The 67,346-nt window shown below is 35.9% G+C and overlaps 1 protein-coding gene across 1 annotated transcript; it reads right to left on the bottom strand.

Moving 5' to 3' along the window:
- Positions 1 to 13,153: 13,153 nt before the first annotated feature.
- Positions 13,154 to 63,067, bottom strand: GFRAL (GDNF family receptor alpha like; the record flags this gene model as incomplete). The annotated part of the gene is given in 9 exon segments (XM_084890474.1): positions 13,154 to 13,226; positions 15,562 to 15,634; positions 15,721 to 15,816; positions 44,086 to 44,336; positions 51,947 to 52,277; positions 53,107 to 53,131; positions 53,135 to 53,163; positions 60,224 to 60,376; positions 62,935 to 63,067. Coding segments are annotated over 9 exon segments (1,164 nt in total).
- Positions 63,068 to 67,346: the final 4,279 nt, after the last annotated feature.

The raw sequence follows: 67,346 nt of genomic DNA, 5'->3' as shown, positions 1-67,346 counted from the left end.
AATATGTGCCTTAGAGGAATGCTGTGCTCAGAGTGATTACTTAAACAAATGCAGTCTATTTTGATAGACTGTATTGCTATCCCCAAATATGCTCCGGACCTCTCTGGAGAAAAGCATACCTCCCTGCCTCACTGACTAGGCAGCTCTATGACTTGCTTGGGCCAATGAAATATAATTAGAAATGACTTGTGCTACTCCTAAACGGAAGTTTTAAGACCCAACATGTACTTTGTCTAAATGTTTAATTCCCCTCTGCTAATATTCCAGAGAAAAGCTGCTTTGTCTGCCTGGGCATTCTGGGGAAGGCAATAGAGCAGGGTCAGAGCTGACCTGCAGTGAACTTGTGGTCTGAGCAACAGAAGACTTTAGTCACTATAACGCACTGACATTTTGTAATTGCTCCTCACTACAGAATAACTCAGCCTATCCTGTTTGATTCAAACTGGTAGTATTATAAATAAGGTAGATAATGAAGGTGAAATACAAATAGAAATTGGAAATATAAATATTATAGACATGTAAAAATCAAGGATACTTTCTAAAGGTTAGATGCAAATAAAACTCTGAGCTTTCTTGTATCCATGTCATAAAGGTGAACATGGTTAGGCACTAAATTCAGTGTCTATTATATAAAAAGAAATCCATGACTAAAGGGGAATAAAACTACTTCTAGTTCAGAAATCTTGGCTGTGTCTCATGGACCTAACAAAAGGGATTGTATTTGATCAGCTCCTGGAATCCACTATGGGGAAACTGACTTGGGGTTTTTATCTTTTGATTGACTTATTGAAAAACTATGAGACAAAAACAGCAATGAGACCAATCCAGAGGCCAAATTCAATAGGCCTACAAAAGCACTGTCTTATATAGGTGGTTTTATATTTAGAGCACTTCCTGATATATTAGGCCAGTGGTCGGCAAACTCATTAGTCAACAGAGCCAAATATCAACAGTACAAAGATTGAAATTTCTTTTGAGAGCCAAATTTTTTAAACTTTAACTTCTTCTAATGCCACTTCTTCAAAATAAGACTCCCCCAGGCAATGTTATTTTGTGGAAGAGCCACATTTAAGGGGAAAGCTGCATGTGGCTTGCGAGCCGCAGTTTACCAACCACTGTATTAGGTACTCTCTTGCCTCTGAATTGCAGTAGAAGGCAGATAATATAGGAAGGGGAAAGACGGGAAAGGAGGGTTTGTGATACTGTCTATAGCAACATGTTCTTTTTGCCCTTTCTCACTTTTTCTCATCTCCTATTTCTTTTCTTATTTCCCTTGTCCTTATTTCCTTTCCTCTTTATTAATTCCAGCTCTTAGTTGAAGCATTGTGTGTATGCAATAGAAACACAGTGGAAAACTTTAAGCCAACAAAATTTTTGTTTTGTTTTCCTTGAATCATGATTCTCCACAGCTCCCAAACCAGTGAAGCAATGGTATTCATTACTCCTGAGCAAGACTGGGTCCAGTCTTAGAACAAAAAAGTCATTGTTGGACTTATGCTTTAAGTGTAGTATTTTCAAGCCCATAAAGAAACAACAGCAATGAAAGCCAGGCTCTGTGTAGAGACAGCAATGTTTCTAAATTCTAAAAAGACTTCCTTGTACTTATCATGATCCAGCTCTGGTGGACTCAAGTTGTAAAGCTATACTAAAAGGTACAGTGTAAAAAATACAGAGGATTTGCAGGAAAAAAAAAATCGACATTAGATAGGAGCTTCCAACCGTGGAGAGATGGAGGGAAGACAAAGGCAGAGGCAGGAAGTTTAACTCTGGCATCCTGTCCCAAGGCCTTCCCAATCACCATCATACAACCCCTGGTCACTGGGGTTTTGGGACCAGGGTATAAATGAGGCTGACACACCCTTAGAAGTTTGCAAAAAATCCCAGTATGCAGGACTTTACTTCTTTACTCTCAACATAACTGGGCATTGCTCAGATTGCCAAATCAGCATGCCAGTAGAACTCTGGCAGGAAGGAAGCTGTGACTAAAAGAAGCATTTGAAATTAGCTTCAACAAAATACTCCATAATAGAGCAATGCAGAATGCCAGGCCTGACCAGCAGATCCCAAGTGATGGATGAATGCTTACTCTGTCACAATGTTTGCTGTGAAAGAAAGGATAAGGGACTGCCTGGCTAAAGGAACCAGACAGCCTTGATACTGCCTAGTTAGGCTTTTACTGTAAATAAAAGTTTGAGATAAAGTTTATCTTCTAGATGCAATCAGTAGGGTAAGTAATCTTGGGAGGACATATTTGTTTGCAGTATCCTTTAAGCAAGGACACCCAAAGATTAAACATAAGGATTTCAGGAAACACCCAGGGGTCTGCACTGTGCACAGACTTATTTGGAAAGGAATAATTAGGGGCAGGCCTTTGACACTCCTTCAAGTTGGAATTTTAATAAACCTGGTGTGCTGCCTTCAGCACTTCCCTTTTTGGCACTTCCTCCTTACAAACTTTCCGGCCAAGTCTCCCAGGCTTCCCAACAGTAGTGGAAAAAGCTGACTATCTCCTGCAGGTAGGCTGAGACCCTTTCTAGGGAACAAGAAAAGGCCCGGCCTTAGAATAAAAAAAGCCACAACACAATGAAGCCTCATTGTGTTGGAAACTATGACAAAGAGCCATGGTACCCAAAGTAGCGGGGTGGACCAAGCCCTGTTTTGCACTCTGCTACAATATGACCAGAGACCAGTCACTCTAGAGCAGAGATGAGCAAAGATGCAGAGGGCAGCAAGTACACTTATACATATTCACATATATGCCTTCTTGGGGGAAGGAGAAGAGAAAAAGAGTTAAATAGCCTCCAAATGGAAATTAAAAGTTAAAACAACTGATGGGTTTTCCTAAAAGACTGAGTTCATCTAAATAAGCATTTGTATTACATTTCTTGGCAATTTTATATGTTTCTCAACATCACTGTGGAAATAGAAGTTTCAGAGATCATACCATGAATAAATAAACATGCATAATTATTATCTTTGCATATGTACTATAAGAAGTGTTTAATGTTTTAATCATTTACTATTTAAGTTGCTTTGATCTTTACCAATTTTCTGAATATTTATACACAAATATACAACTTATTAGAGGCTTGATGCACAAATTCATGCACCATTGGGGAGGTCCCTTGGTTTTGCCTATGAAATTGGGCCAAAACCAGCTCTCTGACATCCCCCTAGAGGTCTCAGTTGCGAGAGGGTGCAGGCCAGGCATTGGGACCCCACCCACCAGTGCACAATTGGGGCCGGTGAGGGACACCGGAGGTTGGCCAATTGGGAAGGGACTGTGGGAGGACTCCAGGGCATGTCTGGTCCATCTCACTCAGTCCCTATGATCAGCCAGACAACAGCAGCGAGCTAACCTACCAGTTGGAGTGTCAGTCCCTGGTGATTAGTGCATGTCATAGCAAGCAGTTGAATGGCCTTAGCGTATCATTAACTTTGATTGGTTGAATGGACAACTAGGCACTTAGCATATTAGGCTTTTATTATATAAGATTTTCTAGTAGTTGTCTTCCCCCCCCCCCCATGAATGATTCAAAAACTCAAACACATATCTATTTTAGGATATGACTAGAGAGCAAGATTAATTCTTCACCTTCCCCCATTATTGAGATATAACTGACATATGATATTGGTCAAGTTTGATGATCAATATAATGATTTGACACACTCAGAAATGTTAAATCAGTTAACACCTCTAACACATCCATCTATTGGCAACATCTCATACCACTGAATATACTCTCTTCCATTCTAAAAGCCTCCATCCTCGTCTTGTCTTTGTATCCTTCATTATTTACTATTACCCCTTCACAGTAGCCTTGCTTTCTGTTTGTCCTCTTCCAGACCACTAAGTATTGGAATGGCCAATGGCATTTTTCTCAGTTTGTTTGTTTTTTGCCACATTTCTTTGCTAAATGATTTCTTCCATTTTAATGATTTTAAAAAAAACATTCATATACTAATTATTCAAACTAGACTTCATTTTGGTACTCTCTTCATACAACAATTGCTGATTGAAATCTTTATTTCAGAATTGAACCAAAAGGAAAAAAAAAAACACCCACAAACATACACTTTTCCTTTGTTCCCAATTATTGAGTATATTCTTAATTTATATTAAGAAAAAAAAAAAATCTGCAATGATTCCCGAATTTTCTTTATCTCCCATATCTTTTGTAGCAATAAGGCTTCTTGGCTTTACCTTTAGCTTTATATTCCAAATAAGATTTTGTTTCACATCCCCCTTAAAACAATCCTTACCTCATTTATAGTCTTCTCCCCCCTATATAGAGTCAATAGAGTCAGTCTCTTAAATGGTTTTCCTGACTCAATTTTCCCCCACTTTCAATCTTTTTATCCAAACAGCAGCCAGATTCTTCTAGAACTTAAATTATATCATTCTCTCTTTGAAAGCATCTGAAGGATGCCCATTGCAGTCAGAATAAAAGGCAACTCCTTACACTGTGTCCTCCTGCTTCCTTCTCTGACCTCACCTCCTGCCATTCTTAATCTTTCTCTTCACTCTATTCCAAATTCTTAAGATCCTGTTATGTGAACATATAAAGCTCAGTCTCATCTCAAAGACTTTACACTTGTTCTTTTTCTTCTTTCTGCAAATAACAGCTTTCCACCACATGGAAAAATCCCCACCCCATCTCAACTTTTAGTTCTCAACTCAAACACAGGAAGTTCTCACTTAACATCTTCTATAGACTCTTGGAAACTGGGACTTGAAAAAAAATGACATACAACAAAATTGGTTTTCCCATAAGGCTAATTGATAATAAACAAGTGTTAAGTTCCTACAGTTATTTCTGGTCACAAAAGCATCACCAAACTTCTAAATAAAGACCCAAAAACCTTCTAATATTGAACATTGAAAACCAGGGGAACTATACATACATTTAAGAACAGATAAGATAATTCTTTTCCAACCTGCTTATTTCCATTCAGGGTCACAGGGCACTGGTGCCTGTTCCAGCAGCTCAAGGCCCAAGGCTAAACCAACTCTTGATAGGACAGCCTTCCATAGACCATGGACGGGCTGCTAACACTCCCGCCCACCACTCACTCAGATTGTGACAATGTAATTAGTTTAATTCACCTCAAATGCACATTTTTGAGATAAGGGAGGAAACTGGAATCCCAGGAAAAAAACACGCCTAGGCAGTCATGGGGAGAACATGCAAATTCCACAGACAGGGGCCCCAGCCAGGAATCTATTTTTTTCTTCTTATTATTAAAATTATAAAATTATAAAAAAGCAGCATTGAACTAAAACCTAGATTATTCAAGGACCTGCTGTAGTATTACCCCTTTAGCAATTGGAGAATTTTCATGACTTTCTTATCAAAAAACACTTGTTGAAACTAAGAGAAAGCATTAGTATAAATAGAACTAAATTTTACTCTGATGTTTCATTGTCATCATGCTGACACCTTATGAAAGGAGGAATATACATTTTTTTTTTTAATTTTATGAGGTATTTCCCTTAAAATGCATTTGCGAAAGAGAATGAGAAATTGAGAGACTCCAGTGGTTGATCTAAATGTCTCCATGGGGTGGTGCCCCTTTATACCTTGGAAGTACTTTTTTTTGCCTGTTGCTTACTGATTTCATATTTTTTGAGTTTGTTTCTATCCTGTCCTTCATGAAACCAGAAAACAATTTAATGGATTAAAGAGGTGGAAAGAAGGAAAAATATATTTTTTTAAAAAAGGATTAATACCTATAATAGTTATAGTTTTTTGTAAGACAATCAGATGAATGTGTAAAGTGATATATTTTTTATTGCCTTGTTGTGTGTTAGAAATAAGTAATGCAATGGGTAGAATAAAGACATATGATTTGTACAGTAAACAATCCCTGTATGTTTCAAGGTTGCCACCAGTAATGCTCAGGATTTCAGGTTCTACCCACTCCCCGTCATCATTTGCTGCCCACATCCCTTCCATGGAGATTCCATACAAACATGCAAGTGCAAACTATATCTTTATGTTCCAATGAACCATTTCATGCTGTGAAATCCCTTAAAACTTATCTGTAAGCTCTTTCTCTCTTATTGAAATATTAGTGACATTAACAGATTTTGCTTTCTTGTTATATAGCGCTAAAGTGTAATATTTTAGCCCAATTTCTCATTATTTACAAACTAAATAATTGAAAGAGAATATAGTATCTTTGAATCTTGCTCTTAACAAACATCTACTACTACTTCTGAATTCCCTCTTTATGGGAATTGTTTCCTATTGTTTCCTTGTATGCACTGCATCTCGCCTTTAGCTCTAAGTGTTACCCTCTTGTCCTAGATAGTACACTGATTTGGCACCAGAGACCTCTGATATGTTTTTTCATTGCTATCCAAGAAACATTTATTGCTTTAATCTTTCTAGAGCTACTAAGGCAGAGACACCTAAGCAATAGATGCCTACAGAGCATTCTATGTGGACTGCAGTTCCTAGACATGAGGAGAAATGCAGGCAGTGATTCCTCTACCACTCACTGCATCCTACAACTTGACTGTTAACAGGAAACCTTGTCTTTTCCTCTGCCTATGAAAGGATAATCTCCATGTTCCTGGGAAAAGTTTCACTGGGAGATAAATGTTCTTGCTGACACAAAGCAACCAATATGTTCTCTCCTAGACAGACTGTGTTCATTAATAAATAGATAATAGTGGCCCTTGAATTGTTAGAGCTCAAGCACCTAGATAGGTCTAGAAACATTGTTTCAGGTTTGGTCTATTTAGCTCCAAATAGCCAAAGGAAAGATGGAACTTAAACCCCATTTTATCTGGATTTGTTCTGGGCCTATCCATCATTTCATTGATAATGAAGATAATCTAGACTTTCGTAGCAGAAACTGTGGGCTGCTACAAAAGAGACCCAAGAGCCCTCTCCGGTTTTTCCATGTAATAGAAAACTTGATTTTATTTGGGAATCCACTCTTCTCCCAGGTGATGCAGGACCAAATCCTTTTTAACCCCATTTAAAAACATCTATCCATTGAAAACAAAATAGAATATGCATGTTAAAGAGTATTAAACCATGCATCCAAAGCAAACTTTGGGCTTACAAATGGAAGATTTTTACTTGAAAGATTGCCATTTCATGTTTACAGTTGTGTTTTTACCTAGGCTTAAAATATTCAGAAAACCATTTTACCTAATTATGTCCCAATTGCCTCAGGTATATATTTCTATTATAACATCAAATGATCCATCATACTCAAAATGTGGTTTTACATTTTTTTCATAGATAAACATAATTATATGCACCAGATGGAAAATTCCACTTTTTATGAGGCTTTATGAGTTGATTATATTAAATGATAATTTGCCTAACAAAAACTTTAAACTGCTGCATTTTAAAGGCATGTTTTCCTTCTCTTCGTAGAACCAAGATAACACACACCTGTGCTATAAAGCCCTGATTAAGAATACACTTATTTCCATTGGTTTGTCTGTAGAGAAGGTTTTAAAAACACTCTTGGTACCATTCTCAGCTTGGGGGGGTGGGGGGTGCAACCGGGGTGGCCTGGACAGACACGAAAATCTCAAAGAGCCACTTAGGGGACAAGCCGACAAACTCAAGTGGAATAAAATGCCGCAGCCCTGATGGTTTCATCTCAGAATTCGAAAAGAAGCCGAGGGCAAAACAAGCCACCGTGGCAGACAAGGACACTTAGAGGTTGTAGGGCACTGAGCACGCATGCTCACTCACCCTGCCTCTGAAACAGCAATGCTATCATTTTGACCATCAATCTCTGAGATCTTATTCCTTGGTTGTAGAGCTCACAATCTGGATTGTTCTCACAAAATAAAAAGAAGAAATCTTTTACTTACTCTTTTAGTTGTTTGCATTCATTTCACACCAGGTGGCAATGAAAAGGGATGCGTACTTCAGGACTCTCCAGGGGAACCTAAAAGTAGGGGCAGACTCACACGCAGCTCTGGAGAACCACAAAGACAATCTTCCTTCTGCCTCAAAGCCTTTCCAGGAGACCTTTTTATTCACCTCACTGAGTTCCAGCTGGTACCCCTCTGCTGACTCCTGGTGGCTAGCAACACCTGCTGGAGGTCACGGACAGAATTCTGGGGAAAGGCGGTGGGTAAATAGGCAGAAGCAGCTAGCAGCACAGACGTTTATTACAGGACCAGTCAGGCTGCCGCGCTGGAAGGAATTTCATTGATGGTTGGATTTTTCTGAGGAAAGTCTATGATCTGGCCACCCTTCATCCAGTGGTTTTCCCCCAGAGGACCCTCAGGTGGTAAACTCACTTTCCCATCCAGGGAGAAAGAGATGGAACACACCGGAAAACTCTCAATGCAGTGCTGTGGCACAGATCTCATTTAGCAGTGCCACACCATATTTTCTAGTGGACTAAGAGCAACTCCACATGGATATCCCACTGGTGTCAGTCCAAACATGAAACAATGATCCGTTTATGCAAATTAGGATAAACTACGAATTATGGAGGCTGACTTGTGTGGCTCAGCTGTTGAACATCGGCCTATGAACCAGGAGGTTTGGTTTAGATTCTTGATCAGGGCTCATGCCCGGGTTGCAAGAGTGATCCCCATTGGGGAGCATGCAGTAGGCAGCAGATCAGTGATTCTCTCTCATCATTGCTGTTTCTGTCTTTCTCTCTCTCTCTCCCCTCCCTTCCTCTCTGAAATAATATATATATATATATTAAAAAATAAAAATAAAAAACCTCTGAGTTATCCAAAGTGAGTGATGTTGGATTGAGGGAGTCTTTATACAGGTGTGGGTAGTTGTAGGAAAACGAGGTAATCCACAAATGGAGGCTGGTAACAGCTGAGCAGTTAGGACGGCCAGCCCTGGAGGAAAGGATGTTTATTGCCATCCAGAAGGAGAGTTTCACTGGAGAAAGCCACTCACAGAAACAGTGCCATTCTGTGCAGGGAAACACAAGCCCACGGTGGGCCCTCCTGGAGGGACTGAGGGGAATATACCCCCCATCTCCTGCCATTTCTCACCATTGGCTGAGCCCACTGGACACCAGAGGAAGAGGGAGCCCATATTTCAGATAGGTGAGCCTCCTGGGATGTGTGAGAAGTACATACAGGTGGGAACGGATCTGAAGATAAGTGGCATGCTGCCCTTTTGCATTCCAAGTTCATCCCCCTCCTGTCGGAGCCAGTTTTCTAAGTAGCATCATAGTTCACCTCCCGCCATAAATCAGAAGCTTACTCTTCATCTCTGCTGCTGCATGGCCCTTACAACACAATTTCTCTGCAACCATGTAATCCCAAATCCCCATCCTTTCTGTTTATGACACATTTATGTTCACTCCCTACTCATATCACCACCAGTTCTCTTCACAAGACTCTAATGCCACTCCTCCTACCTTTTCTTAGTAGCCTCTATCATGTTCAAAGATTATTTTTTTTTTTTTACTTCTTTGTTTTTTGAAACTCTAAGAGGTCTCTGTTCAGTACTCTATCTCCAGCACCTAGTTCAGCAACTGGCACATACAGTGGCTAAAGAAATGTGTCGAACCAATTATTCAATGCTGGCTTTTCACTACTCCTTAGCTAAACATTAGAGTACATTTGTAGGCAGTCTCCTCACCATCACTTTTGTCATCTTAGGTCCATAGTTTATATGTCTGCCAGCATGTCTTTTCTCATTCATAAATCTGATGATGTCACTTCCTTGTTTAAAATGTTTTTTGGCATACAAGTGAAGCAATCCATTCACTGAGCAATTTTTATTTGAACTTACCCTATGTGTACAGGAATGGAAATCAGAGATGAGCCAACAGATTCAAAGTGCTTACAAATTGCAGGGAGGTATAGTAATATACAGTACAGACAGTGCTGAGCAAGGATACCTGACCTCTGGGTGGGGGAAGGCTGTTAGAAAAGGGCTCCCAGAGGACAGAGGAGTAAAAGGTGTAAGCCAAGTCCTGAAGAGGTTCACAAACCAGATTTAGAATGTCCCAACTTCTTAGCATCATGTTTAAGATCCTTTACTGTCTCAGTCCTGATGTATGTCTTATATTTTATGTTTTATGTCCCATATTATTTTAATTATTTTCCACTGATTTTTAGAGAGAGTGGAAGGGTGGGAGGATAAGGAGAGAGAGAGAGAGAGAGAGAGAGAGAGAGAGAGAGAGAGAGAGAGAGAAAGAGAGAGAGAGAGAGACATCAATGTGAGAAAGACACAACAATTGGTTGCCTCTTGCACTCACCCCAATCTGGGCCTGGGATCAAACTTGCATCCCAGGTATGTGCCCTTGACCAAGAATCAACCTGGTCATGACACTTTAACCACTGGACAACACCGGCCAGGGCTTTCCCATATTATTTTAATTTGCACTCCTTGCTCCAGAGACAGCTGCCTATTTGGAATTCTCTAAATACTTCATGCTGATTCGTGTTTCTGCAGTTCTGCCCAGAATGGCTTGCTCACTCTTGCTAGCCTAGGAGACAAGATTGTCTTTAAGGGAGATCTTCTACTTCATGCTCTGTCCTTCCCTTCTCTGCTCAACACAAATATATTTCTAGAAGCAACTTGATTTATTTCCTCAGCTTTCCAGAGAAGAGTTCACGTTTTCCCAGGTGTTAGTAAGCCAAATTAAATGTCAGTTTTGGAGATGGAAATGCCCACATTCTCTTCAAGTTAATTTAGAGTGTTAACAGCCACTGGAAGGTGGAGAACTCCTTAAGGGAGATTTATAACTCACCAAGTTATTCCTTCCTGTTTTAAAAGATAAAGGATGGCTTTTTTAATTACTCTGAGTAAACATAGCCAAATGTTAACTTCAAATGTAATTTAATGTAGATAATTTGATCTGAAGTGCAGTGAGCAGCAATAGAGGACATCAAACAGAGAGAAAATGCTTGACCTTTAATTGTAAATACAGAATGTTACTAATTATTGGGTCGGCAACTAAGTAATTGCGGGTTTCACACATATATGGCTTCAGTTGAATTTTTAGGTTTGCAGACGTAGTACAAATGTAAAACACATTTTGTATTTGATAGTTGGCTATTCAGCTGTTAATCAGTAAAAAAAGTTTTTTGATCTGTTTTGTAGTTTTTGTTTGGCGTTCGTTGAAAAATGGAAAATCAAAAGGAACATTTTCGTCATATTTTGCTTTTTTATTTCCGCAAGGGAAAAACGCATCACAAGCTCATAAAAAGTTATGTGCTGTTTATGGTGACGAAGCCTTAAAAGAACGGCAGTGTCAAAATTGGTTTGCCAAATTTCGTTCTGGTGATTTTTCACTCAAAGATGAAAGACGCTCTGGTCGTCCAGTTGAAGTTGATGACGCCCTAATCAAAGCAATAATCAATTCGGACTGTCACAGTACAACACGTGAGATTGCAGAGAAGCTTCATGTATCACATACATGCATTGAAAATCACTTAAAACAACTTGGCTATGTTCAAAAACTCGATACATGGGTTCCTCACGAACTGAAAGAATCACAGTTAACGCAACGCATTAGCAGCTGCGATTTGCTAAAGAAACGTAATGAAAATGATCCATTTTTAAAACGACTGATAACTGGCGATGAAAAATGGGTTGTTTACAACAATATCAAGCGGAAAAGATCGTGGAGCAGGCCAGGTGAACCAACTCAAACAACATCAAAAGCTGATATTCATCAAAAGAAGGTTTTGTTATCAGTTTGGTGGGATTACAAAGGAATTGTCTACTTTGAACTCTTACCACCCAACCGAACGATCAATTCTGATGTCTACATTGAACAACTAACGAAATTAAACAATGCAGTTGAAGAAAAGTGGCCCGAATTGACAAATCGAAAAGGTGTTGTATTCCATCATGACAATGCAAGGCCACACACATCTTTGGTCACTCGGCAAAAATTAATGGAGCTTGGTTGGGATGTTTTGCCACATCCACCATATAGTCCTGACCTTGCACCATCTGATTACTTTTTGTTTCGATCTTTACAAAACTCCTTGAATGGTAAAAATTTCAATAATGATGATGATGTCAAATCGTACCTGATTCAGTTTTTTGCTAATAAAAACCAGAAGTTTTTTGAACGTGGGATTATGATGCTGCCTGAAAGATGGCAAAAGGTCATTGATCAAAATGGGCAATGCATTAAAGAATAAAGTTATTTAGTTCCATGAAAAAATTGTCTTTGATTTTCTTTAAAAAATCCGCAATTACTTAGCTGCCGACCCAATATTTGTATGGATGGGTTATTAAATATCTTGCCTCTGTTGATAAAAAACACACACAGACAATACATAATTTATTCTTATAAATGGATCCAATATGATTGCAGTCAGAAAGTGTATATGCATCAAGGACGTAATAAACATATTTTCCATTTTTTATCACAATTATACTCTCATGTCAAACCAAGCCAAAAGTCACAATTTGGAAACAATAAAGTAACAAGTATCATGTTACCTTGTTATTGCAGAAGTTCATAATTAGCATAGAAAAAATTAAATTCAAAAATAAAATATATTATTAAGATGCACAGGTGTTTAAAACAATTAGTTGCTTTACAGCTTTATGAATAAAAAATATAAACATTAAATTAGAAAGTTCAATAGTATTATATTTTAAACACCCAAGATACCACTTTCAATTTTTAAGACTAGTCATCTAAATAAATATCCTTAGGAATTTAAAGTCAATGCTAATAATTTATCTAATTTGTATTAAGATATACAAATAAAAACATATTAGATATTTTATTAGCATTTTTTAGGCAAGTTAATGGGAATTTTTTAAATTGATCAGGAAAAAAAGCCTGCTAGCCATGTCATATTTTGACAGCTAATTACCATGTCATATATGACATAACTAATTACCATTTTGTAGATTCAAATTTATCACACAATAAATCACGTAGACTGTAATTTAAGCTAACACTTTTTGCCTTCAAGGGCAATTCTATAATTCTGTATTGACCTCATAAAAGATACCACTGTTTATTTATAGTTAATAATTTCTAAAGAAAAAATAAATTGAACACCTGTCATATTATTATACCTTACATTATTATCCTTAATAATAAAATGTTTTTAGATCCTTCTCAACATTTTCTTTATTGATGATGAACAGGATATTCTGTTGGCTGGCTAGAAAGATTTGCTTGAAAGGAAGTGATTGTTAATGGTCCCAGATTCTTAATGAACCATGAGTCCTCCAGGGATTTGGCTTGGTGATGGATCTCTGGTTTGAGTTGATATTCTGAAGGTTCTACATAAAAGTAAAAGCAAAAGTTAATAATATGCCAATTTAAGGATTTTACAAATGTATGTGTGCTTACTTTTTTGGGTGGATTCTGTGCCTGGAGGGAAAAACGAATCAACTTCCTGACTGTAAGACCCAATAGTAGAAGGTTCTATGATCTTTCTAAGAGGTCTCATGCATTGAACTATGATTTACAAGTAATCACTTGCAAAAAGAAAGAGAGAAGTTTCTTTTCTCACATATTTGTGGTTTAAATTATTGGGTTCTCTGCAAATTTCTTTGAAGAATTAGGCCTATTTTAATTTAGCAAAACATGAAGCAAATGCAACAATGTTAATCTCTGCTGTGGAAAGGTATTCACGTGGATGAGATGTGACTACCAGGTGAATGGCACTCAGCCTTCTTTCACTGAGAAAGCCTTATTTATCTGCAGATGTGCGGTAACACAGGTTTGGTTGTTAATGATGCTTTGTTTTACTTCATTCTTCCTTGCTATGATGGCTTTTACTTTTATCATTTTCTTGACCCAGAATGTGGAGCTTTCAGATTATAGGCAGGAATCAATTTTAACTCGTAAGGAAAATAATTTGTAACTAAATGTAATATACTTAACAATATGAATGAGTTGCTTTAAAGTACATATTGGAGTACATTAAGATTTTTGTCTATCACACTTTACTGCCATTGCCATGCAGTACAGGGATATGCCTATTTATGTAGGCAAGAAAAGAGATAAAGTTACAGCTGATACACAGGGAATTTTAAGTGGCCATCACCTTATTTATCTGTGGCACAACAGTAATCTGTGAAAACCCATGGGCCTGTGTGGCAGATGTGAACTTGATACATTATATGTGAGGCTAAAAAATAAAGATTGAGGACCATTATAGTAAGAGTTTTGCTAGAGAACCGTTTGTGCTAGAGAATCAACAATATGTCTGTGATGGACTATCTAGGAAGGCCCAGTGTCTGAACAGTGCTCTCAATTATTTTAAACCACATAAAGGAAAGTTGAATAAATTCCCAATTCTATTTTCCCTTTGAAACTGACTCTAATTATTTGGCCTTTAAACTTACCTTAGAATCCAAGGAATATCTGCTCATACTAACACGACTTTTAAGGCATTGGAGGAAAGCAGTTTGTTTTGGTACTGGAATTGTTAAGCATCAAATTAAATGTTTAGAGAAGGTGGATTAATTAGGTGGACATGTTTAGCTGGCATTGCTGTTAAAAATAAATATCATCAAATGTCCATAGGCAAAACATATACTCTTCATGGGCCTGCCCCTTGGTATAGCCACATTCCTTCCCACTTTCATTTTATCTGCTATTATGTGAAGCACTAGAAGTCCGAGGTTTCTGGAGGAGCAACGTATGTACATGCAAGGCACAGTTCACTGTCTCCCCCTCTGGGTGTCATGAAATGAGAGATGCCCATTGTCTCGCTGATTGCTAGCCCTAATTTTACTGATCCATGTATTTATTCTATGTTTGTTTACACACATACACATATATATATATAATTTCTTCATTAACATTTATGATACTCAAATTATAAAAAATGATATACATAGGTATATGAATTAGGAAATCAACATCAATAATATTTAAATATGAGGTTATTTTTTAATTAAAGTAATCAACTGCACACCAATTTATATCTATTTGCGAGTGGTTCAATAAACTGAAGATTTTTAAACCCTAGATATTTAGAAATCCAGAGACAGCTGTGACCCTTTATCTTTAATCTCACATGCCTCCGGAATCATTACTGCATTTGAGCAACAAAGGCAGCCAAGAAAAAGGATTTGAATTCAAATGTCAGTCAGAAGTAATGTCTTCCTAACGGTACCCTGTGAGGCCTCCAATTATACAGGCCTGGATGTATGCATATTAAAACATGCATAACATTCATTAGCATGTAAGAAATGTGACTGAAGAGGACATCCTTAGATAAATATAAACTGTTTTGAAGTACACAATAGGTCCATTTATGTAAGCTGATTAATCCTGCAAGTGATGTGAAGCAGGAAAGCAGCAAAGTTCAATTTCTATTTCATAAGAAAACCAGGGAAAGACTGATACCACTTTAAATGGGGGAACAATACATATGCGTTTGTAAAATGCAAGGTAAAACATTCCCTTATGATCACATTTCCCTTACGTATGATGACTGAGAGTAGTGTTTCCATGGGCCCAGCCCACATTAAATGTTGATTTAGTAGGTCTTAATGGAGAAACTTTCATTCTCGGGCCCTGGGTGAGCTCTGCCATGGTGAAGTGTGTTTTAACAGGGCTGGTTCGCTTCCAGCCCTTCCTTTCTGAGTTGTATTCAGTTACCTCAGCTTGCACAAAACCACGAGAAGGATTCCACAGGTGACTGTCATGCACATGACGGCATAAATCACTTCTCCTAGAAACAAGATTAAAGGAAAATTACTGGATTTCTACAGAGAATAAATAATAAAAAATAGTACAGAGGTTTGATGTTTAACTGACCCTTGGAGGGGGAATGAAATCCATTTAGCGTTATTTCCTTTGTTTGTTTTCTCTTTTGTAATGCAATGCCTTTGACATTAGACAGAGCTGAATAATCTGAAAGAAAGTAATGAAAATGAGATTAAAGCATAAAGGAAAAGCGTTATTTTTATCCCATGGGTTGTAATTTGCTTTATATTATAAGGCAGCAACTTATTTCTATGTTACTATTTAGTAAAATATAATAGATTAGGTTAAGTGTTTCTTAAATTTTAACAGCTTTTTTCATCTTTGAATCAGATAATTTCCTTACAAAAAACTTTTCAAGGCATAATTAGAAAAAAAAATCACATTTTATAAGATAGTTATATATGTAAACGGGGGCGGCGGGGGGGAGACAGTAACTTTAGGCTACCATTGGGATGTTGAAAAATATTCCCTCTTTACATGAGTTATGATTTTAATGTACTTTTAATGATATCTTATTTCTCTAAGACCCAGTGTATTTATGAATTCTTTCAAGAGCCCTTAAACTAATCACCCTGTTCAATTCTCTACTCCGATATTTTAATATCTAGCTTGACTTATTTCCATTATTCTGTTTCTATTTTTTAACCCCTTTCATTTCTATTATTACCTATTTCCTACTCACTGAAGGGCACCTCTTGGCCACTCCGTGACCCCCGTCTTCATGGCCATGCTTTGCAAAACACATTTTTACCTCACTTCACAAAACCAAAGATGAAAAGATGCAATCCTTAAAATTGATTGCTAAAGCTATTTTAGATGACTTTTATTAATAACTTCGAAGTGAAATCATCTCTAATCTTGAGTCAGTTCAACACAAAAACTGCCACATATACCAATAACCCAATAATCCAATTTCTTTGATGATGATAATGACGATCCAGATGAGTTTTGATGAATAAAAAATTAACATAAAGCCTTCCCTTGCAAGAGGTTTTGCTATCATCTGTCGTACATGCTTTGTGCATTTTGAGACCTGGAAGTCCAAGTATGAGTAGATAGTTTTTTTTGCAGAAATGAGTGTATCAAGTAGCAGGATAGTACTCTGTTTCCCCAAAAATAAGACAGTGTCTTATATTAATTTTTTCTCCCAAAGTTGCGCTAAGTCTTATTTTCAGGGGATGTCTTATTTTCGGGGAAACACGGTATGTTCCATGACAACTAGTGAAGGTAGGCTCTGAGCAGAAAGGGAGATGAGATGATACATTACCATCAGTTCCATTTAATTCATTCTCTACCCAGGGATGCTGCTGTTCAGAGGCCAGCTCTTTTGAAACCAAGGTTTGAGGTCTATGTTATGGATAATTGGTAGAAAGCACAGGACACAGCCTGTTTCATGTTCCATATCAATTATCAAACTCTAAGGGTGAGTCCAGAAGAAGCAGCTTAATGTAAGAGCTAGAGAAGTAGCCAAGGATTTTGTCATTAGAAAACCCATCCCCAATGAGTCTAAACTCTAATACAGTTAAGACATTTTTTGCTTAAGATTTTTAAATCCCCAACTCACATATTGGGTTATCATGTAATGTTCATAGAAGTCAGACCTTCTTAGAAACTAAAATATCAACTTCTGATTGTGAAAGTGATAGAATTAGATAAGGCTTGTGAAAAATGTCCACTTTTATGGTTATAAAATAAATTTTGTCATTCACCATCAAGTTGAAATGGAAAATTTGAGCTATTTCAAATAATACCATTTTGATAATAGCAGTCCTTTTTGGAAGAATTCATTTTATTCAAATTAGCATACAGATTTTAAGTTAAATGAATTATTATAATAAATTATATTTAAATAAATTATGAGTATGAAGGATAACTTATTTTGCTTTTTTAAAATTCAGTGTCATTTTGTGACCTTTTAGACAGATCCATGTCCTAAATGTAAATGTATACAACTTATATTGATTATTCAAATGGTGCTATAGCTTTCCTTTATGAAATTTTATCTCTAAGTACATTTGGTCTAATTAGGTATCATGATTTACCTTTGCATAAGATAAAAGGTATTATTTTGACAAATTAGACTATCTTTTATAAATATATGACTGCCTAAAATAACTGTTAAACATTCACCTAACAAAGTTTAGAAAGAATCATCTCATTCACTAAATTTCACTCACATGGAACTCATTAACAAGGTTATAATAGATCAACGACAGAAATGCTAGCTAATGATCCCAGTGAAAATTTTAAAGTGTCTAGTAATCACTCCACAATCTTTAATATTGCACCCTAGGAGGATACCAAATATCAGTTAGAGAGATTAATGTTACAGAGGGTTTCTTGGCTACTGAAGCCCAATGGAGATTCTTCCCCAGCCTTTTATAAACAGTGAGGTTTACAGTGTTTTATAACCATGAAATTAAAGTCGTCAGACTTAATAACCAACCTCAGTCCCACACCATCTGCTATATTTATAGATAAACACTGTCAGTGACTTGTTTATCTTACCTTGCTCCCTAGAGGAATTAAACACTGTTATGAACTATATTGTAAAATCCCTGTACATTTGATGGGAAATCAAGATTAATTTCAGCTGTACATTAAGAACAAATTTAAATAGTATTCTTCCCAAATGAGCCACAGAGATGTCATTATTTCTATTCTTTTCTTCCAAAATCCTCGTGCAGAAGTGGCTGATGGAGACCAAAACTCTACTTATATGAAATGGCAAATGTAATATAAACAATGTAGTGGATCATATATGAAATAATGACTTAAAAATAAATGTCAGAATACTTGAAATGGAAATTAAATATATCATAAACTGCAAATGTGTAAATCTTCAATTAAAATTATAATTAAAATATAACCTAGAAGGGTCTGCTTGGAAGAACTATTTGATAAAATAAAATTTTCATAGAATATTAAAAATGTATTTTGTAATTTAAGGATTGCCTTTTTGCATATCCAAGGGTTGGTGCCCTTTATTAGTGTTAATATATTACATTTCTAATGTGGTCAAGATTGTCTTTTATGAAGGTATATAAATTCCCAAATAGAAAATGAGTTTTGAGTTATTTCATCTAATGATCAGGAATGAAATTTCAAATATGATGGACTATTTTGATCATTGTTTTCTGAAAGCCCCCTTCTAAAATGTACCCTAGAAGCATTGATATTGGGACAAAAGGAAAATATATAAGCATCTTTTTAAATTTGAAAAATATAATACATTAGTAATATGATAAACCAAAGTATAAACACAGATAATGAGGATTCAATACCACTACTGCTAAAACTTATGTTGTAAAACTAAACCAACTAGATAATATGCTTGCCTAATCATCATGATCTGCATCAATAAGGCATGCTCATTTATTTAATTCACAAACTTCAGAGGAGATAAAACCATCTGTTAGATTTATTTTTAATACTATGGCTAAACACATGGTGGTTGCCAACCAGGGGCTGCAGGAAGGGGAAACCTGGAGGTATTAGTCAAAAGGTACAATGTTTTAGTTATGCCAGATGAATAAATCCTAAAGATGTACTGTATATTGTGGTGCCTGTTGTTAGCAATACTGAATTGTACACTTAAAATTTGGCAGGGTGGATAGACCTCATTTTAAGTATTCTTATTATACACATACAAAAACAATAAATACAGAGAATGGAAGGAAAGTTTGTAGCTGATAAATATGTTTATGGTATAGATTTTAGTGATGGTTTCATTGTGTGTACTTATCTTCAATTTTATAAAGCTTCATACATCAAATATGGACAGCTTTTCATATATCAACAAAAACAAAACAAAACCTTCATAAATGAGTCAGTATGCACTCCAGAATATTCGTCTTGAGTTTTGACTTGAGCCAAAAAGCTCAGAGTTAGTAAATGACTATACTGATGGTCCCTGACTTCTCATGGTTTGACTTAAGCTTTTTTGACTTTATGAATGTGCAATAGTAATACACATTTAATAGAAACTGTGCTTGCAATATCCTGGGCTAGTGATATGTGGTATGATACTCTCCTGAACTGGGCAGTGGCCACAAGATGGGTTTGCCCAATTGTAGGTTAATAAATATTCTGATCACACCTGAGGTAGACTAGGCTGTGAGGTAGGTTGGATATATTAAATGCATGTTCAACTTATGGTATTTTCAATTTATGATGGATTTATCAGGATGTAAGCCCATCCTAAGTCTAGGCGCATCTATTGACAAGCCTGACTCTTTAATCCTTGGTTGAATGACAGTTTTGTTCACATGTCTTGTAGATTTGTTTGCTGATTATATATATAAAATATATAGAATATAACAGGTAACATGTAACAATATAACATATAACATATAGTAGTATATAGTATGCATATATATATATATATATATATATATATATATATATATAAAACTGTACTAATAAAATCTCCCAAATGTTCTGCATTCTTCTTAATAGTTTCTGCAAATAATGAAGTAGTCACTGAGATAGCAATGGGAATGCAAATTATGGTATTTCTAATAACTAACACTAGATTAGATCAATAAAGTATTATGGTTTTAGAAAGAACTAATTTTACACAGGTGTGTATTTTTTAAAAGAATTAAAAAATATACACCTGTCCCCTGTAGCTTTGGGTTCATACAAAACAGATGTAAAGATACTGATAGAGCCTAACCAGTGTGGCTCTGTGGTTGAGTATTGACCTATGAATAAGGAAGTCACAGTTTGATTCCAGGCAATGCCCCAGTTGTGGGTTTGATCCGCAGTAGGGGGCTTGTAGAAGGCAGCTGATTATTTTCTCTCATCATTAAACATTGATGTTTATTTTTCTCTCTCCCTCTCTCTTCCTCCCTCTGAAATAAATAAAAACATATACATTTTAAAAATATATTTATAGAAAGTAGGAATAGAAGACTATAAATGTGTACCATATTCTTCCTCATGGAAAAATAAGACATCCCCTGAAAATAAGACCTAGTACATCTTTGGGAGCAAAAATTAATATAAGACACTGTCTTATTTTTGGGGAAACAGGGTACAAAGAATAATTCACAAAAGATCAGTGTAACTGCTTAAAAACAGACTTGGCTATGTCTTTGGTTACTAAAATCTATCTCTACAGTGATACAACTTGAGTATTAGATAAAAATAACTACCCTGTTTAAAACTATCTATGACCAGAATGAGTTTATTGGGAAAAAATGTATTCCCAAAACTGAAGTCATTTTTACTTTAAATTATATTATTTAAGCACTAGGAGAGCTTGGAATAAAACAAATGTAATATAAGCATAACCAATAGATACAAGACATTGGGGGGGGGCAGGTGAGGGCATGTACTGGAGGGTAGGAGAGGACTGGGAATGCTAATGGGGGAAAAAAGGAGACACATGTACCACTATTTGTAATACTTCAAACAACAACAAAATAAATAAATAAACAAATGTAAGATAAAAATTGGACTAATTTACACTATATTTTAATGATTTCACAAGTTTATGTTTTCATATGTGGAAGTTTTATAACATAAAAATATTTATGAAAAAAGAATCTATGATAATAACTTTAATTGTCTAGATAGTTTCCTAATGTCTCCATTTGTAATTGAATGATTTACTAATGTGTACCCTTTTGGAAATATATAAGACTTTACCTGGTTGGCTTATATAATTTTTAAAATATATATATTTTATTGATTTTTTTACAGAGAAGAAGGGAGAGAGATAGAGATCTAGAAATGTCGATCGACCAGTTGCCTCCTGCACACCCTCTACTGGGGATGTGCCACAACCAATGTACATGCCCTTGACCGGAATCGAACCTGGGACCTTTCAGTCCACAGACCGACACTCTACCACTGAGCCAAACCGGTTTCGGCGGCTTATGTAATTTTTTAAAGGCTGATTAAAAATAACAGAGAATAGGTGAGAAGTAAAATAAATAAAAGGGAAACATTTTGGAAAGCCTTCATGGTCATTTGGAATGATAAGATAATTCAGAAACTCTCTTTCCTGTACATAACTTAGCAAATATTCAGAAAAAAGCTGAAAGTTGATATATGTTGTTAATTCTCCTTAGACAACAACCTTCTTGAGAACTGACACCACATCTATCTAATTTACAATATAATGTGACAACCACAATGCCATTCCCATGTGATTATCTAATGGCCAAAAAAGTATATATTTTCAACTTTCACATTTGGAATAGCACATCTGTCACTGTATGGTGACATACACTGTGTAGCATATAATTATATACCATTTGTTCTCATCTTAAATGCCATCAGCCAAGAGTCATCACGTTATGTGCCAACACTTCTCATATATTATTATTATTTCTTAAAATATAAATCTCATGTCCCAATTGCAATGCATATGGTTTCCTAATCCATTAAAATGTGCCTAACTATTTTTTCCTGGACATTAATTCTAAGAATCTAGTTTGTTTACTCTTTGCCCATTAGTAAACAAACTTTACTAATGATCTCAGAGTAAGAGTCTTCTTCATTAGATTAGAAGTTGTCTAAGTATATTCACAATTTGTTAGAAGAGGTAAAATTTATACTGTATCCTGTAAAATACTAGTTGGTTCTGTAGAATACTTTTATACTTTTATACATTAGAAAAATAAAAGAGCCCATGGGTAAACATAAGTAAATGATTCTGACAATTCTAGATTCAATAAGTTGCATACATTTATTTGCAGCAAGTGTTTCTAGTTTTCTGTGTGTTTTTTTACTATGGTAGATGGGCATACTTTACCTAAATGTATTTTCCCCATGAGATATATCTTGGAATCTATTTCAAAATCTTAAAAACATGGGTTGATGGACAGATATTTATATATTTTGAGTGGGCATAAGGTATTTTTTGAGGATTCTTATCTTAATCAACAGAAAGTCAGAAAACACAATACATTTAGGTATTCATTTATAATACTTTACTAGGCACGCACATTCACAAGGACCTGACACCACAATTTTTCTTATTCTCTATTCCTAGGAGTCAAACAAATTTTTTACCCTGTGGTTTGGGAGATTCCTGACTTCCCAAATGCTACTCCTATTGCCCCTTGGAGAGGCTGGTATGATGCAACATTAATTCCATGCTTGCTGCCAGTTAATCTTTCATTCTTCAATGTCTTCACTTGTCCTCAGGGGATATGGCAAATTTAGTATTTTCCCTATGCTTTGGTGACCTACTCCAGCAGAACTAGAAGGAGTTCATGGATCGTTTATACCCAGTCACCCATAAAATGTCTACAGGACCATGTGGCAGAAACCACCCTATTTGTACCCAAGTACAGATGTTCCAGTTAAGTAATTACTTCCCCCTTCAAAGGTAGCACTATGATCATCTGTCCGGGCCACATTTGTGGGGTAATACAAAACCCTGCCCTCATGAAGTTCTCGATTTAGTTTCAGGTAAAGGGACTAATATGAATAAAGTGAGGTTGGAATAAATGAGGGGCAACCAAGCACACATACCCAGAACACATAGCAGCCTTATTTTCTACCATTCCTCAAATGTGTGCCTTTCATGGATCATTTATACCTAGTCACATTTGGTACACATTTGAGACACGGTGGGAAATAAGACTGGTGTGTAGTATGGGTGTCCTTGGAAATCAGAGGAGGGAGTTTAGATGTGAAAACAGGATCCCAGGAGAACAAGAGCTATTTTTTTGGCACACAGAAATATCGTGGTCAAGGCACAATTTGAAGATGAGTCTACTCATGGTAGACAGAATGGTTTGGTGGTAAGATCTAACTAGGAAGCTACAATAGAAGTTTAGGTATCAGAAAATGAAAACTAAAAATAGGTGGTGGAAGCCAGAGCAGAGAACGAAACAAATGTAAGTATACCTTTAAAACTTTTTGTTTGAAAGCTTAATGGTACACAACATCATAGCACAAGCATGTGAATACAGATGGATCAAAACCAGCTCTGCCTTACTCCGGCTCTGTCATTTTAAGCCATGTACTGAGATTCTGTCCTCTTATCTTTAAAATGGGATGATGCCTACCACAAAATGTATTGCTAAAAATCAAATATGAAAATATATAAAGAGACTTTGGACCCGTGTTTGGTACAAAATATGTGCTCAATAAATGATATCATTAATAAATAATTACATTAACTTGATATCAAATATGCAGAGGTAAATCAAAGATGACGCAGGTTCTTGGAGGGACATGATGATTGAATAGCTTTGGCATGAAGATGAAAGAAAAATAGAGGAGAGAGCTACAATGTCCTTCTCCCCATTTTTCAAACTGACTGCTCAGAAAGAACACTGACTTTTAGAGTCAGAAAGACTCCATCATTCTCTTAGCTGTGTCATTCACTAGCCTTGGACAAGCTCGTTCGACATCTGAGTCTCATGCTTTACAGATGTAGAAGGGGAATTGAGATTGATTGTATTATTTTGCACAAGGATTCACACCTCTTTCACTGTAATGAATTGCATACCCACTGCCTGATGCCACATGACTTAAAGCATCAATTTTTGTGGGAGGAGTACATTTACTAACCCACTGACATTGGGCTTGAACTTGACTTGAGTTATTAAAAAAAATATATGATCAGCAATGATGTATGTTATGTTCAAGGAGAAGCTTAAGAACAATTCGATTGCTTGCCTTTTTTAAAACTCTACCATAAAAATGGCATATTCCAAATCCCAAATCGTGGTGACACCTTTAACCTGAATCTAGAAATAGGTCACAGAACCTCAGCTGTCAACCCTCAGCTGTCTGCAGGTACCATGACCTAGGAATCAAGATGCTGAAGTTTGGAAAGTATATGGAACTTCATAACCCAGCAACAGCAGCCTAATCTATTAGGGCCACATTAATTTTACTCACACACACCTTTAGCTTGCAATACAAGATATTAGGCCATTGTAAATATGAATTTTCCAGGTGTTTTGTCACTTTAAGTAAATTCCCAATGGCATAATGAGGATTAGAAACAAAATATTTTTATAGTAAATAGCATGAATGAGTGAATATAGTAAGTATAGTCAAGAGAGGCCAACCTTTGGCTTCAAGCCACAGATTCAAGTCCTCACTCTAAAATTTGCTAACTATATTACCTGAAGTATTTAAAAACAAACAAACAAAAACAACAACAACCAAAAACCCTCAACAAAAGACTCTCTGGTCCTAGATGGTTTGGCTCAGTGGATAGAGCATCAGCCTGAGGACTTAAGGGTCCTGCATTCTGGTCAAGGGCACATTCCAGGGTTGTGGGCTCAATCCCAAGTAGGGGCATGTAATGAGGCAGCTGATCAATGATTCTCTCTCATCATCGACATTTTTATCTCTCTCTCCCTTTTCCTTCCTCTTTGAAATCAATAAAAACATATTTTTAAAATAACTCTCTGAGTTTTATTATATTAAAGAAAATAATATTTATTAGCTCAATGTAAGGACTAAATGAGACAAAACATAAAATATCTTATAGATGATAGACATACAATAAAAGTTATTACTTAAGCTAGAAAGGCATATTTCATTATGATTGCATATCAGTATTAACCATGCAGCATTAAAAATGAAAGATTCCTAGGACTTATCACTATAATTTTTAATTGAATAGGTCAAAGGACAAGTGGGGAAAAAGTGCTGGGTGCTTGACATTCATAATTTCAAAAAGTTATCTATACCCTTTGGATGCATGGTAGGGATAGAGAACCATTGGTAGAGAATGGAAAACTCATGACGTCAGAGGTGAAAGAGAGAGAAACCATATTTCAAACCACATCGTGGAAGGATAATGGCATACAAGTTCTTAATGAGAGAGAGAAGAAGAGGTCAGGGATTTCTGTTAAATAGATAAAGGCTTTGAAAAAATCAGCAACTGGTGGAGAATAACTAGATGTAGGGATAGTGACTCTTAGGCCAGTTTGACCAATTAGAGAAAAGTTTATTTGGTTCAGTAAGAGATCTTTCCACCTCAAAACTTCCCTTTCAGCTGCTACCTGGCAGCATTAAAACAACCAAAACAATTAAAAACAACAATATTTCCATTGTAGAGGAGTGGTGCTGGAATGGAAGTTAGGGCCAAAGAACAGTGAGAGGAGTGGACTGGGTCAGAGCAGCCTTGTATAATAGAAGTGTTGGAAGGCACAATTAGGCTTGTAGACATATGCTCAGTGTACATTTTCAATGTAATAACTACCATATGTACTTAAAACAAAATGCCATTGTATGTTGCAGCCTGTCTGTTACCCGAGGAAGAGTGAGTGAATAGAGATGCAGGTAGTGACTCATGGCTGGCACGGAAACGTAAAACATCAGCGGCAGCATCTTCCTACACACACCCCGGTGGCACATGGCAGTATATCATTACATTGCCCTTTGGAAAAAAAAAATCTGATTTATATGGTCTCCCACTTTTCAGATTGCCTTGACCCCCAACTGAAATGGACATACAACCAGGATCCAGTGAGCCTCTTCTTGCCTTTGGATTGCTTTGATATCCCCCATCTTATACTGACAATGAGTGTCTGGCCACCCAAGGCAGGGGCTAACATCATAATGACACCTTAGTCCCATAGTTCTGGTAAACTCAAAGCATATTAGGAATTGGGAATTCTCAGACTCCGGCTTCAGTGGCAAACAAAGAAGCCATTCCACCCTAAAATGGAAGCTGGCAAAAGAGAGACCATGAGGAATAGTTTCTGTCTCAGAGACATACTCTCAAAACATCATCAGGCACCCCCTGTGCCTCACACAGCATTCACTCTGCATTCTTTGATCTAGTTTGAAAACCAACTTGTTTACTGTAACTGGTACCATAGGAGCCAAGTAAATGCTTTCAAAAGAATAATAGATAAGAAGAATAAAAATTATGTTGTTCCCACTCTTACAGTTTACTAGATATCAACATGATGTTAGAGCATTCTTATAACTTGGAGACTGAGAGACTATTTATTGGTGTTTGCAATGCTGTGAAGGGTTTGCTTGAACCCGTGCAAAGAACTCTAGAAGATGCTTTGAGACAACCTGATACTAATGGAAGATGAACTGTCATTATCAATGGGTTCTTAATAAATCTGTACTCCTTGCTCACCTATCTCATTTTTTTTTTGTCTAAGTACCAAATGTTCTTTTTTTTGAAGGAGTCCCCCTTTAAGATGATAGCCCAGCATGTAGGTGCCAGAGCAATAACTATTAAGTGCCCACATATGGTGTTTTATGGGAATACATCTGATGCCATTATATTGTTGTCACAAGAATACTTGGCTCTTTAAGCCAGGAATACACATGCTCATAATAAATGACTTTATGACTTCACATACACAATCATGATGCACACAAAGTATAAAGGAAAGGCTGCTTATTTTATGCAGCTTTGGCACCAACTCCAGCCCCAATTATAGGCAACAAGGGGATTGTATGAAGCCAGTGAAAGCATAAGGGTGGGAAAATGGAAAAGATAGCACTATGCTTTCACAGACTGAAGCCCTTTATTGTTTGGATTGTAACAGTATTGTTTTGTTGTTTTATTTCCTTCCATGATCTTAAAATGCTCCTTCCTTCTCTAGTGATTCCAAAATGTGAGTTGTCTCACTCATCAATGGCAACTCTTTAATCTTTTCTCTTGGCTCAGGACAAACAACAAAGGTAGTCATGGATGATTCATACCATCTCTCATGCTTGGCGGCAGGCTCTTTCCCCTCCCTTAACAACACCTAAGCCTGTAAAGATGGAGTCGGGAGAAAGTGAGGTAGAAGACAGCTGTTCTCCTGTTGTTTCTATTGAGGGTATGTACACTGCAGCATTTCCAGATCACAGTCGTGTGAAGCATTTTCTGCAAAGTAGGAAGCCAAGCCAACTTTGCTGGGTTTCAGGTCTGCAGACAAAATTTAAACCAGCTGGGTTTTATTGGGAACTTTTGTGCACGAGTAAACCTAGTGGTGAAACCGAAGCCAACGTTTGTCTTCATTGGAATGGGCTGTGTCTTCAGGGGATACCCCACCCCCATGCCTCTTCCCTTGAGGGAGTGTTGAATTTTGGAATGTCCTGGAGAAACCTGCCAGGTGATTTCTTAGAGGGTCTGATTGGAATATTAGCCAGTGAAGGTGGATGGTGCAACCAGATCAGGTGCCGCTCTTCAGAGAGGTTAAGTGGAAGCAGGGTCTCCCCCTGAAATCTGATTTTAAATTACCCCAGTGAAAACAGCTAATGTTTCCTTATACACATGTACTTGTAAAAACAGTTTCTGTCTCAGAGACATCCTCTCTTCCTCCTCCCCGCCTCCCCACATACACATTCACTGAATCTCTTTCACACATACACAGGATAGTGCCTAGTCAAAGTGCCAAATAATGGCCAAAGTATTGGTTTGGTATACATAAGTTCCATACCATATTTTCAGTGTGTCTTATGTGAAAATGTTCATGCTCCTTCCTAAGAAACATGCCATTTTATAGATTTAAGCATATAAGTAGTAGAAGCAAAGAAACATGCCCTACTGTGATTATTTAGTGAGCCTCAGACACATTATTTATAAAGCTATTTGAAGTTTGGAAAACAACCAGAGAAAAACCTTTTACTCCAAAATCTCAATTTAGAATTCTGAAAGAATGCATATTTTTTCAAGGGCAAAGAAAGAACTGAAAAGCCTCTCTGAAATCTTTGATATAATCATAGGAAGGAAAAGTTCTTGGCAGACTACTGGTCTTTTGGCATTTAAAAACAAAACAAAACAAAAATACAACTACTCCAGAGCTGGCCCTGTACACAGACAGTGTGGATGTTTATTGAAAATGTACTGGTCTCAAATACATCTTCAGCCACCGAATATTAGGGCTTGACTAACATCAGAGATAACCTATTTTTGTTAAACTATTATCAAAATTTAAAATTTAACATGGAAGAAACCTGTGTTTTAAGGTAAGGGTACCTGATTTTCTCTGTACCACCTAATATATTTAGAGATCAAACTTATTTCCCAGACTTCTTTTTAATATTCACCTGAGGATATGCTTTTTATTAATTTTTTTTTTTAGAGAGAGAGAGGAAAAGAGATAGAGAGAAAAACAAACAAACAAAACACAAAACATCGATGTGAGAGAGAAACATCTATCTCTTGCCTCACATACTTGCCCCACCCAGTGATCTAACCTGAAACCTTTTGGTGTATGGGAAGAAGCCCCACTATCTGAGCCACCTGGCCAGGGCAGGCTCTTGGGTTTTTGTGTTTTTATTTTATTACAACACATTGTCTTCCATCAAATCCATTTTTAAGGATTCTTACATACACATGTTCCCTAGAAGATATAACATTTATAATAAACTGATCATTGTAAATTTCAAATCATTAGATGGGAAGACTATACAAGCAGTCCTTGAGTTACGTCGGACTTGACATATGTAGTTTCATGGTTATGTTGCCATCTCCCATTTATTTATATATATATATAAAAAGTCCCATCATTTCAATGTATATACATATGTGGTTTATGTTTTTTATTATTTATTTACCACAAGCAAAGTTCAGGAATTGTTATCTTTCTTTTAGATTTTTTTTTACTGTGTCACTTCATTACTGCTGTGTGAGTGACATAGGTGCTTATGTGGGTGGGTTCTGACTCACAGCAAAAACCATGTTACATCATGCCATAGGAACGGATCTCTGATGTAAGGCAAGGACCTACTGTATTATGGTTGTTAAAATCAGTTTCTGGTGACCCAACATGCCTTATTTAAATTCTGCCTCTATTGCCTTCTGTGTGATCTTAGATAAATTACTAACTTCTAAGTATTATGGTTTCCTCTTGAATAAAAAAAAAAGAGTACCTGCTTCATATATTGCTTGTGAAAATGAATTAAAACATATAAAATGATTAGAATAATGTTAAACACATAGCACTCAAGTAGGTTACAGGACTCTGAGTCAACAAAAGACAAGTAAACTAGCCTTCATAGCCAGGGTATAGCTTGAAACTGGCAAGCAATATCTTTCTTTATATGTTTATTAAACCTTCATTTGAAGGCATTGTATCTTATATAGCTTCAGTTTTTTCCATGTTATCTTGCAATGCTGAGATGAGTTTGCAAGCAGATCTTTTAAAATGTTCCTTGACGTTTTTCAAACGGGATTATTTTTAAGCATCTGTCCAGAGCTTGCTATGATGAATATTAATGCAATGTTTTAAAGAACTGCTTCTAGCTATTAGTCATTCAATCTATCTGAAGTTTCTCTGAGGTGGTAACATGCTCAAAGCATACCAGCACCTGATAGTCCCTGCTTTCCAAAAGAAATGACTGCAAAGGAAAGCTAACTGCACCCAAGAACCCCTATAGGCTCTACCTCTCTATTCTAAAGACTGGCACCTTCCAACACAGCCCCAACTACACCATCATGGAGATTACACCACTCCTCATGGTCTGACCTGGCTACTGAGTCTGACTGCTATCCTTAGGAGGTTAAGCAAATCTCGGGGAAATTTAAGGGTTCTGCGATTTTTCTACGTGTGAAGTTCTGATGAGATGCCAAGACAAAGTGTTCCTTGAAATTGCAAAAAGTTAGCATGAAAAATAGGACTTGCCCCTATACACTTAGGTTTCATTTTGGAAGTTCAAATAAGTAACTTTATCTAACTAATTTTCCTCCTCACCCTTTAGTTGTTCTTTCCCTTGGAGCCTTGGTGTGGAGCTCCAATTCTGCATTTCTATCAATAGCTGAATACCCTGCGTTGCATGATGGAGCTCCAGTGAGGATACTGTTCTGTTTTCTGACACATGACTTTTATCTGTCGCAACCATTGGTTATCCATGTGGACGGTAAAATTGTGGGGACAATGGAAGTTCTCCCGGTGATCCATGTTTACTTTTCCATGTTTGTAACATAACAATCTCGGTGCTAATGCATTTGGGCTATATTAATAATTTATACATAACAAAAAGCAGACATCACCTCACTAGTCTTTAATCAAATCCAGTGCCTCTCTGTTGACTCTGGGAATGTTTTATTGTGTGGGATAAATGGGAGGTGATGAGATCTGTTGCTCCACTGACTTGGTAAGCAAATTGAAACACTTTGAAGAATCATTGTTCTAGGTATGGTGTCTCTTTTGGAGTTCTGAGACCAATTCTAATGTGTGTGTGTGCACGGTGGGAGGGGTCATTCCCCCACAACAAGCCATTTTAGAGATACCACCTGGTATCCTACAATTCAATCCAATTCTGACACCTTCTCAGAGGTAACCATAGCCCACAGTTCTTCAAGATCGTTCCCTCCCCTTTCATCCCCCGAAAGACACCAGTAGCCATTTCAGGTTTTTACTTATACTTCTGACCAGCTGGCTATAAATCAGTTTCCAACAACCCCTCCAACTCAGGATGCCAACTGCCTGTCCAAGTTATCTGTACTTCAGACTGACTGGCTATAAATGAGAGGCTTTCATGACCTCCTCCTCAGGTTTGATTAATTTGCTAGAATGGCACACAGAACTCAGAGAAACATTTTACTTACCAGATCACCAGCTCATTATGAAAGAATAGAACTCAGGGATAGCCAGACTGAAGAGATATACAGGGCAAGGGGCTTTTAGGCTCCCTCCAGGCACGCCCTCTCCCAGCACCTCCACATGTTCAGTTCATGGCCCAGAAAGTTCTCTGAACCCATTCATTTTGTTTTTTTATGGAGGCTTATTACATAGAGGTTGGTGATTAATCATTGATCAGCCCCTCCTTCTCTCTGGAGGTTGAGGGATGGGTACTAAAAGTTTCCTCTAATCACTTAGTGGGTTCCCCTGGCAACCAACCTCCATCCTTAGGTTACCTAAGAGTTTCCAAAGGTCACCTCGTTAACATAACAAAAGACACCCTTATTGCTCTTACCACAAGAAATAATAGGAACTCTATGCCAGGAAAAGAGTGGAAAACCAAATGTCTTTTTCTTAGTATAAATCACAATAACTCAAAACAACCAATGCTGACATTTCTTCAATGAAGGCACAGAAGTATATGCTTGTATTGATGATTCAAGTAAAGAATTCAGGAAAAGAAACAATTGATTCCAGGAAAGAATCAATCATTTCTCTAAGCCAGTAACCTGGACAAACAGTATTTGCAACACCTGGGAACTTGTTAGAAATGCAGATGCCCAAATTCATCTCAGATCTGCTCTAAGCAACTATTACAGGACATTATAAGGACATGCTTGAACTCTTCCATGACACCAAGACACCTAGTGTCCATAAAAGCGGATAATTAGGATTGACACCATGTATCCAGTTGATTAGGTTGACCAATTTCTCAGCAGTAGACAGACATATAAATTATTTAATACATCTTAAATGGTCCTTAAGAGGTTATCTAGGTCCACACTATTAAAAGGGTGATTCCTGGACCAACAGCATCACCTGAGAGTTCATTAGAAATGCAAATATCAGGCCCCATTCCACAATTACTATATCAGAATCTGCATTCTTACTGGAAACCACTTAATTCTTAAACACTTTAAAGTCGAAGACCAGTTGTGCAAGTTCACCATCTACCTAACATCACTCAAAGATATATTTAAGAAGTCACTCATCCTGAGAAAATATGATAACTTAGATCTTCCAGAAATGAGTCTGACTCCAGTACCATCTGTATGACATCATAATACTATGCAAAAATTATTTATTTGCATGATTTTCTATTTCCTCAAAATCTGTAGTAAGAGTTTCTATTTACTTTATTTTACTATGTTCTATTTATTTACATACATTTACATAAATTAACATATCAAACCTTTGTACCAGCATTCTGGTTTAGGATTGATATATTTTTCACTTCACAGACACAAAATTGAGGCAGAGAGAGTCTCTTGTTTATAGTTACTTATCTTATAGAAGGCAAGACATTATTTGAATCCAGACATGCTAGTGCCATATTATGTTCCTAGGGCTATGATCTATAATAAAATCTAATAACACTTTAAACATTGCATCTCATATTAGAGTAATTGTTACTGATCATGGTTTTTACTAAAATTCAGGAGTGGAGCTGAGGAAGAAGTGAGGAAGAAGGGGCCCTGTTTATATTTTAGGTTTGAAAGCTAAAAAAGGTTATATATATTAATTTATTCATGAGGCCCAAACCCCAAAAAAATGTCCCGATCTCTAAGTCTATAAGTTAAATAGCATAAAAGCAAAAAGTTACAGAATTTACTATGGATTTGAATTTTTACATTGGGTGGTAACTAAAGCCATTCTAAAGAAATGGTTTATTTTTTCATCATCCTCCTTATTGGTAACTTACAACACACATGCGTATTCTTTAAAGAATTCTGAAGAGTTTTCATATAATAAAAAACAAGATCCTAAAGGAATAATCACTAATTTCTAAGAGGAAAAACATACATTTATAAGTGAGTGTCTATGAATTTGATGAACTACAAATTCACCATGCAGCCACTTTAATTCAGAAAATACAAAAAATACTGGGCTATTTAGAGGCTATGTTATAAATATGAATACAGAGCAGGGAAATTCTGTTGACTGTTCCTTGGAAAATCAAGAGACTTTTTTAGCACCTGGACTGAATTTGAAGGATACTGGACTTGAATTAAAGTTTTGTGTAGAAACCAAGAAAAAGTCAGTGGTTTTGGCTAGGTGAAGTGATTTATTTAAAGCCAGAATTTAATACAAAGCTCCCGGAATACTAACCTACATGAATTGGCTATAAGGGAAAGTGGTGTGTGTATGTGTGTGTGTGTGTGTGTGTGTGTGTGTGTGTGTGTTTCGAAGAGAGAGACAGAGAGAGAGAAAGACAGCAACATTTTTTGTAATGGAAATGTCTTTCACAATTCACTTAGCTGTTTTATTTATATCTATAATCTTTCTTCTCAGTTAGTGATCAGCCGACAATAAAAATTCGACTAAGAATTTACAAAAGTGAGTTTGAGCTTTTATTAATCATTTTTGTACAATCGTAAACATATTATACTAAAAACACTTGTAAAATTTTTGTGTAGGTTAGAAAAAATGTATAAAAGTATGCATTATGCACCTCCATATATATATGGGCATGTGTAAGAATTTTATATAAAAATCTTCACTAATAGAATGTTATTTTAGATTAAGACCTTCATGGGGAATAGATGGTTGAAATGTTGCAAGGTAAGATGAAATGCAGCCAAATAATCTATCCATTGAATGCAGACAAGTAAGATAAATAAAACAGTCTTACAAGCAATCCTGGTATCTAAGATGAGGCTTTAAAAAACATACAGGGGGAAAATAGGACTACAAAAAAAGAAATTGATGATAGAAACAGGTACTAATACCAAGCTCTCCTTTCTTAAGCCTCTTAAAAGATTATATACATTTTTAGAATTTTTTATATTAAAATTTCACAAAAGCCAATTGGTTTGCAAATGTTTTTGGGAATACTATTCTTTCACCCTTATTATTAACAGACAGAGCTAACCATATTTTATAGTTTATTAAGGATATACAATCATTTAAGAGCAAATATATGTTCGGATCAATTACTTATTTATGTGTTGATACCTTCCAAGCATCAATTGTAAAATAGTTGCCTACTACTCAGACTTTTTGAAAGTTAATCTATAAAGAAGGAAAATTGTTAGAAAATAGAAGGAACTTGAAATGTTTTTATTAAAGTGGGCAGCAGCAGCTTGGTCTTGTTAATTCCTGATTTCTTTGCTCAAATATTTGAATTGAAAATTCCAGTGTAAGTAGAAACACAAATGAGTGAAGCTCTTAAAAGGGAAGCTTTTATAAGTATTATAAGGGGAGTTCTAATAAAAGAAAGAAAAACAAATGGTGTTCAGAAGACAGTACTGCTATAGAGATATAGTAGACATTGGATCATTCATTCATTCATTCATTCATTCATTCACTATTTATTGAGTGGCTAATGTGTACCAACTGTTTTTAGGCCATGGGGTGAAGCAGGCCACCTTGAGAGCTGCACAGTATTAGCTTCGCCTTTCTGTGCACAGACGTTTCTCATTCCCTGAGAGGTGTGAGTGAAAAGAGGCTCTGGGACCTAAGGCCAGTGACTGGGTGTTTCCCACATGTGGATTAGAGCAATGGTTCCCAAACTTCCCACACTTGATTGAAAATCAGAACCACCTGGGGTGGTGTGTGTGTGTGTGTGTGTGTGTGTGTGTGTGTGTGTGGCGGGGTGTGTGTGTGTATTTTGATATTGAGTTCTGAGCTATATATATTTTAATGTAATCATCATCTGGATATTTCTGAGTGTTAACAGGTTTGAGAATCAAAATTTTAATGTCCATCTTTCTCAACACTTTGTGGTTGTATCTGCGATCATCAGGTTCTTAATTAATAATGGAAAGAGTTTTTCCTAATAGAGTTATGGAACCAGTTGGCTTTAGCAACACAGACACCAAATGGTTCGGTTCTCAATCCAGAACCCCAAACAACTGCTTAGAGTGATAAGCAATTAAAATGTATACAACAGCCGAAACCGGTTTGGCTCAGTGGTAGAGCCTCTGCCTGCAGACTGAAAGGTCCCAGGTTCGATTCCGGTCAAGGGCATGTACATTGGTTGCGGGCACATCCCCGGTAGGGGGTGTGCAAGAGCAGCTGGTCGATGTTTCTCTCTCATTGACGTTTCTAACTCTCTCTCCCTCTCCCTTCCTCTCTTTAAAAAAAATCAATAAAATATATATATATTTTTTAAAATAAATAAAATGTATACAACATTTGCTATGTAACAGGCACTTTATAAACAATATCATTCACTCTCTCTGGATGAATGTGGAGCCTCTGCCATGCCCTAATAGGAGAGTTATAGCGGAGACCCCCTGAGTTCTGGAGCTAAGCTATGTCACCTGCAGTGGAGGACTATTTGCCATTTGAAATAAAGCTCCTAACATGCTCCTAAATGGGTATCATCAAATCCATTAAGTCACTGGTTCCCAGAAAGGTGAATAGAGACTATCAGAGCTAATTGTAAAAGGGCAGCTGCCACAGCACAAAGCCATGAGATGGCTTTATAGGACAGTGGTGAAGGGAAATCCTGCCCAGAGGCAGTGCTTGAACAGTACTCTTTCTCTTTTTTAATCCTCAGCTGAAGGCATTTTTAAAATTAATTTTGAGAGATAAATATTGAAGGGGATGGAACCCACAACCTACGTGCCTTAACCAATAATTGAACCTGAAAACTTTTGGTATACGGGATGAAACTCCAACTAAGTGAGCAACCCAGCTAGGGTTAAGTACTAGTCTTAATTGTCACATTATAGAGAAAGAAGTGGTTAGAAGTTAAGACTGATGGACAGTGGTAAATTGCTTGATTAGAGAAATGAAAAGAGCAAACTTAAAAGATTGTAGATAAGGAAATCAGATGAAGAGGTAAGTGGAAGGACCAGTCTTTATATTCATCTTAATGTCTCGATGAGAATACTCACCAGAGAGTAGGTCCTTAACAATTAGGTAAATTTGTGACCTACCCCGTGGAGGCCAACCAGGCATTTTTCAGTGAGCTTGAAGAGAGTAACAGATGGTGCAGTGTCTGGGCACCACAGAATGGACTCCCTCTTCCTAGAGCTGATCCATCAAAGTTTCAGTAATCCTGAATGCCACACCTCCCAGCAATGGCAGAGACTAATACTAAACCCTCGATTTGGCAGTTAGGTGGTAGATGGATGATTTCATAATCCTCCTACCTGAAGAAGGCAGTGATGCATTCCTACTAGAATTTATCCCTACTTTGGATGTGAACATGCCATTGTTTGTTGTCATCAAAATGCTTCCTCAAATGCCTAATCTTTGTGCAAGTGCAACATGACAGTCCTTCACCTTGTACCATGCCTCCTTCCTTCCTATCCAGTGCTTTTCTGCCACTGTGGCTCCACTCAGCAGTCATAAATATAGTATATTCAGTTGCTAGAGAATCAAGGCTCACGAGCAGCAGGGGACAGGTTCCAAAGAATAAATGCTTGCCCCTTTCTTCTGACATGAAGACAGATCTACAAATAAGGTGACTAGCCATCCTGCTTTTGGCGGGACAGTCCCTATTTTTAACAAATTATCCCGCATTCCACGGAGTTTTAAAAAAGTCCCGTTAAAAATCGGGACTGTCCCGCCAAAAGCGGGACATCTGGTCACCTTATTCTACAATGCATTTCTCAAAGTACTTTAGAAGGACCCCTAAAAAGCAAGACAACCCAAAAAGAGTTAAAGTGACAGTTTGAGTTAATTATTCTTGACTTCATTGTGTAGAGTTTTACAATCAGGATATGAGCTCAGGTAGAAACTGGCTGGTTTTCAAGTAGAAATCAGAGAGATTAAAATGAGGGTTCTATAATATTGGAAGCTGACTGCTTCTACAACCCAAATAGCAAGAAACAAGACCGAAAATGATTTCTAGTTATAAAAGGCCCACGACTGAAAAAAAAAGATTTCTAGTTATTTCCAAGTTAAACAAATTGACTCAACTACCCTGTTTCCCTGAAAATAAGACAGTGTCTTATATTAATTTTTGTTCCTAAAGATGCGCTAGGTCTTATTTTCAGGGGATGTCTTATTTTTCCATGAAGAAGAATACGGTACACATTTATTGTTAAATGAAAATAAAGGAAATTTATTACCTGTATACGGTACGGTAGTACAGTAGTTGTCAACACAAACTAGACAAACTGTGAATCCTGCAGTATCAAGAATTTACTCATTTATTCAATGACAATCATGTCATCATCTTCTGGAACATCATCCTAACAATCCAATTCCTGAATTTCCTGGTGAATTTCTTGTGACTCCAATTCTTTCAGAATCAGTGAACCAAATCTCTCATGTTTATCAATAGCACTGTCTTTAAATGAGTACTTCTTGTCAAGGTAGCCTGCTCACAGTGCACTTGCAATGCAACTGTCAGTGATTTTCTTCCATGAATTCTTCACCCAAGTCACAACTTCTTGCAGTTTCGGTTTTACAGTTTCCACACTGATTTCTCTCCATTCTATTTTCAATGTAGTCATTAATTTCCATGCGCAAATTGTCTTTGAATGGCCTGCTTATTGCAATATCAAGAGTCTGGAGATAGGCCGTCATTCCTGAGAGAATCATTATCTGATCTATTTTTCTTTCATGAAGAAATGTCTTCATGTCTTTAGCGTGGTGAGTGCTGGCTGTATCCCAGACTAGCAGACCTCTTTGGCTCCCTCGCATAACAAGCGACAACATTAAGTCGACCCACTTCCTTACAACTGCTTGTGTGGCCCAGGCTTTTTCAGTTTCAAGAATAAAAATGCCCAAAACACATTCATCTTTTTCTTCTTGCCCTTAGAAATGATTAAAGGTGGGATTTTAGTGCCATCCAGACGAATTACCAAAATACAGAAAACACGTGCACTTTCGTAAGCAGTGGAGGGAATGTACACTAAGGAGGCACCCTGCTGTTCAATTGTTGTTTGAGATGATTGGCCCAAAACACTGCAGTTTCATCCATAGCAATCATATTGGAAAGATTGTATTTAGAGAAGTCAGTATCATCAATAAAGAACTTGAATGCAAGTGCCCGCTTAATAACTTAAGTATCTTCCAACCTAAACAATGTTGTACATCTTCTTAAAGACAATTCACTTCGCTGAAGGAAATTATCCAGCCAGTGTTGTAATGCTTTGAAGTCTTTGGGGGCTATGTCAAACAGTGGTGCCATTGCAAAGGCAAATTCTTGAATCTGAGCCCTATTCACAACCAAAGCCTTTGCTCTCCTGTCAACAACCCATTCACAGATCAGGTCTTCCAGCTTGGAAAATAATGGTTGCCGACCTGATCCACACTTGTGCTTTTTAGCATTTCTCTTGTCCATTTGTTCAATGAGGTTTCTATACTCTGCTCGCCATTTTCAGACCAATCGGACACTCAACATCTTCTCTTTGAAGAAAGCAGTAAGATTTTGGCCCTGAGAGTCTTTCACGATTCCTTTCTTGTACTCCACAGAGTAGCTTTTTCTTTTTGCGCTCATTTCTAGGGGTAAAAAAAGGAATTGGGGTATCAAGGTGGGGGGAGGGGGATCACTTAAAATGACACAGGGGGGATCAGAGGGGGGAATCAAAATGGCACAGGAGAATCAGAGGGGGATTACCATTTTAGTAACCCCTTTTGATCCTACTGTGTCATTTTGATTGCCCCCTCTGATCCTCCTATGTCATTTTAAGTGATCCCCTTCCCCCACCCCTGTGACACTGAACACCTTCACCAGACATCCCCCTACCCCTTTATTAGACATTTACCCCCTGGGGCCTGCCTGGGGACTGTCACTGGGCTTGCTGGGGCCTGGATCTGGGCTGGAGCAAGGTCTGCCACTGACTGAGAACCTTCAGTCATCATGAGAGCAGCCGCAAGCATCAGGTAGTGTCATCAGAGATAGACCAGAACTCACCACCTTCGCTGCGTCCTGTGGGCTCTAATCCTTCTACATGCATCTGCGAAAGTCTCCTCCTCTCTCCCACCTCGCGCTCATTGCTCACTCCGACCTCTGCTCCACCTCCACACAGCAGTAACTTCAGGACTCTGTGTAATGTCACTGGTTGCTAGACACCAGTTGGGGTGGCCCTAGGGACCAGTTTACGGTAAATTAATTTTCATTCTGAGATAGAGCCTAGGGGGGCCTTATTTTTGGGGAGATGCCTTATATTTCACTCAGAAGGAAACCTGTAAGTAGGTCGTATTTTTGGAGGATGTTTTATTTTCGGGGAAACACGGTAGGCAGCAAAAAACAGATTAAGGGTATTACGTGTTCACCCAAGTCTATTGTTTAGATTAGTTTAAATCATTAAATTAATTTTAATCATTAAGTTGGATTGAGGAAGCAAGGAAATAAGGCAGACTTGGGAAATAAGGCAGATTTGGGAACTAAGTCAAGAAAACTTTTTTTTTTTTTTTATGGGTATCGGCCAATGTAACTGACTAAAAGCAAATAGATGAGAAATCTAACACATTTTAAAGAGATTATAATGCCAAACAAGTCACCAGTCTGCTTGTAAAAAGTGTGTGGCTCCAAAACAGTCCCTCAAACTGTTATGATCTCTGAGAGCACCATATTCCTAGGGAGGGCACACTCCCCAGGACCTAATTTGGGTATGGCTATAAAGGAAGGTGGACAGGGAAAAACTCCCAGAGGGTAAAAATTATAGGCACAAAAAGTGGTTCTTCCCAGGTGGCCAAAAATATCCACAATGCCAGGGAAGCTTCATAAGGCCTGCCAAGAACGATCCCATTACTAACTTTCCCACATTTCCTTATTTTGAATGAGAGTTTTTATTGAGGTTATGAGATCTCTATTACAGTATATAATGTATGTGTGTGTGTTAGGGAAGGGAGTGTGGGTGTTCCTGTTGGGGAAGATAGCAGGAAATAGTAATTAATCTTTATAGTTTATAGGTTGCCTGTCTCCTACAAGGCACCATAAAATCTGGATTGCACATCATCCAAGATCTACTCCAATCTTACATTTCAAAATTCTATTCATAGAGTAATTAAATAAATAAATTATCATATGTATGTATATACATACATACAAATACTATAGAATACTATGCAAACTTTACAAAGAATTGAGCCATCACATATGTACATACTTGCAAATGTGTCTATCATATTTTTAAGTTAAGAAGCAAGCTCTAAAGCAGAATGTATTGTATTATTACATTAAAAGTATGTGTGTATGTGTGTGTCAGGATGAGGAAGGCTCCTGTTTGGATGTATACAAGGTAGTCAAGCTATATATGTATTTAAAAGGTTCAAAGTAAAAAAAGGGGGGGGGGTTGAAAGAATGTTCATCAAACTTCTGAAAGTTGACTTTCTAGACTCGCAATAGGGGGAAGATTTGTCTTTATTTCTGTACTCTTAAATTGTCTCAGCTTATATCTATCATATGTGTATTGCTATGCCTTCTATTCCCTGTAGGATTTAATAAGTAGGTAGTCTCTTTTCATTTTTATTTTTAAAAATAATTCCTCAAAAAAAAGGAACTAAGTTTTTATGGACAGAATAGGAATATTCCCAAATCTCTTTCAGAGTTGGCAAGAAAAAAGGCAATTTAAGTAATGTGACAAGAGCACCTTCCTGTCAGTGACTGAATCCCTCCATGTAGCTGAGCAACACAGTAATCATCCTTTAACTTTTCTCTCTCTGTGGTCCTCTCTGTACTAATCAATGAGTCTCTGTTCCATTTCCTTCATCTTTCTATCAGCTCTACCTGCCACAGCTTTGCTCTGTGCTGCAGGACACCAGGAGGGAGAAAATCTGTGAGGATCCAGCAGTTAGTGATTAAAGGGAAGTTGGTGGCTGAATACATACACTTTGTTCAGGATGCGCCTTGCCTAAGTCTGTTCCTGCATGGGAGGTGGGCTCTCTGGCACATTTTCTTTTTCTTTTCTTTCTTTTTTTTTAAAAAAAAATATTTTATTGATTTTTTACAGAGAAGAAGGGAGAGAAATAGGAGCTAGAAACATCGATGAGAAACATCTATCAGCCGCCTCATGTACACCCCCCACAAGGAATGTGCCCACAACCAAGGTACATGCATGCCCTTGACCGGAATCGAACCTGGGACCCTTCAGTCTGCAGGCCGACGTTCTATTCACTGAGCCAAACTTGTTTCGGCATCTGGCACAATTTCAAAGCTTAATTCTGAGACCAGAACTGAGAGGTTCTGCCTGAGGAGGCTTTGTAGCACACTGAAGGGACACAAGCTTGCTGTCTATTGTTTCACAGACAGGAGGACACAGTGGGCTGCCAGTTAGCATCCTGAGTCTACAGCACTCCGGGTACAGAACCCTGAGGAAGACATTGAATCTCTTAGCTTCCTTTATCTTGTGTGTGAAACAAAGAAAATAATAGCTTCTAGCTCACGAAATTATTAGGATTAAGTAAGAAAATGTGATGAGAATGAAGCACTCACTAAACTTTATAATTATAATATTAAAAGATGCACTTGGTCACATTCATGCAAATTGTTTCCAGCTGAATTCAGGCTCCAAGCAAGTGTTCTTCAAACTTCAGAAAGAAACACATTAGTGAGTTATAGAATCCATTTAGTGGGTAGTAGTCAACATCGAAAATAATTAATGGAATAGAAAAAACAATAATTAAAAACACATACACAGAAGACACTGCATATAAAGAGCTAATGGAAAATTCATTGCTTGCTGTGGTCTCAGGTTAAGTGAGTTTGAAAAACAATGCTTTAAGCCAAACAAATGTGCAAATCAGAAACTCTTCCCCAATTGTCTTCTCAATTCTACTCATTTCTGCCTCTTTCAAGTACAGTGCGCCAAAGCTCTAAGGCTTTGGAAGCATGCTGTAATGATAGATCTTTGGGATAATGCAGGAGCATGCTGAGGTGATGTGAGAAATCAGAAGGCAATGGCAAGAGAGCCAGTTCATTCAAACATGTGCTTTTGCTATGTCCCAAGCATATGGGACAGGGATAAAGACGTTAGAACTAGCCAGGCCTCAGAATTTGGTTCTTGTTTTTGTTTGAAACTTTTTCTCTTAATTCAACTATGGAGAATGTGACGGAAGGCCTGTAAGGTTCTTTTAAGTCTATAAACCTGTCACTTAAAATTCCTGCTTTTAGTAGGTAATGTTTGAGGAGCAAAGCTCATAAAGTTTAGTGAGTGAAGAAAGTGAAGTAGTTTTAGATTTTTTTTTTTATATTGTTACTACTACTTCAATGTTTATGGATTTCTACTGTTTCTCTAAAAATAATTTTTGCTTTGTACAGGTTAGAGTAGCTAAACACGTGGTAGTAAAATATTACACTAATTAGAAATACATGGAAGGAAAGTAGGCTTAGAACTAGAATTAAATTGCTGGGACTGATATTTTGAGGGAACTTATGCTCAGAATTATCTCTAACCTGTAGAATCTACCTTTTTTTGTTTCCTGACTATCATTTAATATGGAGAAACCAAGTAAAAATAACCATGAGGATGTAACTATATGTTATCTGTCTCAATTATTTTATTTGCTATTTCCTTCTATAATGTTATGAGCCGTTCATTATAAATACATTTACTTCCAACAGAATTAGCCACCTAATATTAATCAGAGAGCATGATTATTTAGAAACTAAGATTCAACATATACCATGCTGCATTTTTCCTCTTTATGTCATGTTTCAATTGAAATATGTCCCTAGTGCTAATTATAAAAATTGTAGATATTCCACAGAGGGCTCTGTTGAAATCAAAACCATATACCGAATTGTATGTCTCTTACCTAATACACAACAAATCATAATTATAATCACATTTGTATCTGCTAAGAAATATAGAAAAATTAAAAATGTCTGTGTACCTGTATATAGTTAACTACGTCAATGTATAGGTATAGATATAGATACATATGTGGTTGTATCTCTCAAATATTTTTCATAAATATAGAGGCTTGGTTTTCCATGAAACATCTGTTATTTCCTCCTAGAAATGGTGTTTGCAGGTTTGGTGGTTTCTACTAGGGGCCTAGAGGTCTGGGGATGTTTTGAAATTTGGGTGGTTGCATGGACTAAACCTGAACATGGGCAATGGAGAGGCCTTGAATTAGTATATGATCATTTCCTGAGGTTCTTTCTGTAAGACTCCCAGACAAATCCCTATCAACCACTTGCTTACTTTAAGAAGCTAGGCAAATTATTTAAATTCCTAAATCTCAGTTTTCTTCTTTCCAAAATTGAGTAAATAATAACTTTAGAAAGTATGTTTTCCATCTCATCATTACAGCTAGGTCAACAGACATATTAAAAACAAGGGGAGCCTGGCTGGTGTGGCTCAGTGGTTGAGCGTCTACCTATGAACCAGGAGATCACAGTGTGATTCCTGTTTAGGACACATGCCTCGATTGCAGCTCAATCTCCAGTGTGGGGCATGCAGGAGGCAGCCGATCAATGATTATCTCTCACCATTGATGCTTCTATCTCTCTCTCCCTTCCTTTATGAAACCAATAAAAATGCCATCTTGCATTGCCTAGCCTCAGTTGAGCCACCAGATGATGGTAGCTATGCAAGTGACCCCAGATCATCATCAGAATCACCCCACTGAGCCAAGCCCAGTGTGAAGAATTGTGAGTAAATATATGCTTATTTCTAGTCCCTACATTTTGGGGTGGTTTATTTCTTACAATAAATACCTAATACATTCAGCCATCTGGTAGGATAAATATTTTATGCTGTTAATATCGAAATCAATAAATAATATCTAAGAATGACCAATCACATAAGTTAAATACATATAACACATATAGACAAGTGAGTAAAATACCAAATGCACAAAACATAATCAGAAAATAGATTTTTAAAAAATAAATAGCAAAGTTATCTTTGTGCACAAACTTTCTGTGCTGGATTACTACGTGGTGCTGGTCAATAAATATATATTATATATAATTTACTGAATAGGTATCACTTACTGAAACATGATCTTCTGTGAAGCATCTGCTGGAAAATCTTGCACAAAGATTCTTCACTCTGTGGAATGGTCCTACAGGTGCACTGCACTTGAAGCACCGTCCCAAGGGTACCCATGTACGCTGCCTTGCAGTCATCGCTTCCTGAGCAAGTGAGGTCCTGCTTGCCCAAGGTGCTGATGCAAGTCTCATCTTCGTGGCACTTTCTAGGCACAGGCTGCCAGCATTTTGACTGAAATGCCTTGTAGCGCCTCCTATAAAGAGTCAAGAAATGTACTTCATCTCTGAATAATATTCCTTCACATTAGCATGCGGTGCTTCCTCAGCTAAGGAAAGACTAACATCAAACACAATGCCTCCTAGATGCCAGTACATACCTGAAAACGAAAGTCTGTACATTTGAATATCCCAGCAGAGAGTGTGGAAGGAAAAGTAGAGAAACCTTGTGAATTTCCTCGTGTGATGAAAGACAGAGGCTAAGTTTACGATTCCCTGGATGAATTTTCCTTCATTACTAATTTTCTCTCAATGGCTGATGATTTGCAGTCTGAACTACAGGGGAGATTTATTAGCAGTGTTTTTTGAAGCAGAATGTGGTTTTGGTTGACTAGCAGTTGGCCACTGTTTCACACCAAGTGATTTTAGATAAGGCTCTTGACCTTTTCAGCCTCTTTTCCCACAAGATGGGAGGTACTATATTCTTTCTTAACATTTCTAAGCAGACCAATTAGAATTTTTAAAATGCTTTGAGTTTCTCTGGCTGTAACAGCTAATTTAAAGCAAAAATTTATGAGTTTATTTAATTGCCAACATAATCCATTAGAACCACATCCATTCATAACTTTCCTGACCTTGTATTTGTGCTGTACTAGCAATGAATAAAAATCTCAGTAATGTTCAATAATTTCATATTTGAAATTTTCACAATAACAGGATATTCCTCTCAGTGGAACCAAGGATATTAATCTTCCTACTTAATATTTATCACCTAAAATTACTTTTTACCCTTTATTGAATAGGTCACCATTAAATCTGCATGAAAACCATCTGAATACATACTTGTCATGAGCTTATTTGTCTACATGGTGCTACTCTGCTAAAACCATAAGCCACATTATTTTCAATAATCTCATATTTTTAGTCACCTTAAAAGATCAGCTTTTCAATACATTGGCAAAATTAATTTATACACAAAGAAATACAATAGAAAGTTTGAATATATAATTTTGATGCCAGAAGAACAAATATATTCCTTTAATGCAATTATGGGTTATTCATAAGATGTTATCTAAATGTAAGTATTGCCCTGGCTGGTTTGGCTCAGTGGATAGAGCTTCAGCCTGTGGACTGAAGGGTCCCAAGTTTGATTCCAGTCAAGGGCACATGCCTGGGTTGCGGGCTCGATCCCCAGTAGGGTGCGTGCAGGAGTTAGCCTATCAATGATCCTCCCTCATCATCGATGCTTCTATTTCTCTCTCCCTCTCCCTTCCTCTGTGAAATCAATAAAATATATATAAATAGTGTTGATTATCATTAATGGTTTGAACGAGAATAAATTTATATCTAGGTGCCATTAAAAATATGTTTTTCTAAGTTTCAGTTGCATGATGCCCTGGGTGGATAGCTCAGTTGGTTAGAGCCTTGGCCACATGAAGGTTCAATCCCAGTCATGGTACATACACTAAGCAACCAATGAGTGGATGAATGGGTGAAGCAACAAATCCGTGTCCGTTTCTCTCTCTTTAAAATCAATTAAACATTACTTAAGTTGTAAGATTTATCTATCACAGAAGTTATCCATTCAGAAAATTAGTTATAAAATTTTTTAAACATGATGAATAATGGATATATAATTAAATATTAAAAATAATAAAAATACACAAATACTTTGATACACAAATCATTTGAAATAAATTTTGACAAAAATTATATTATAAAAATTTTATTTATCCTTATTTTCTTGATATTCTCCAATTTCCAATTTTTATTTATTGTTCAAATCATTAAGTGATTAAAATAATTTCTAAGTGAAGTTGATTGTTTTGTTATTTTTGCTATTGATTTCCAGTTACATTGTAAAATGTGAAAGAATGTGGTCTGTGTAAATATGTGAACTAATATATAATCAAATTGTATAAATGTTTTATGACACTTAAAATAAATGTGCATATTGTGAAGTTTTACTTTTAAAAAGTAGACAAATAAAACACACAAAAAAATAAGATACCTAGGAATAAACTTAACCAAGGAGGTAAAGGACCTATACTCCAAAAACTCTAGGACATTGAAAAAAGAAATAAAGGAAAATACAAACAAGTGGAAACATATACCATGTTCATGGATTGGAAGAATTCACATCATTAAAATGTTCATACTACCTAAAGCAGTCTACAGATTCAACACAATCCCTATTAAAATAACAATAATGGCATATTTTACAGATCTAGAATAAATATTCCAAAAATACATATATAATCAGAAAAGACCCCAAATAGTTCAGGAATCTTGAAAGAAAGAAAGAAAGAAAGAAAGAAAGAAAGAAAGAAAGAAAGAAAGAAAGAAAGAAAGAAAGAAAGAAAGAAAAGCTTTAGGGATCACAAAACTGGATATCAAACTATACTGTAAAGCCATTATAATCAAAACAATCTGGTTCTGGCAAAAGAACAGGCAATGAAACAAAACAGAGACTGCATAAGTCAACTTACACCATTACAGTCAATTAATGTTTGACAAAGAAGGCAAGAGCATACAATGGAGTAAAGACAGCCCCTTCAATAAATGATTCTGGAAAAAACTGGGTAAGTACATGAAAATAACAAAACTAGAACATCAATTTACACCATACACAAAAATAAACTCAAAATGGAAAAAAAAAAAATAAGTAAATGTAAGTCATGTCACAGAATACTAAAAATCCTGGAAGAAAACAAGCAGCAAAATCTCAGAGATCTCATGTAGCAGAATTTTCACTGATATATCTCCTAGGACAAGAGAAACAAAGGAAAATATAAACAAGTGGAACTATATCAAACTAAAAAGTTAAAAACAACAGTTTCTACACAGCAAAAGAAACCATCTTCAAAATGAAAAGGGAACACATTGTATGGGAGAACATACTTGCCAATAATATATCTGATAAGGGGTTAATTTCCAAAATATATAAAGAACTTATACAACTCAACAAAAGGAAGACAAACAATCCAATTAAAAATTAAGCAAAGGCCCTGCATAGAAACTTTTCCAAAGAGGACATACAGATGGCCAATAGACATATGAAAAAAATACTCTAAGTCACTAATCATCAGAGAAATGCAAATTAAAACTACAACAAGGTAGTAGTAGTTTCACACATGCCAAAATGCCTATCATTAGTAAATCAACAGACAACAACTGTTGGCAAGTATGTGAAGAAAAGGAAAGCCTAGTACACTGCTAGTAGGAATGCACACTGGTGCAGCCACTGTGGAAAACAGAATGGAGTTTCCTCAAAAAACTAAAAAACGTAACTGCCATTTGATCCAGTGATCTCACTTCTAGCAATATATGCTAAGAATCCTGAAACACCAATCAGAAAGAATATATTCATTTCTATGTTCATAGCAGCACTATTTCCAATAGCTACGATCTGGAAATAGCCTAAATGCTTATAGATGAGTGGATAAAAAAAACTGTGGTACATTTACATAATAGAATACTATGCATCTATAAAAAAGAAGGATATTTTACCCATTGGGACAGTGTGGAGAGACCTGGAGATTATTATTCTAAGGGAAATAAGCCAGTCAGAGAGAGACATATCTCAATGATATACTTAGATGTGGAATCTAATGAACAAAATAACTGATGAACAAAACAGGTCCAGATATATGCTGAACAGACTGACAGATCTCAGAGGAGAGAGGCATGGTAGGGACAGGAAGAGATTAACCAAAGAACTTATATACATATATGCATAGCCCATGCACACAGACAGTAGTATGGTGAAGGCCTGGAGTGGAGCAGGGCCTGGGTGGAGAAGGTAAGGAGGGGAGGAATGGGGGATATCTGTAATACTGTCCATTTTATTTTTAAATTGTTAGAGCCCTAGCTGGTTTGTCTCAGTGGATAGAGAGTCAGCCTGTGGACTGAAGGGTTATGCACTCAATCCCCAGTAGGGGGCGTGCAGGAGCAGCAAATCAATGATTCTCTCATCATTGATGTTTCCATCTCTCTCTTCCTCTCCCTTCTTCTCTGAAATCAATAAAAATATATTCGAAAAATTTTTTTTAAAGTTATTAATTTTTTTTTCTAAGCAAATTCCTTTTTCCCTACTTATTTTATTGAGTTCATAAATGCAAATCTATAATGCATTATAATTTTCTGTATGTTCCTAAATGTTTATAATTGGCAAAACATAATCTCAACCCCCAGTATATATTTGTGTTGGACAAAATTAATTGAAAAAATAGTCTTTATATTGACTCCTTTGGCTCATTTAAATAAATAAAGGAGTTTCAAATCTATTATGTATTGAAGAATTTGGAATAGGAACAGCAGTATAATTTTCAAACCCAAGTGCTCTCCTTTTCCCCATATACAGCCTCTTCAGCCAATGAAGGAAGTGATAAAGGGCTTAATATCTACACTGAAGAAATAGTTTTTCTCTGGGAGATTTTTTTCCATCTGAATTACATTAACAAAAATTTAATATAAATGCTGGAAATCTCTCTAACTCAAAATGTACTTGAGAAAATGACAAGATTTGTCTTTTCACCTTGACTACTAATATTGTATAATATTTCCATCACTTCTATAAAGTATTCATTAAGTGATTATTTGCACATGGTGAAAAGAAATTGATAATAAACAGCCTTACTCTAATCTATGAAAGATAGAAATTACATAAGAGGAGATATGTATATGTATATAAATAAATTATAAAAATAAAGTGTAAGATGTTAAAAAATAGAGGAAAACATGTGACTTTTGAATGTCTTTTGTGTCCTGGACCCTGAACCAAGCACTTTGGAGAGGTGGTGAAACGTGGGATTCTTTGTGGAGGAAATTTGACAAAAAATGTACCAACCAAAGGACTTGTATACATGCATATAAGCCTAACCAATGGACGCAGACAACAGGGGGATAAGGGCATGAGTGGGGAAGATGGGTGGATAATGGGGGAATAAGGACACATATATAACAGCTTAATCAATAAAGAAAAAAAATTTTATAATACCAATCTGATGCCAAGATGAGTTTATTTCAAAAGTGTGTGCTTCAGAATCCATCAGGGGACTTCTCAAGGACTATAACAGAAAACCCCCATTTACTTGCTATTAAAATATTTACTATTTTGATAGGGAAGCTTAGATGTGTCATTCTTTGAAGGTTGAAGGCAAGTACTTTAGGATAATGAGGTGGTATATCTAGAGTCCTTGCAGTGGTATCAGGTAAAACTGGGTGCCCATCCATGTAGACATCTGATATTAAAGAATGATAATAATATATCTCCTGGCTGCTTAAAATGTTGTTAGGTTTCATTTTTAGTGTACATGGATGATAGATAATTGATAGGTAGATGGTAATATTCTATTTGTAAAATATGAGAAAATAGTATAATCAAACATTTTAAACATATTTGATTAAAAAATGATAATATATCTCCTGGCTGCTTAAAATGTTGTTAGTATAATAAAACATTTTAAACATATTTCATTGAATGGAAGAGATATCAGTATTCATTTATTATAACTGAAATCACTTGTTGGCAATTAAATTATTATTATAACTTAATGTTTTCTTATCATTGAGCTGAAGACTCATCCCAAAATATTGAGAATATTAAAACGTATAAAAATTGTGTCTTAGGATCAATAAAATATAATATGTTACTAAAAAAGAATTTTGGAGATATAAATGAATTTGAAAAATCTAAATTGCATTATAAAATATTTTTATCAGTAATATTATTTTTGACCCAAGAGAAGTTATTAATATACCTTAAAATAACTGATAAAACAAAATCCTTAAATAAAATTTTCTGAAGAACTTTGGCATTCAATACAAGTTGAAGCAAAAATATGTGAATGTCTTAGCATTTTGTGTAGATCTTTACCCTTTAACTTACTGAATGTGTACTATAGGGAAGCAGTTGTCTTTTTTTGACAAATGTTTATAAGATCTGGAGCTACTTTTTAAGTTAGAATGACTGAGAGAAAAGGAGTTAAGATGGTGGACAGTCATCGTTTGACAAGGCCAAAAGAACACAGTTTACCAAGAACCAAGCCCTCGAGAAAGTTATCATTAAATCTTTTAGTTCATTTGCCAGTGATCGAAGCAAGGTGACAAATGGACTAGATCTTGCTCTGAGCTATCATATGCTGAGCTAACCCTCCATACTAAATATGTATCTTGACATTTAAATTAATTTGCTATATATGAAGTTTTATCTATTTGAATACAATTAAACATAATAGCCCCTGATAAGTGCCCCAGGCAAACAAATTAATATAATGTCATCTTTATATTAATTTGCTTCTCTTACTCAAAAGAGAAGCAAAAGTAGAATTCAAAAATTATATAATTTAGTGCTGGTTGTTGCAAACTATTTGTTTTGTCCCATCAAATTTACTTAGTATTTTCATATTTCCCTCCATCTTCTTACTTTTGTCCAAAGAGGCCAATTTGACTTCTGATACTTTACCACACAAAAGGTAAATTCATCTCGACTATACAAGGAAATGTGTTAATGACCACAGTAAGGATAATGAATAGTCATGGTGTTGGATTAGAGTTATGGTTCCCAGGAGCAGTTATCTGTAAAAGTATAACAGAAGGACCTGAAGTTTTAACAAGTGAACCAGATCACTCATTCCTCCACTCAAAATCCTCCAGTGCTTCTCCATTTGACTTGGAGGAAAAACCCAAGTTGATGGTGGCCCTCAAGGCCCTGTTTGATCTAGTCCCACTCCACCCCTGCAATTTAAAGCTCTAACCACTTCTCCATTGCTCTCCCCCTGCACTCTCTGCCCTCATTACCTTTGTAACAGGCCACACACATTTCTTTCTCAGCACTGGCTGGTCTGTTTAGTATCTCTTTTTTCAGATATTTACTGATGGAGGCTCATTACCTGCCTCACTTTTTCCCTGGTAAATGCTCTCTCCTGGGATCATCTTACATTGCTACTCTTTTCCAGCCATACACAAGCCCTCGTAATTTTGTAGTGCAGCTGTTGTTGTTAATATCCAGAGCACTCATTATCTTACAACATAGTACAATATAATATACATTTTTCTTATGCATTGTCTGTATCTCCAACTAGAATATAAGCTCCACAGGGCAGGCATTTTGTCTCTTGCACACTGATGCCAAGGTGCTTGACGCGACTTGTTTGAATAGACAAATAAATGACTAACATTATCCCCTTTAGACTCAAAGGTATAAAGTTGGGAAGAGAATGGGTGTTTCTGACATTGTGCCATGGGTATCCAAAATTGTGCTGGGGATATCCAAACTGGAGTCAGGCTACTTCTCCTTTCTGATCTTCAGACACAGACCGAAAAGAAAATTAAAAACTGACATACATGATAGGTTCATTATCCATTAGTCTAATTTGAATATATAATTTCAATAATGCTTTTTCATGGTGATCAAAACCTGACTTAAATTGATTATTTTTTATTCCAAACATGTTCTACATTTGAATTTCAAAGAAGATACTACACATGTACCACAGATTCAAAAATATGAATTGTCTGGCTTTGTTTACATCATGTTGGGTAATGGTGGGAACTCTAGCTAATGTAATGAGATCAAGTGTTAGGACTGGACTGTAACAAATAAGGTGCCGAAATAAGAAAGTAAGGTATGCGTGTTTTTACTCACCTGCATAATTCATCATTTCGGCAGCTGCGAATTACATTGAGGCAAGTAGGGGGTGGAACTATGTTCACTGCACATGGCTTGCTGTGAAGAGCTTCTTTGGACTGCTGACAAGGTATATCAGATGGAGCACAGTCACAGAAAGCCAACATCTGGGCAATATTAAAAGGCATATTTTGATAGAAGAAACGTATGGCTGCTTGGCAGTGTTTCACATCACACAGATTTCCATTTGCTGAGCAAGCTTTAAGGTACAGGGCCAACTGTGCATTACAGACCGCATCCCCTACACACATCTCTGCCACTTCCAAACAGGACCGGATCCCTTTCATTCCTGAAAGCAATGACATGCCCAGGTCGTGAAAATGTAAACATTAAGCTGTCTTTACAGAATCTGCAAAACACTGTGAGACGTCTAGAAGCAGAATACAACTTTGTACCAATGTTCTATTTTGGGCAAACATTTCATTTCTTTATAGAGGTAATATGGAGTCGTTGAGACCTGAGTAGTAGACTATTGGAATCATCTTTCATCTCTACTGGATACGTATTGTGATCCATAAGAGATGAGGAGTGTGTAGGGCCAAGACTGAGCTGAAGGAAAAATCCTTGAGTCCAAGTTTCTCAAATGTAAACAATAAATCAGAAATTTCTTTTGAGCTGTATAGCTTATGATGAGTTCATCGGCTCAAATGAACATGATTCTTATTTTGTCACACTTTTTATTCTGGAGGGAAATCATGACAGAAGGCTCCACATAGTTATTCCAACATATAAAGATGCTCACATTCTAGAAAACACAGGACTATGTGAACCCTCGCCCCCAACACAAACGAACATATACACATAAATGGTTGACCTAAAACCATTTCATGTATGGGATAAAAATATCCATAAAATTTAACAAAGATCTAGTCTTTGGTTTTAATTGTAAAGTATTCCTTAGCACAACCGGAAATAGATGATAAGTAGGCAAATCAGTCGCTTTGATAGATTAGTGTAAGAAATGCAATGATTTTGAGAATTTTGTAATATTTAAACTATCAAAGAGCAGCACAATTTATTTTGTACTAAAATGTCTTTAAGGAGCTTTGTAACTATATTTTAAATTTTATTGTCCAGGTTTTAGAATGCTAATTAAAGTTACAAATTACAAACATTACCATGATAGGAAAGAGTGGTTAGATTCTACTTGAATTTATTACCCTCTTTCATATTATCTAGAAGGAAAACAAAGACTTTCATTAGTGAACAATTTTCTAAATTTAATAGGAAAATGTGGGCTACATTTATGAGTAGTTAAACAAAAATACATGCAAGCTCATGTAACACTTGCTTAACCCTTAATACTCAAAATTAGCAAGGAACAAATGAAGAAAAATAAACCCCAGAAATATCATTCAAGTGAGTTAAACAGCCCTGCTGTGAGGATTCAGTTACTTGAAGGTTTAAACAAATGCTAACGACTAGGCCATGTGCACTGAAGTAAACAAAGAATCTGTCTGGGGAGAAAAAACAGAGGGAATATTGTCTGAACAAAAAACACTTCCCAGTAGGGTCTTAATTAGATTGAAATGCAATTTGACAACTATTTCCACCTCTCATTATTTTAGTTTCATAGTGTTCTTAGGAATTAAAATTATAGAATCGGAAGATCTTATGGATGGAAGTAAACTGAGTAGGCTTTAACTCTAAAATCTTCAAGAAGTGTTGGTTGGGTTCCTACTATGAATCAGGTGCCACATCGAAGATACACATCTGCAGTCCCTGTCTCAGAGCCTCCCTAGCCTGGCAGGAAATACAGATATATAAACAGAAAAGACATACACACAATGACAAAAAACAAAGTGACAGGGAAATAGTATGATTGATTTTTATATAAAACTAGAGGCCCACTGCATAAAATTCGTGCATGGGGGAGGGGTCCATCAGCCCAGCCTGCACCCTCTCACAAACCAGGACCCCTCGGGGGGATGTCTGACTGCCTTGTGGGATCAGGCCTAAAACTGCAGTCAGCTATCCCTCTCACAAATCTGGGACCACTGGCTCCTAACTGCTCACCTACCTGCCTGCCTTATAGCCCCTAACCACTCTGTCTGCATGCCTCATTGCCCTTAACCACCCTGCTTGCCTGCCTGATTACCCCTAACCACTCACCTGCCTGCCTAATTGCCCCTAACCTCAGCCCCCAGCACCGCCCCTTCAGTTGGAAGGACAACCAGAATGATGTCCAGAAGGTCATTAGGCTGTCTGGTCTAATTTAGCATATTATGCTTTTACCATTATAGATTATTATAGGTAAAAATTCAATTTCCCCATTGGTTGCTGATATATTGACTTCTGTTATCGCATAAATGTCACTTCATAATGCTGTTTGTTCCTACTTGAGTTGTCTGTCCAAACTTTCTGCCTGCCCATCTATTACACATACATGATGGTATAGTCACGAGAAAATTATTTTTATCCCCATGTGTCACAGTCTTTCCAGATTCTTTGTTTTATTCTGTCTGTTCTCACTATACAGTTTTTCATTTTTCTACTGATTATATAAATTGCAGCTCAAGGACCACTGAGCTGAGACTTAATCTATTCAGCAATCCACTTCTCCTATGTCTCCAAAGAAGCCTAGAATGTTTCTTCTTCTCTGCTAGCATCCCATATTGAATAAATCCCAATAAGCAAACCTCAGAGAGTCAGAGAGCTTTTCTAAAGATTCAGAAGCCTAGGCAAATCCTTCTATTATAGATTAATACCTCTGCTTTGGAATTGATTGCCACTGACTAAAACATACTCAGGAAACTAACATTGAAACCTAAATAAATATTGAATTTACTGACTGAATGTATGTGGCCCTCCAAATGTCATGTATTGAAGTCCTAACACCTAGTGTGGCTGTCTTTGGAGATTATATCTCTAGGAAGTAATTAAGGTTAAATGATACAAGCATGGTAAGCTAAATCTGAAGATTCGTGTTCTTTTAAGAAGGAACATTAGAGATCTTATTCCCTTTTCCCCATCCATGCACACACAACATACAATTTCATAATAGGACATAACGAGAAACCAGGAAGTTTATAAGTTCCAGCAAGAGAGCTCTCACCAGAAACCAACCCTGATGGATCTTGATCAGGAACTTTCAGCCTTCAGAACTTTGAGAAAATAAATTTTTGTTATTTAAGCCACCAGCTGATGGCATTTTGTTATGGCAACCCTAGCAGAGTAACATATTCACTGTATGTATAATTATTACAAATACAGCAGAACAGTTAATTTAGCAAGGGAAAATAAGTCTATCTTGGATGTACACAATATTATGCTATGAGGAATGTATTATGTAAATTATCTGTACATTAAATTCTAATTTCATATGTTACATACACATTTTTCCCCAGAGGATATTTTAAACTCTAACTTAATTACGGCAGAGGAGATGAAGGGCAATATGTCATGGAAATAAGGAGAATCATGCAACAGCCAGATTTAAATCAGTTATAGGATCATATACATAAAAAATACAATTTCTTCTTATTGATCCACTAACAGCAAAGTATATCTAGAATCAGATAACTTCTCACTCTGTTCTCACTCTGGTTTAAGACACCATGCATTTTTTCAGTTGACCTCATCTAGTCCTATGGTCTTATTATTTGTAAGTAAATGACAATCCAATTTTTAAGTACTGAATAGATCTCATTTTTTATGCCATGCATAGAATTTAGATATCAATTTTATATGTAAAATTGCCTATTTGTATCTTCACTTGAATATCTAATAAACATTTCACACTTAACACATCCAAAACTCACTTCTCACCTTTCCTCTGCCCCCTACTAAAGACTCATTTTCCTGTAGTTAAAAAAGAAATAATGGTGATCACTTCTAATTACTCAGCACAAAAACGTTGGGGTCAAATCCCCATTTTTCCCCTTGCATTCCCATATGACCCATAACTATCAAAATATATCCAGAATCTGACAAGTTCCTATACGCATCCATTCTTTTTTCTTTTCTTTTTTTTCCTGCATTATTATAAAAGCTCCTACCTAGTCTTCCCACTTGGGCCTTTCCATCTCCTCAGTGAGCTGTCAACATTTAAAAAAGAGGATTATCCTGCTACGGATATAAATCAGATCCTATCAATTTTCTGATCAAAATCCTTCAGTGGTTCCTATGTCACTTAAAGTAGAGCCAACCATTTTGAAATGATCTACAATGCCCTTCATGATCTTGTCCCCTGTTTTTATATCAGATATCATTTCCTACACCTTTTGCACTTGCTCTCTCAGCTCTAGCTCATGTCCTTGTTGCTTTTCTTCAAACCTCCAGGCATATTGAAACTAAGGTTCAACTTCCTGACATCCATCACAAAAGCCAAACTTGTGAGACAGGTGTTGGTTAAAAAGCAAAGAGGTTTATTCAAGTACTGTGATCTCAAGAAGATGACGAACTCTTATCCAAAGCCCATCTCAACATCTCAGTGTAGGCAAAGGTTTTTATAAGGAGGGAGAGGCAAAGCAGAACAAAGAAATAGACGAAAAGTTCTCCATGTAAAGGCCATCACAGTCCATTCTGATAAGGACCTCGAAACCTTTCAAGTGATGATCTAGTGTGCATCATCCTGGTCTTTGTCATCTTGGTTCTATGGTTAAAGGTCAGTAAATCTTCTGGAACTACGATGACTAAAGGTCACAGTCTATATCTTCTGAAGTTAGTTCCTAGAATTTTTATACAAACATGCTGTTTCTTTACAAGCTACATATTTGACAGAGTCAGCATTTACAGAAACAATGTCAAAAGAATGGTGGGGTGGGTTACAATTTCCCACTGTTACAATATTCCCAACTCAGGACTTTTAACTAGCTGTTTCTTCTGCCTTTAATGCTCTTTCCCAAGATATCCACATAACTCATTCCCTTGCCACTTGCAATCTTTACTCAGACATTTGTTTTTTTCACAACTTTCTGGCATTCTATAAAAAATACAAACTACTTAACCAGTTAATTTCTTCTACCTCTATTTGTTTTCTCTTTAACACTTATAGTGTTTGAAATATATATCTCAAACCTGGTTGGCATGCTTCAGTGGTTGAGCATCAATCAATCAACAAGGAGGTAACAATTTGATTCCTGGGATCAGAGCACATGCCCAGGTTATGGGCTCAATCCCCAGCGTGGGGCATGCAGGAGGCAGCTGATCATTGATTCTCTCTCATCATTGATGTTTCTCTCTCTCTCCCCCTCTCCCTTCCTCTCTTAAATCAATAAAAAATATACTATATATACTATATATATATACTATATATATATATCATAAAGTCATTTATATATATATAGTATATATATAGTATATATATCATAAAGTCATTTATATATATATATATATATATATATATATCATAAAGTCATTTATCTTGTTAATTTCCTCTTTGTTCCCATACTGAATGCTATAAATCACTACTTAGATCTCCTCTTTGATGATCCAGGTACAAGTTTCCCCTGCTGTTGTGACTGCTGGGTCACACCAGTCCTTGGCATTGACCTCACCTAAAGAAAGCTGCCACACACAAGCTTACAGACTTACTCAGATTACACCTCATATCTCAGAACTAATCCATTTGATGGGTTCAAGGATCAGGGATGAGGAAGCTCCCTTGACTCAATAGCTATGATATCTCTGAAAAGCTATTCCAGGCCTATGCTTCTTGTGGAATCAACTAAATTGCTATGGCCATTGTGTTGTATTTCACCTTCTTCCTCTACCTAATCCTGGTTTCCTCTCTTCATTATTGCTTTTGTTACTGAGCTCAAAGCCCAGTATCTGTGTGCAAACTTTTGTATTAGAGTCTGATTCTATGGATTTTTGTTTTGTTTACTGCTGTATCCCATCTTAGAATATGGCTTAGGGCATGGTAGGCACTCAAAACAAATATCTATTAAATAAAGAAATCATCATCACTTTTCAAGATGATCTATTGCTTTAAGTTTTAAAATTCCCTAAAAAACCAATAATCACCTTCTATGAAAGATATAGAGTTTTTGTTTTGTTTTTTAATCCTATTGTATAGGAACTAGCACATTGTACATGTCTCACAAGTATTTGTTCAATAAGTGAATGAATTAACGTTCATTTGGGCATAGTCATAGTATAAACTTTTTAAATTTTAACTTCCTAGGAGAAACACAGGCAGAAATGACAGAGCTGGAATCAGACATTAAATATGCTTTGGTTAACTCATATTTATGATTATACTTAAGGTTCCTAAATTCTTTTAAATACCAACCGGAAACAACGCCCTGGCTGAATCCATTTTCATAATCTTCATTGAAGGCTGGAGCGTGATTCATTTGAGCATCCTGCATACAATTGTCTTCAAACAAACTCTTCCAAATTGCAATGCACTCCACTTCTGAAAGGTCATTACATTGACAAGTCCATAAGATTGTTTCTTTCAGGCTTTCTGTTAATGCTGCACACAGGTGGCTTCCATCAAGGGTCTTACATTGTTCTGATCCCCTCCCACAGATTTTCTTAAAATTCTCATACAAAAAAGTGCAATGTTCAGATTCCTGGCAGATTTTTGCTGCTATGACACAGTCACTCATTTTTTCAACCATTAGCGGTGTATCTTTCTGGTGGAACCATTTTGTGATATTTAATTGTGATGCCAAATCTGAGGATAGTGCTGATTCTTCTATGAATAAAGTAAAAGTGAAAAAAATAATTAGCCTTTGACATTTTAATGTTTTCTAAAAGGAATATAGACATATCCTTAATAAATATTTCATTATCTATAGTCTTTCAAAAGTCATTAAAGTTATTTCCAGAGTGCTATGACAAATAATCTTGAACTGTTAAAAATTGAGATATCAAACACTAGTTTGTGTAACCAAATAATGGGCATTTTTAAAATATTTGTCTTCATCAGATACTTTTGTCTTTTCATTATATTTTGACAATGATTGGTACCTATACTAAAGTGTTTGTTAAACTTTTTCATTATTTCCCCCTTAAGCCTTTTTAGAGAGATTTTTAAAAATAATTCCTCTACTTTACCTTGAAAATTTAATTCCATAGATATACTATATATCTATTTAGGGGGAATATATATATATATATATATATATATATATATATATATATATATATATATGCTTTAAGCATAATAAATTTTTAATGGGCAAAATTTTGAAGAGATACTTACAAATCATAGAGAGGCATACAAGCACTTGAAAATATACTCAATGTTGCCAAAACCGGTTTGGCTCAGTGGATAGAGTATTGGTCTGTGGACTGAAAGGTCCCAGGTTCAATGCAGTCAAGGGCATTTACATTGGTTGCGGGCACATCCCCGATAGGGGGTGTGCAGGAGGCAGCTGGTCGATGTTTCTCTCTCATTGATGTTTTTAGCTCTCCGTCCCTCTCCCTTCCTCTCTGTAAAAAATCAATAACATATATTAAAAAAAAGAAAGAAAATATACTCAATGTTATTATTTTTAAGTGCAAATTAAAACCATAGTGTGGGGCCACTAAATATGTATTGAGATGGGAATAAGTGAAATGCTCTGAGAATGTGGAGCAACTAGAACTTTTATATATTGATGGTTAAACCAAATTTGAAATGTTGTTTGGAAGCTTTTTATAAAAGTTAAAAATAAACTTTATCATATGACCCAACAATTTCTTACCCAAGAGAAATAAAAACGTATATTTGTACAAATCTTATTTGTGAATATGTATAGCAGCTTTATTTATATTCCTAAAAATTCAAGTGACTCTTAATGGTGAACCAACCTTTGCTCTAACATAGACTGGAATACTACTCCTCAAAACAGGGAACAAACTTATACATGAAACAATGATGAATCACAAATAAATTATGTTAAGTAGAAGAAATCAGGCTAAAAAGGTTGCATGTTATATAATTCCCTTCATATGAAAATCTGGAAAAGGCATAATTATAGATTTTTTTAAAAAGTGTTGAATGAGGTCACCATGCATAATAGAGGGATTGGACAGTGGGACCATTCAAGATAGAGGAGAGGAAAGCCTGTTGTTTATAGGGTGGGAGAAGGTTGCTTGTGAAAGAAGAGGTGAGTACTTTAGTGTAATTACAGAAATACTATGTTATGCAGAGATTGAGATGTACAGCTCACAGAATCTTAAGTTGCTTGAAGACAATCAAATTATTTAAAAGTTCATAAAATTTATTAGATGCAATTAATTTTAAAATTGCACTTTTCTTTTTTGTGACTTTAAATATTCCATATAACAATATATTACCTGATTCATTGATGCATTTTTTCCCAAGCAATTTGTTAACAGTGCAATAGAAGTCATCAGTACAGAGACAATCTTTAAATTGGAAACTGGTTTCCACTAAGGATTGGATGCCCAGGTTACAGCTTGATGAATTCTTCATCCTGCAGGGGTCACCTGGGTTTCACAGTCGAACATATAGCATTCCAGACATTAATTTAAATATAATTTTATCCAAAGTACTTTTAACATTAATCTGAATAATTTATTATTGTTGTTATTATTTTATATAGTCCTCACCCATGGATATGTTGTATTGATTTTAGAGAGGAAGGGGGAGAAAGAGAGAGTGGGGGGGAGAGAGAGAGAGAGAGAGAGAGAGAGAGAGAGAGAGATAAGTTGCTTCCCATAATACCCTGATAGGATATCAAACCTATAACCCAGGTATGTGCTCTAACTAGGAATCGAATCTAAAATATTTTGGTGCATGGAACAATGCTCCAACAAACTGAGCCACCTGTCCAGGGCTGAATAATTCATTATTATATTAAGATTTTCTGAGTTTGCTATATAATGTTCATAAGTTACTTTTTAAAAATAAAAAATAAAAATATATATTACTGTTGTTTTCCCAAAATATTAATCCCTAAAGTAAAATTTTCCACGTTTTTAAATAGCATTGCTCCACTTACAATGCCAAGTATTGCTCCAATAATAATCACAACTGCCCTTGTTATGAGGTGACCAGAATGCTCTTTTGTCAGTTTAGCTATTTCAGGAGCTAATTAGTATTAATCTGCAATTTTATTTCACATCATTCTAAGATTATAACAAGAGATGTGTAGGTGGCTATATAGTTACCATAGAAAATGAAGTGGTTCTTACACTCAGAAAGCAGTCAATAAATATTATTTAATAACAAGTCTTTCATAATTGCCAATAATTCATTTTCTGCTTTAATTTAAAAAAAAACATATTCATATATCCAACAACTTTCTTTTTTTCATCTTTCTGAATAAAACTACTTGATATCATTTCATTTGTGGATTTGAGCTTCATGCATGGGATAATTATGCAAACGTTGCAATTTGGTGCTATTTGTACACTGAAATAAACACCACACTGAATGTGATATTTTAAATTGCCATATAAAATGTAACAAGGAGCTTCATCATCAAAACAAATAGATGGTTTTTTGGTCATTATCCTCTATTCTCACTTAAAAATATTGTGTCACTGTGGGCAAATTATGCCTTTGTAAACCTTTTCCTAAACACTAATAAGAATGTTTGGATTAGAGTACTGTATCTTTCTTTGGAGTATGAACAGCCCATGACCTCCCTTCAAGCGCAGGGAAGAGAAGGAATTCTCTCTCCCTTCTGCTGCATGCCATGTAATTCCTGCAGCTCTGCTGCTGGGAACCGAACACTTGGACATTATCACAACTACAGGTCGCTGCCTCTGAACCCAACACACTCCACCTGACATCTTTTGGGAGGTAGAAGAAGCAGGTAGAAGGCAAGAGTTATGAGCTGTATAGAATTTACCTTTTCTGAAATGGATGGAGAAATACTGGTAAAGTGATTCAGGGAGGATATATACTGAGTGGCCAGATTATTATGATCTCTGAACACATAATAATCTGGCCACTCAGTGTATAACCTATATAATAAAAAGCTAATATGCAAATTGTCCCTTTGATCAGGAGTTTGACCAGCAGGCAGGCAGGCCAACCATGTCCCTTCCCCCTGGCCAGGCTGGCTGGACCCCATTCATGCATTGGGCCTCTAACACTCACACACACACACACACACACACACACACACACACACGCACCGAGTGTCCAGATTATTATGAATTCAGAGATTATAATAATCTGGCCACTGAGTGTATTTTTATTTTCCTTTTTGGATTTCTTTTATTGAATAGTCCAGAAATATGATCAGGTTTTATTATATTACATGTTCACTACACAGGATGATACAATTATCATTATGTTAGAATATGATGTTTTGTCATAATACTATTAGGGCAATGTCCTACTATATAACCAGATTATCTAAAATTGAGTCTTCCTATAATGTCTTACTCAATATTTATTCAGCTATTTGATATATTTAGAACGTGCTTTTTTGTTTTGTTTTTGTTTTAAATAAGTAACAGTGATCCTCTGATCTTTACATTCTCCACTTTTTGGGCCTTTCCTCAAATATTTGGAATGTAGAAGAAATTATAAATAATAATATACTTTAACATGCTCTTGATACAGTTGGAATGCAAAACAATGTATATGTTGTGAGAATATAGAATGCATGTTATATACTTACAAATAAATAATAATGCCTTTGATCTTCACAAACATTATCACCCTATTTTGTCATTGATATATTAACATGTAAGTCGAAGAAATTTGACTTGAAAATTTGTTGTTATGCTTCTGAGATGCATACATATAGTTGTGACATTATACATAATGAGCTAAGTAAAAAAAGATAGGCTGAAATATTGCATAATGCTGTCCCTAGTGCCAATACATTTAGGACCCTTTGAGTAATTTAAGAATATCATTTTATAATTATAATTCACTAATAAGCAATTGCAGGTGAATCATTTGAGTACCACATTTGAGTAAAGTATTTAGAGCAAAACTAACTTAGTTTGCCAGATAGTGAAAGAAAATATCAAATCCTAGTCTTATTTCAGGAAAAGAAAATCATTTGAATAATTTGTTTTACCTGAAACACTGCAAGCATCTTCCATAATTCTCCAGGCATGTTTACATCCATTCACATCACTTAGGCATTGGTCTCTCAAATATGTGCAGTCAATGGTTTGGGAAGTGGATTTATTTTCTGAGCACAGCCCCATAGCTTGAATCACAACAATCACAGGACCAAAAAGAAAAAAAAAAAGAAAAAGAAAAAAGACAAGGTTTTATTACAGTATGATACTTATTTACCTCAGATCTAAGTCATTAATGATAAAGAGCATAATTATGGAAAATAAAATATGATAAGACCATTCAAGATTGGAATGGATCTTTACCTCCTCTCTAGCTTTAGGTCTATATTTCTCCTATATAAGATTCTTCAATGAATAATCTGCATTTGCTCTCTTTTACTGTCTATTTCTCAACTTGTAATTTATTGTTATGACTAATACTCCATTGACACTGGTATTTAAAATGTCCTAATCATTTTTATAACATCAAATTTTAATAGTTTTAAGACTTCATCTTGTCTACTTTGATCATTTGGGCATTTTGTTATCATTTTGTTCTTGAAACTCTCCCTCTTTTTCTAGTTCTCTTGAAACTTATTCATTTGATATTTTCTGACCACTCAGAATCCTTCCCAAGATCCTCCTACTCTTTTGTTAATGTATAGTTTTAGTTTAGGTTCTTTCCCCACACTTTTTCCATTCTTATTTTACATATTCTCTGTGGATAATTCCATGTACTCTCATCATTTTAGCTAATATCTCCAGACTGGATTCTCAAATGTATAATTAAATCCCATAATTTTCTAGAATTCCAGTTATAAATGTTGTTAACCAACCCTACCTAATGTTCCATACACACCTCCAGACAATAATATATTTAATACTGACTTCATAGTTACATTCCCTGATGGACTACCCTACTTCATCAGTAATTCCATCATTCACATAGGCACCCAACTAAAAACCTTGAATTTGTCCTAGATTCCTTTCTATCCTGAACTTCACTCTCCCATATATAATACATTCATGCATAATTCATTGGCTGTCATCTAGTATATTTGATCAGTTCACTAATCAGTCTGACTCCAGTTTCATCTATTCAAATACATTCTTTACATGCCCTAAATTGTCTAATACAATATCTAGTACTGTCATTTCTCTACTTTATCCTTTGAATGGTTCCTCATAGCATGACTTATATTCTTTATGGTTTCCCAAATGCTCCAGGCTATCCTGTACTTCTGAGCATTTGCTGTATAGGTACTCTTTTTCTTCTGGAATAATTTTTTTTTTTTTGTCCTTTAAGGCTTAACATAATAATTACCTATTTTATAGAAACTGTCCCTTAGTTCAATACCCCCTTTTCCTACATCCAAATAGAATTTAATACCCTTCATTTGTTTCACTACAATTTTGGGAATTCCTCATCTATAGCATTTATTACTCGGTAATAAAAGTGTGTATTTTTGTGCTTGTCTTCACAATTGGATTTTAGGGTTTTATTGGAATTAGAGGTAATTCATAATTGTATCCTCCTCATCAAACACAATCATGTGTTATAGATACCTAATAAATGAGTGTTAACTTACTCCAACTCGAATAGCTGTTTATGGATGAGTGACATATAAAAAACGCATAATATTCTATTACAATAATACCTTCCAGATATTTACAAGTTATTTTGAATAGAAGAGTAGAGGTTCCAGAAAGTTTTCTAAAAATATCAAGAAAGGAGCAATGTTAATTTAGCATATTGTACAAACTACTCAAATTGATTCTGTAAGCATGAAAACTGAAGCTTGATTAATCAATCGATAGAAAAATATGAAAATTACAAATGAATTACAGAGATAGATATTAATAAAATCAAGAGACATTTAGCTATATTTTAACTAGAGCCAAATTATATAAATTTTAAAAAGGTGATATTATTAATCATCTGTGACAATATAAAATTATAGGCTTAAAATATTTTATTTATCTTTTCTAATTTCTTCTCATAAGGAGAATCCAAGACAACTGATTAGATCATATATACTATTGTCTGGGTTACTACATTTGAAGGTTAGAGCCATGGGTGTGGTTTGGTCACATTTTTATTTTTAATTGAGGACTGGAGCAAAAATTTACATAACAGTTTTCAGTTTTGTTTGTTGTTTATGTGTTCATGTATAACCTCATCTAGCCAAGCTCCAGTCCTAGGTTAGCAAACTTAGAGAAAGATAAAGTGAGCTCTTTGGATTCTGGCCCAAGATTACTTGTTTAAATCAAGTTTGCTAAACACCCTGAAGTAAGAATTTTATGTCAGAAATTCTTATTTGCCATTGATCATTATATCTTATAATTACCTCCCTCAACCAACTTATAGGTGATGGTGTCCTGGATATATCATTGAAACTTGACCAGTATCTCAAGCAATAATCATTAATGAACTCTACTTAATGTCTTTCCATAATCCCTTTCATTTTCTTTCGCATTTAAATATTTAGGTTGAACAATTCACTGATGGCTTATTTTACATGCTTTTTCATACTTCCACTCAGATGAAACACTGAATCAACTAGAAAAACCCATCTCAATAATTTGGCCCACACAACTCCAAAGTTCTTCAACTTTCCAAAATCTTATTAATTCCTAACTGGGATTTGTGACTGTATTTAGCCCAGAAGTTTTCAAGGGTTTTCTTGAAGTGTTCAGTGAAAATAAGTTCTATTTTAAAATTAATATGATGAAGACTGTTACACATTATATTTACCTCCTTAAAGATGTAAAAGGCTCACTAGGATATTAAATACTCTTTTAATAATTCACTATGTCCAACATTTTTTTGGACTTTCCCACAAGACCTATTTAGATAATGTTAAACAAGCATTTTGAAGAATGAACTGTGGTAAATACTGGTAAAGACTATGAAATAGTACTATTTTAACCCTGTGAGTATTGGAAATTATTTCTCTCCTTCATGTAACCTCGTGTCAAGGTTATCTAGAAGTAAAAGTTGAAAACAGGAGGCCACCATTGCCTTTTCAACACAAACATAATGAGGTTGTAATATGTTTTATTTTTTTGATATGGCTACCTGATCTACTAGAGTTAAACTCTCCTAGATTCTCTATATAATAAAGAATAGAAATAAGAAATTACTATTGTTAGAAATAAATATAAGAAGCAAATTTTTAGAACACTGAAAACTATTACTTAAACCTAAGAAAAACTAAAAACATGTTAAACATGCTTTCCCTTCTTGCCTTAATTTTTTTTGACTTGGTTTATTTTAACTATCCTTTTGTGCTTAACATAATTTAAAATAGACTTTTCTGTTTTCTTTCCCATAATTATGTTTTTATTTATCAAAATTTATTAGTATAGCATAAGCTGAAAATATATTGGCTTTGGTATAATGAGTGGATTATTGATATTCAGCTATCATCACAAATATCCCTTTTATTCTTTTTACATATTCTACTAAATGCTGAAGACAATATAACTTCTCCAAAAACACATATGTCAAATAGAGCTCATGAATTTTACTTTAAGTAGAACTATTTTCTTACCAACATCTTACAATAGATCTACATTACCTAATATAAGAGAAATATATCCATACTTTATCTCTAGGTCACAGAAACTGACTGAAAGTTTAAGAATTTGCTTTTGTGTTATTTTATTCTATAAGTGACTCCTACCTTTTAAATATAAACACCTTAAAAGTAGAATTGTATGGTTTAAATTAATTTCATTTTTAAGAAAATAGATAATAATTTGAATTTTGTCATCTTATAACCTGTAAATAGATACTGGAAGGTTTTATTTCTAAAACGTTCTAATATGTATGTGAGTTCCATAAGTAATAATAAATAACTCAAAGTAACTAAATTATCCTATTCACTAAAACAGAACCAACCCAAGTAATTAATGCAATTCTCACATTATGTATCTTCTGTAATTAATAAATGAGCAAACGTAAGTGTAAATTTTGCAAAAGTCATAAACCATGCTAAAATAAAAAAATGTAATTTATACTTCATATTACAAGTCCCTCTTAGCTTAATCAAGAGTTAAGTTACATAGGAAAGCATTCAGTGCCCAAAGAATTGGTGTTCTGAATTCAGATAAACCAGAGCATAACTCACTTACCCAGGAAAATGAAGACTATCATGCTCGACGACTTGGTACACCTGGAAGGAAGGCAGATGTACTTTCTCCAACCACCTTCTTCACAGCAACTGTCCAGAATAAGCCTTCAGCCCCAGCTATTGCTTCCTAAAAGCATTACAGATTCAGACAAATCACCTACCTAGGTCACCATTTCCTCACTGATCTTTTCTGAGCTGTGAACTTTCCTTATTATGTCCAAATTCAATTATATTGTTTTGAGTGTACTGACCTCAGATATTATTCTTCCAAGAAAGCTCATAAGCCAGAT

The sequence above is a fragment of the Pipistrellus hanaki genome, assembly GCF_964339955.1.
Source record: "Pipistrellus hanaki genome assembly, chromosome: 7".
NCBI lineage: Eukaryota > Metazoa > Chordata > Mammalia > Chiroptera > Vespertilionidae > Pipistrellus > Pipistrellus hanaki.
The sequence above is the reverse complement of the archived record's forward strand: the minus strand, read 5'-3'. Positions and strand labels throughout refer to the sequence as shown.